Genomic DNA, 72,089 nt, shown 5'->3' on the forward strand with positions numbered 1-72,089 from the left:
AACAATGTTAATAGATAACTCAGTAGTGGTAAACAATGTTAATATATAACTCAGTATTGGTAAACAATGTTAATATATAACTTCGTATTGGTAAACAATGTTAAAAGATAACTCAGTATTGGTAAACAATGTTAATAGATAAATCAGTATTTCTAAACAATGTTAATATATAACTCAGTATTGGTAAACAATGTTAATATATAACTCAGCATTGGTAAAACAATGTTAATAGATAACTCAGTATTGGTAAACAATGTTATATATAACTCAGTATTGGTAAACAATGTTAATAAATAACTCAGTATTGGTAAACGATGTTAATATATAACTCAGTATTGGTAAACAATGTTAATAGATAACTCAGTATTGGTAAACAATGTTAATATATAACTCAGTATTGGTAAACAATGTTAATATATAACTCAGTATTGGTAAACAATGTTAATATATAACTCAGTATTGGTAAACAATGTTAATAGATAACTCAGTATTGGTAAACAATGTTAATAGATAACTCAGTAGTGGTAAACAATGTTAATATATAACTCAGCATTGGCAAAACAATGTTAATAGATAACTCAGTATTGGTAAAGAATGTTAATATATAACTCAGTATTGGTAAAGAATGTTAATATATAACTCAGTATTGGTAAACCATGTTAATAGATAACTCAGTATTGGTAAACAATGTTAATATATAACTCAGTATTGGTAAACAATGTTAATATATAACTCAGTATTGGTAAACAATGTTAATATATAACTCAGTATTGGTAAACAATGTTAATAGATAACTCAGTATTGGTAAACAATGTTAATAGATAACTCAGTATTGGTAAACAATGTTAATATATAACTCAGTATTGGTAAACAATGTTAATATATAACTCAGTATTGGTAAACAATGTTAATCGATAACTCAATATTGGTAAACAATGTTAATAGATAACTCAGTAGTGGTAAACAATGTTAATATATAACTCAGTATTGGTAAACAATGTTAATATATAACTTCGTATTGGTAAACAATGTTAAAAGATAACTCAGTATTGGTAAACAATGTTAATAGATAAATCAGTATTTCTAAACAATGTTAATATATAACTCAGTATTGGTAAACAATGTTAATATATAACTCAGCATTGGTAAAACAATGTTAATAGATAACTCAGTATTGGTAAACAATGTTATATATAACTCAGTATTGGTAAACAATGTTAATAAATAACTCAGTATTGGTAAACGATGTTAATATATAACTCAGTATTGGTAAACAATGTTAATAGATAACTCAGTATTGGTAAACAATGTTAATATATAACTCAGTATTGGTAAACAATGTTAATATATAACTCAGTATTGGTAAACAATGTTAATATATAACTCAGTATTGGTAAACAATGTTAATAGATAACTCAGTATTGGTAAACAATGTTAATAGATAACTCAGTAGTGGTAAACAATGTTAATATATAACTCAGTATTGGTATACAATGTTAATATATAACTTAGTATTGGTAAACAATGTTAATAGATAACTCAGTATTGGTAAACAATATTAATATATAACTCAGTATTGGTAAACAATGTTAATAGATAACTCAGTATTGGTAAACAATATTAATATATAACTCAGTATTGGTAAACAATGTTAATATATAACTTCGTATTGGTAAACAATGTTAAAAGATAACTCAGTATTGGCAAACAATGTTAATAGATAAATCAGTATTTGTAAACAATGTTAATATATAACTCAGTATTGGTAAACAATGTTAATATATAACTCAGCATTGGTAAAACAATGTTAATAGATAACTCAGTATTGGTAAACAATGTTATATATAACTCAGTATTGGTAATCAATGTTATACATAACTCAGTATTGGTAAACAATGTTAATAAATAACTCAGTATTGGTAAACGATGTTAATATATAACTCAGTATTGGTAAACAATGTTAATATATAACTCAGTATTGGTAAACAATGTTATATAACTCAGTATTGGTAAACAATGTTAATATATAACTCAGTATTGGTAAACAATGTTAATAGATAACTCAGTATTGGTAAACAATGTTAATATATAACTCAGTATTGGTAAACAATGTTAATATATAACTCAGTATTGGTAAACAATGTTAATATATAACTCAGTATTGGTAAACAATGTTAATAGATAACTCAGTATTGGTAAACAATGTTAATAGATAACTCAGTAGTGGTAAACAATGTTAATATATAACTCAGTATTGGTATACAATGTTAATATATAACTTAGTATTGGTAAACAATGTTAATATATAACTCAGTATTGGTAAACAATGTTATATATAACTCAGTATTGGTAAACAATGTTAATATATAACTCAGTATTGGTAAACAATGTTAATAGATAACTCAGAATTGGTAAACAATGTTAATATATAACTCAGTATTGGTAAACAATGTTATATATGACTCAGTATTGGTAAACAATGTTAATATATAACTCAGTATTGGTAAACAATGTTAATAGATAACTCAGTATTGGTAAACAATGTTAATAGATAACTCAGTATTGGTAAACAATGTTAATATATAACTCAGTATTGGTAAACAATGTTAATATATAACTCAGCATTGGTAAACAATGTTAATATATAGCTCAGCATTGGTAAACAATGTTAATATATAACTAAGCATTGGTAAACAATGTTAATATATAACTCAGTATTGGTAAACAATGTTAATAGATAACTCAGTATTGGTAAACAATGTTAATATATAACTCAGTATTGGTAAACAATGTTAATAGATAACTCAGTATTGGTAAACAATGTTAATATATAACTCAGTATTGGTAAACAATGTTAATATATAACTCAGTATTGGTAAACAATGTTAATATATAACTCAGTATTGGTAAACAATGTTAATAGATAACTCAGTATTGGTAAACAATGTTAATAGATAACTCAGTATTGGTAAACAATGCTAATAGATAACTCAGTATTGGTAAACAATGTTAATATATAACTCAGTATTGGTAAAGAATGTTAATATATAACTCAGCATTGGTAAACAATGTTAATACATAACTCAGTATTGGTAAACAATGTTAATATATAACTCAGTATTGGTAAACAATGTTAATAGATAATTCAGTATTGGTAAACAATGTTAATATATAACTCAGTATTGGTAAACAATGTTAATATATAACTCAGTATTGGTAAACAATGTTAATAGATAACTCAGTATTGGTAAAGAATGTTAATATATAACTCAGTATTGGTAAACAATGATAATATATAACTCAGTATTGGTAAACAATGTTAATAGATAACTCAGTATTGGTAAACAATGTTAATAGATAACTCAGTATTGGTAAACAATGTTAATATATAACTCAGTATTGGTAAACAATGTTAATACATAACTCAGCATTGGTAAACAATGTTAATATATAACTCAGCATTGGTAAACAATGTTAATATATAACTCAGCATTGGTAAACAATGTAAATATACAACTCAGTATTGGTAAACAATGTTAATGGATAATTCAGCATTGGTAAACAATGTTAATATATAACTCAGTATTGGTAAACAATGTTAATATATAACTCAGCATTGGTAAACAATGTTAATATATAACTCAGTATTGGAAAAGAATGTTAATATATAACTCAGTATTGGTAAACAATGTTAATATATAACTCAGTATTAGTAAACAATGTTAATATATAACTCAGTATTGGTAAACAATGTTAATAGATAACTCAGTATTGGTAAACAATGTTAATAGATAACTCAGTATTGGTAAACAATGTTAATATATAACTCAGTATTGGTAAACAATGTTAATATATAACTCAGTATTGGTAAACAATGTTAATATATAACTCAGTATTGGTAACCAATGTTAATAGATAACTCAGTATTGGTAAACAATGTTAATATATAACTCAGTATTGGTAAACCATGTTAATAGATAACTCAGTATTGGTAAACAATGTTAATATATAACTCAGTATTGGTAAACAATGTTAATATATAACTCAGTATTGGTAAACAATGTTAATATATAACTTAGTATTGGTAAACAATGTTAATAGATAACTCAGTATTGGTAAACAATGTTAATATATAACTCAGTATTGGTAAACAATGTTAATACATAACTCAGCATTGGTAAACAATGTTAATATATAACTCAGCATTGGTAAACAATGTTAATATATAACTCAGCATTGGTAAACAATGTAAATATACAACTCAGTATTGGTAAACAATGTTAATGGATAATTCAGCATTGGTAAACAATGTTAATATATAACTCAGTATTGGTAAACAATGTTAATATATAACTCAGCATTGGTAAACAATGTTAATATATAACTCAGTATTGGTAAAGAATGTTAATATATAACTCAGTATTGGTAAACAATGTTAATATATAACTCAGTATTAGTAAACAATGTTAATATATAACTCAGTATTGGTAAACAATGTTAATAGATAACTCAGTATTGGTAAACAATGTTAATAGATAACTCAGTATTGGTAAACAATGTTAATATATAACTCAGTATTGGTAAACAATGTTAATATATAACTCAGTATTGGTAAACAATGTTAATATATAACTCAGTATTGGTAACCAATGTTAACAGATAACTCAGTATTGGTAAACAATGTTAATATATAACTCAGTATTGGTAAACCATGTTAATAGATAACTCAGTATTGGTAAACAATGTTAATATATAACTCAGTATTGGTAAACAATGTTAATATATAACTCAGTATTGGTAAACAATGTTAATATATAACTTAGTATTGGTAAACAATGTTAATAGATAACTCAGTATTGGTAAACAATCTTAATAGATAACTCAGTATTGGTAAACAATGTTAATATATAACTCAGCATTGGTAAACAATGTTAATATATAACTCAGCATTGGCAAAACAATGTTAATAGATAACTCAGTATTGGTAAAGAATGTTAATATATAACTCAGTATTGGTAAAGAATGTTAATATATAACTCAGTATTGGTAAACCATGTTAATAGATAACTCAGTATTGGTAAACAATGTTAATATATAACTCAGTATTGGTAAACAATGTTAATATATAACTCAGTATTGGTAAACAATGTTAATATATAACTCAGTATTGGTAAACAATGTTAATAGATAACTCAGTATTGGTAAACAATGTTAATAGATAACTCAGTATTGGTAAACAATGTTAATATATAACTCAGTATTGGTAAACAATGTTAATCGATAACTCAGTATTGGTAAACAATGTTAATAGATAACTCAGTAGTGGTAAACAATGTTAATATATAACTCAGTATTGGTAAACAATGTTAATATATAACTTCGTATTGGTAAACAATGTTAAAAGATAACTCAGTATTGGTAAACAATGTTAATAGATAAATCAGTATTTCTAAACAATGTTAATATATAACTCAGTATTGGTAAACAATGTTAATATATAACTCAGCATTGGTAAAACAATGTTAATAGATAACTCAGTATTGGTAAACAATGTTATATATAACTCAGTATTGGTAATCAATGTTATATATAACTCAGTATTGGTAAACAATGTTAATAAATAACTCAGTATTGGTAAACGATGTTAATATATAACTCAGTATTGGTAAACAATGTTAATAGATAACTCAGTATTGGTAAACAATGTTAATATATAACTCAGTATTGGTAAACAATGTTAATATATAACTCAGTATTGGTAAACAATGTTAATATATAACTCAGTGTTGGTAAACAATGTTAATAGATAACTCAGTATTGGTAAACAATGTTAATAGATAACTCAGTAGTGGTAAACAATGTTAATATATAACTCAGTATTGGTAAACAATGTTAATATATAACTCAGTATTGGTAAACAATGTTAATAGATAACTCAGTATTGGTAAACAATGTTAATCTATAACTCAGTATTGGTAAACAATGTTAATATATAACTCAGTATTGGTAAACAATGTTATATAACTCAGTATTGGTAAACAATGTTAATATATAACTCAGTATTGGTAAACAATGTTAATAGATAACTCAGTATTGGTAAACAATGTTAATATATAACTCAGTATTGGTAAACAATGTTAATATATAACTCAGTATTGGTAAACAATGTTAATATATAACTCAGTATTGGTAAACAATGTTAATAGATAACTCAGTATTGGTAAACAATGTTAATAGATAACTCAGTAGTGGTAAACAATGTTAATATATAACTCAGTATTGGTATACAATGTTAATATATAACTTAGTATTGGTAAACAATGTTAATATATAACTCAGTATTGGTAAACAATGTTATATATAACTCAGTATTGGTAAACAATGTTAATATATAACTCAGTATTGGTAAACAATGTTAATAGATAACTCAGAATTGGTAAACAATGTTAATATATAACTCAGTATTGGTAAACAATGTTATATATGACTCAGTATTGGTAAACAATGTTAATATATAACTCAGTATTGGTAAACAATGTTAATAGATAACTCAGTATTGGTAAACAATGTTAATAGATGACTCAGTATTGGTAAACAATGTTAATATATAACTCAGTATTGGTAAACAATGTTAATATATAACTCAGCATTGGTAAACAATGTTAATATATAGCTCAGCATTGGTAAACAATGTTAATATATAACTAAGCATTGGTAAACAATGTTAATATATAACTCAGTATTGGTAAACAATGTTAATAGATAACTCAGTATTGGTAAACAATGTTAATATATAACTCAGTATTGGTAAACAATGTTAATAGATAACTCAGTATTGGTAAACAATGTTAATATATAACTCAGTATTGGTAAACAATGTTAATATATAACTCAGTATTGGTAAACAATGTTAATATATAACTCAGTATTGGTAAACAATGTTAATAGATAACTCAGTATTGGTAAACAATGTTAATAGATAACTCAGTATTGGTAAACAATGCTAATAGATAACTCAGTATTGGTAAACAATGTTAATATATAACTCAGTATTGGTAAAGAATGTTAATATATAACTCAGCATTGGTAAACAATGTTAATACATAACTCAGTATTGGTAAACAATGTTAATATATAACTCAGTATTGGTAAACAATGTTAATAGATAATTCAGTATTGGTAAACAATGTTAATATATAACTCAGTATTGGTAAACAATGTTAATATATAACTCAGTATTGGTAAACAATGTTAATAGATAACTCAGTATTGGTAAAGAATGTTAATATATAACTCAGTATTGGTAAACAATGATAATATATAACTCAGTATTGGTAAACAATGTTAATAGATAACTCAGTATTGGTAAACAATGTTAATAGATAACTCAGTATTGGTAAACAATGTTAATATATAACTCAGTATTGGTAAACAATGTTAATACATAACTCAGCATTGGTAAACAATGTTAATATATAACTCAGCATTGGTAAACAATGTTAATATATAACTCAGCATTGGTAAACAATGTAAATATACAACTCAGTATTGGTAAACAATGTTAATGGATAATTCAGCATTGGTAAACAATGTTAATATATAACTCAGTATTGGTAAACAATGTTAATATATAACTCAGCATTGGTAAACAATGTTAATATATAACTCAGTATTGGTAAAGAATGTTAATATATAACTCAGTATTGGTAAACAATGTTAATATATAACTCAGTATTGGTAAACAATGTTAATAGATAACTCAGTATTGGTAAACAATGTTAATAGATAACTCAGTATTGGTAAAAAATGTTAATATATAACTCAGTATTGGTAAACAATGTTAATATATAACTCAGTATTGGTAAACAATGTTAATATATAACTCAGTATTGGTAACCAATGTTAATAGATAACTCAGTATTGGTAAACAATGTTAATATATAACTCAGTATTGGTAAACCATGTTAATAGATAACTCAGTATTGGTAAACAATGTTAATATATAACTCAGTATTGGTAAACAATGTTAATATATAACTCAGTATTGGTAAACAATGTTAATATATAACTTAGTATTGGTAAACAATGTTAATAGATAACTCAGTATTGGTAAACAATCTTAATAGATAACTCAGTATTGGTAAACAATGTTAATATATAACTCAGCATTGGTAAACAATGTTAATATATAACTCAGCATTGGCAAAACAATGTAATTAGAAAACTCAGTATTGGTAAAGAATGTTAATATATAACTCAGTATTGGTAAAGAATGTTAATATATAACTCAGTATTGGTAAACCATGTTAATAGATAACTCAGTATTGGTAAACAATGTTAATATATAACTCAGTATTGGTAAACAATGATAATATATAACTCAGTATTGGTAAACAATGTTAATATATAACTCAGTATTGGTAAACCATGTTAATAGATAACTCAGTATTGGTAAACAATGTTAATATATAACTCAGTATTGGTAAACAATGTTAATATATACCTCAGTATTGGTAAACAATGTTAATATATAACTCAGTATTGGTAAACAATGTTAATAGATAACTCAGTATTGGTAAACAATGTTAATCGATAACTCAGTATTGGTAAACAATGTTAAAAGATAACTCAGTAGTGGTAAACAATGTTAATATATAACTCAGTATTGGTAAACAATGTTAATATATAACTCAGTATTGGTAAACAATGTTAATCGATAACTCAGTATTGGTAAACAATGTTAAAAGATAACTCAGTAGTGGTAAACAATGTTAATATATAACTCAGTATTGGTAAACAATGTTAATATATAACTTCGTATTGGTAAACAATGTTAAAAGATAACTCAGTATTGGTAAACAATGTTAATAGATAAATCAGTATTTGTAAACAATGTTAATATATAACTCAGTATTGGTAAACAATGTTAATATATAACTCAGCATTGGTAAAACAATGTTAATAGATAACTCAGTATTGGTAAACAATGTTATATATAACTCAGTATTGGTAATCAATGTTATATATAACTCAGTATTGGTAAACAATGTTAATAAATAACTCAGTATTGGTAAACGATGTTAATATATAACTCAGTATTTGTAAACAATGTTAATAGATAACTCAGTATTGGTAAACAATGTTAATATATAACTCAGTATTGGTAAACAATGTTATATAACTCAATATTGGTAAACAATGTTAATATATAACTCAGTATTGGTAAACAATGTTAATAGATAACTCAGTATTGGTAAACAATGTTAATATATAACTCAGTATTGGTAAACAATGTTAATATATAACTCAGTATTGGTAAACAATGTTAATATATAACTCAGTATTGGTAAACAATGTTAATAGATAACTCAGTATTGGTAAACAATGTTAATAGATAACTCAGTAGTGGTAAACAATGTTAATATATAACTCAGTATTGGTATACAATGTTAATATATAACTTAGTATTGGTAAACAATGTTAATATATAACTCAGTATTGGTAAACAATGTTATATATAACTCAGTATTGGTAAACAATGTTAATATATAACTCAGTATTGGTAAACAATGTTAATAGATAACTCAGTATTGGTAAACAATGTTAATATATAACTCAGTATTGGTAAACAATGTTATATATGACTCAGTATTGGTAAACAATGTTAATATATAACTCAGTATTGGTAAACAATGTTAATAGATAACTCAGTATTGGTAAACAATGTTAATAGATAACTCAGTATTGGTAAACAATGTTAATATATAACTCAGTATTGGTAAACAATGTTAATATATAACTCAGCATTGGTAAACAATGTTAATATATAGCTCAGCATTGGTAAACAATGTTAATATATAACTAAGCATTGGTAAACAATGTTAATATATAACTCAGTATTGGTAAACAATGTTAATAGATAACTCAGTATTGGTAAACAATGTTAATATATAACTCAGTATTGGTAAACAATGTTAATAGATAACTCAGTATTGGTAAACAATGTTAATATATAACTCAGTATTGGTAAACAATGTTAATATATAACTCAGTATTGGTAAACAATGTTAATATATAACTCAGTATTGGTAAACAATGTTAATAGATAACTCAGTATTGGTAAACAATGTTAATAGATAACTCAGTATTGGTAAACAATGCTAATAGATAACTCAGTATTGGTAAACAATGTTAATAGATAACTCAGTATTGGTAAACAATGTTAATAGATAACTCAGTATTGGTAAACAATGTTAATATATAACTCAGCATTGGTAAACAATGTAAATATACAACTCAGTATTGGTAAACAATGTTAATGGATAATTCAGCATTGGTAAACAATGTTAATATATAACTCAGTATTGGTAAACAATGTTAATATATAACTCAGTATTGGTAAACAATGTTAATAGATAACTCAGTATTGGTAAACAATGTTAATAGATAACTCAGTATTGGTAAACAATGTTAATATATAACTCAGTATTGGTAAACAATGTTAATAGATAACTCAGTATTGGTAAACAATGTTAATAGATAACTCAGTATTGGTAAACAATGTTAATATATAACTCAGCATTGGTAAACAATGTTAATATATAACTCAGCATTGGTAAACAATGTTAATATATAACTCAGCATTGGTAAACAATGTTAATATATAACTCAGCATTGGTAAACAATGTAAATATACAACTCAGTATTGGTAAACAATGTTAATGGATAATTCAGCATTGGTAAACAATGTTAATATATAACTCAGTATTGGTAAACAATGTTAATATATAACTCAGTATTGTTAAACAATGTTAATAGATAATTCAGTATTGGTAAACAATGTTAATATATAACTCAGTATTGGTAAAGAATGTTATATATGACTCAGTATTGGTAAACAATGTTAATATATAACTCAGTATTGGTAAAGAATGTTATATATGACTCAGTATTGGTAAACAATGTTAATATATAACTCAGTATTGGTAAACAATGTTAATAGATAACTCAGTATTGGTAAACAATGTTAATATATAACTCAGCATTGGTAAAACAATGTTAATAGATAACTCAGTATTGGTAAACAATGTTATATATAACTCAGTATTGGTAATCAATGTTATATATAACTCAGTATTGGTAAACAATGTTAATAAATAACTCAGTATTGGTAAACGATGTTAATATATAACTCAGTATTTGTAAACAATGTTAATAGATAACTCAGTATTGGTAAACAATGTTAATATATAACTCAGTATTGGTAAACAATGTTAATAGATAACTCAGTATTGGTAAACAATGTTAATATATAACTCAGTATTGGTAAACAATGTTAATATATAACTCAGTATTGGTAAACAATGTTAATAGATAACTCAGTATTGGTAAAGAATGTTATATATGACTCAGTATTGGTAAACAATGTTAATATATAACTCAGTATTGGTAAACAATGTTAATAGATAACTCAGTATTGGTAAACAATGTTAATAGATAACTCAGTATTGGTAAACAATGTTAATATATAACTCAGTATTGGTAAACAATGTTAATATATAACTCAGCATTGGTAAACAATGTTAATATATAACTCAGTATTGGTAAACAATGTTAATATATAACTCAGCATTGGTAAACAATGTTAATATATAGCTCAGCATTGGTAAACAATGTTAATATATAACTAAGCATTGGTAAACAATGTTAATATATAACTCAGTATTGGTAAACAATGTTAATAGATAACTCAGTATTGGTAAACAATGCTAATATATAACTCAGTATTGGTAAACAATGTTAATAGATAACTCAGTATTGGTAAACAATGTTAATATATAACTCAGTATTGGTAAACAATGTTAATATATAACTCAGTATTGGTAAACAATGTTAATATATAACTCAGTATTGGTAAACAATGTTAATAGATAACTCAGTATTGGTAAACAATGTTAATAGATAACTCAGTATTGGTAAACAATGCTAATAGATAACTCAGTATTGGTAAACAATGTTAATATATAACTCAGTATTGGTAAAGAATGTTAATATATAACTCAGCATTGGTAAACAATGTTAATACATAACTCAGCATTGGTAAACAATGTTAATATATAACTCAGTATTGGTAAACAATGTTAATAGATAACTCAGTATTGGTAAACAATGTTAATAGATAACTCAGTATTGGTAAACAATGTTAATATATAACTCAGTATTGGTAAACAATGTTAATAGATAACTCAGTATTGGTAAAGAATGTTATATATGACTCAGTATTGGTAAACAATGTTAATATATAACTCAGTATTGGTAAACAATGTTAATAGATAACTCAGTATTGGTAAACAATGTTAATAGATAACTCAGTATTGGTAAACAATGTTAATATATAACTCAGTATTGGTAAACAATGTTAATATATAACTCAGCATTGGTAAACAATGTTAATATATAGCTCAGCATTGGTAAACAATGTTAATATATAACTAAGCATTGGTAAACAATGTTAATATATAACTCAGTATTGGTAAACAATGTTAATAGATAACTCAGTATTGGTAAACAATGTTAATATATAACTCAGTATTGGTAAACAATGTTAATAGATAACTCAGTATTGGTAAACAATGTTAATATATAACTCAGTATTGGTAAACAATGTTAATATATAACTCAGTATTGGTAAACAATGTTAATATATAACTCAGTATTGGTAAACAATGTTAATAGATAACTCAGTATTGGTAAACAATGTTAATAGATAACTCAGTATTGGTAAACAATGCTAATAGATAACTCAGTATTGGTAAACAATGTTAATATATAACTCAGTATTGGTAAAGAATGTTAATATATAACTCAGCATTGGTAAACAATGTTAATATATAACTCAGTATTGGTAAACAATGTTAATAGATAACTCAGTATTGGTAAACAATGTTAATAGATAACTCAGTATTGGTAAACAATGTTAATATATAACTCAGTATTGGTAAACAATGTTAATATATAACTCAGCATTGGTAAACAATGTTAATATATAGCTCAGCATTGGTAAACAATGTTAATATATAACTAAGCATTGGTAAACAATGTTAATATATAACTCAGTATTGGTAAACAATGTTAATAGATAACTCAGTATTGGTAAACAATGTTAATATATAACTCAGTATTGGTAAACAATGTTAATAGATAACTCAGTATTGGTAAACAATGTTAATATATAACTCAGTATTGGTAAACAATGTTAATATATAACTCAGTATTGGTAAACAATGTTAATATATAACTCAGTATTGGTAAACAATGTTAATAGATAACTCAGTATTGGTAAACAATGTTAATAGATAACTCAGTATTGGTAAACAATGCTAATAGATAACTCAGTATTGGTAAACAATGTTAATATATAACTCAGTATTGGTAAAGAATGTTAATATATAACTCAGCATTGGTAAACAATGTTAATACATAACTCAGTATTGGTAAACAATGTTAATATATAACTCAGTATTGGTAAACAATGTTAATAGATAATTCAGTATTGGTAAACAATGTTAATAGATAACTCAGTATTGGTAAACAATGTTAATATATAACTCAGTATTGGTAAACAATGTTAATATATAACTCAGTATTGGTAAACAATGTTAATATATGACTCAGTATTGGTAACCAATGTTAATAGATAACTCAGTATTGGTAAACAATGTTAATATATAACTCAGTATTGGTAAACCATGTTAATAGATAACTCAGTATTGGTAAACAATGTTAATATATAACTCAGTATTGGTAAACAATGTTAATATATAACTCAGTATTGGTAAACAATGTTAATATATAACTTAGTATTGGTAAACAATCTTAATAGATAACTCAGTATTGGTAAACAATCTTAATAGATAACTCAGTATTGGTAAACAATGTTAATATATAACTCAGCATTGGTAAACAATGTTAATACATAACTCAGCATTGGCAAAACAATGTTAATAGATAACTCAGTATTGGTAAAGAATGTTAATATATAACTCAGTATTGGTAAAGAATGTTAATATATAACTCAGTATTGGTAAACCATGTTAATAGATAACTCAGAATTGGTAAACAATGTTAATATATAACTCAGTATTGGTAAACAATGTTAATATATAACTCAGTATTGGTAAACAATGTTAATATATAACTCAGTATTGGTAAACAATGTTAATAGATAACTCAGTATTGGTAAACAATGTTAATAGATAACTCAGTATTGGTAAACAATGTTAATATATAACTCAGTATTGGTAAACAATGTTAATATATAACTCAGTATTGGTAAACAATGTTAATCGATAACTCAGTATTGGTAAACAATGTTAATAGATAACTCAGTAGTGGTAAACAATGTTAATATATAACTCAGTATTGGTAAACAATGTTAATATATAACTTCGTATTGGTAAACAATGTTAAAAGATAACTCAGTATTGGTAAACAATGTTAATAGATAAATCAGTATTTGTAAACAATGTTAATATATAACTCAGTATTGGTAAACAATGTTAATATATAACTCAGCATTGGTAAAACAATGTTAATAGATAACTCAGTATTGGTAAACAATGTTATATATAACTCAGTATTGGTAATCAATGTTATATATAACTCAGTATTGGTAAACAATGTTAATAAATAACTCAGTATTGGTAAACGATGTTAATATATAACTCAGTATTTGTAAACAATGTTAATAGATAACTCAGTATTGGTAAACAATGTTAATATATAACTCAGTATTGGTAAACAATGTTAATATATAACTCAGTATTGGTAAACAATGTTAATAGATAACTCAGTATTGGTAAACAATGTTAATAGATAACTCAGTAGTGGTAAACAATGTTAATATATAACTCAGTATTGGTATACAATGTTAATATATAACTTAGTATTGGTAAACAATGTTAATAGATAACTCAGTATTGGTAAACAATATTAATATATAACTCAGTATTGGTAAACAATGTTAATAGATAACTCAGTATTGGTAAACAATGTTAATAGATAACTCAGTATTGGCAAACAATGTTAATATATAACTCAGTATTGGTAAACAATGTTATATATAACTCAGTATTGGTAAACAATGTTAATATATAACTCAGTATTGGTAAACAATGTTAATAGATAACTCAGTATTGGTAAACAATGTTAATATATAACTCAGTATTGGTAAACAATGTTACATATGACTCAGTATTGGTAAACAATGTTAATATATAACTCAGTATTGGTAAACAATGTTAATAGATAACTCAGTATTGGTAAACAATGTTAATAGATAACTCAGTAGTGGTAAACAATGTTAATATATAACTCAGTATTGGTATACAATGTTAATATATAACTTAGTATTGGTAAACAATGTTAATAGATAACTCAGTATTGGTAAACAATATTAATATATAACTCAGTATTGGTAAACAATGTTAATAGATAACTCAGTATTGGTAAACAATGTTAATATATAACTCAGTATTGGTAAACAATGTTAATAGATAACTCAGTATTGGTAAACAATGTTAATATATAACTCAGTATTGGTAAACAATGTTATATATGACTCAGTATTGGTAAACAATGTTAATAGATAACTCAGTATTGGTAAACAATGTTAATAGATAACTCAGTATTGGTAAACAATGTTAATATATAACTCAGTATTGGTAAACAATGTTAATATATAACTCAGCATTGGTAAACAATGTTAATATATAACTCAGCATTGGTAAACAATGTTAATATATAACTAAGCATTGGTAAACAATGTTAATATATAACTCAGTATTGGTAAACAATGTTAATAGATAACTCAGTATTGGTAAACAATGTTAATATATAACTCAGTATTGGTAAACAATGTTAATAGATAACTCAGTATTGGTAAACAATGTTAATATATAACTCAGTATTGGTAAACAATGTTAATATATAACTCAGTATTGGTAAACAATGTTAATATATAACTCAGTATTGGTAAACAATGTTAATAGATAACTCAGTATTGGTAAACAATGTTAATAGATAACTCAGTATTGGTAAACAATGCTAATAGATAACTCAGTATTGGTAAACAATGTTAATATATAACTCAGTATTGGTAAAGAATGTTAATATATAACTCAGCATTGGTAAACAATGTTAATACATAACTCAGCATTGGTAAACAATGTTAATATATAACTCAGTATTGGTAAACAATGTTAATAGATAATTCAGTATTGGTAAACAATGTTAATATATAACTCAGTATTGGTAAACAATGTTAATATATAACTCAGTATTGGTAAACAATATTAATATATAACTCAGTATTGGTAAAGAATGTTAATATATAACTCAGTATTGGTAAACAATGATAATATATAACTCAGTATTGGTAAACAATGTTAATAGATAACTCAGTATTGGTAAACAATGTTAATAGATAACTCAGTATTGGTAAACAATGTTAATATATAACTCAGTATTGGTAAACAATGTTAATATATAACTCAGCATTGGTAAACAATGTTAATATATAACTCAGCATTGGTAAACAATGTTAATATATAACTCAGCATTGGTAAACAATGTAAATATACAACTCAGTATTGGTAAACAATGTTAATAGATAATTCAGCATTGGTAAACAATGTTAATATATAACTCAGTATTGGTAAACAATGTTAATATATAACTCAGCATTGGTAAACAATGTTAATATATAACTCAGTGTTGGTAACCAATGTTAATAGATAACTCAGTATTGGTAAACAATGTTAATATATAACTCAGCATTGGTAAAAAATGTTAATATATAACTCAGTATTGGTAAACAATGTTAATATATAACTCACCATTGGTAAACAATGTTAATATATAACTCAGTATTGGTAAACAATGATAATATATAACTCAGCATTGGTAAACAATGTTAATATATAACTCAGCATTGGTTAGCAATGATAATATATTAACTCAGTATTAGTAAACAATGTTAATATATAACTCAGTACTGGTAAACAATGTTAATATATAACTCAGTATTGGTAAACAATGATAATATATAACTCAGTATTGGTAAACAATGTTAATATATAACTCAGTATTGTTAAACAATGTTAATATATAACTAAGTATTGATAAACAATGATAATATATAACTCAGCATTGGTAAACAATGTTAATATATAACTCAGCATTGGTAAACAATGATAATATATTAACTCAGTATTGGTAAACAATGTTAATATATAACTCAGTACTGGTAAACAATGTTAATATATAACTCAGTATTGGTAAACAATGTTAATATATAACTCAGTATTGGTAAACAATGTTAATAGATAACTCAGTATTGGTAAACAATGTTAATATATAACTCAGTATTGGTAAACAATGTTAATATATAACTCAGTATTGGTAAACAATGTTAATATATACCTCAGTATTGGTAAACAATGATAATATATAACTCAGTATTGGTAAACAATGTTAATATATAACTCAGCATTGGTAAACAATGTTAATATATAACTCAGTATTGGTAAACAATGATAATATATAACTCAGCATTGGTAAACAATGGTAATATATTAACTCAGTATTGGTAAACAATGTTAATATATAACTCAGTATTGGTAAACAATGTTAATATATAACTCAGCATTGGTAAAACAATGTTAATAGATAACTCAGTATTGGTAAACAATGTTATATATAACTCAGTATTGGTAATCAATGTTATATATCACTCAGTATTGGTAAACAATGTTAATAAATAACTCAGTATTGGTAAACGATGTTAATATATAACTCAGTATTTGTAAACAATGTTAATAGATAACTCAGTATTGGTAAACAATGTTAATATATAACTCAGTATTGGTAAACAATGTTAATATATAACTCAGTATTGGTAAACAATGTTAATATATAACTCAGTATTGGTAAACAATGTTAATAGATAACTCAGTAGTGGTAAACAATGTTAATATATAACTCAGTATTGGTATACAATGTTAATATATAACTTAGTATTGGTAAACAATGTTAATAGATAACTCAGTATTGGTAAACAATATTAATATATAACTCAGTATTGGTAAACAATGTTAATAGATAACTCAGTATTGGTAAACAATGTTAATAGATAACTCAGTATTGGCAAACAATGTTAATATATAACTCAGTATTGGTAAACAATGTTATATATAACTCAGTATTGGTAAACAATGTTAATATATAACTCAGTATTGGTAAACAATGTTAATAGATAACTCAGTATTGGTAAACAATGTTAATATATAACTCAGTATTGGTAAACAATGTTACATATGACTCAGTATTGGTAAACAATGTTAATATATAACTCAGTATTGGTAAACAATGTTAATAGATAACTCAGTATTGGTAAACAATGTTAATAGATAACTCAGTAGTGGTAAACAATGTTAATATATAACTCAGTATTGGTATACAATGTTAATATATAACTTAGTATTGGTAAACAATGTTAATAGATAACTCAGTATTGGTAAACAATATTAATATATAACTCAGTATTGGTAAACAATGTTAATAGATAACTCAGTATTGGTAAACAATGTTAATAGATAACTCAGTATTGGCAAACAATGTTAATATATAACTCAGTATTGGTAAACAATGTTATATATAACTCAGTATTGGTAAACAATGTTAATATATAACTCAGTATTGGTAAACAATGTTAATAGATAACTCAGTATTGGTAAACAATGTTAATATATAACTCAGTATTGGTAAACAATGTTATATATGACTCAGTATTGGTAAACAATGTTAATAGATAACTCAGTATTGGTAAACAATGTTAATAGATAACTCAGTATTGGTAAACAATGTTAATATATAACTCAGTATTGGTAAACAATGTTAATATATAACTCAGCATTGGTAAACAATGTTAATATATAACTCAGCATTGGTAAACAATGTTAATATATAACTAAGCATTGGTAAACAATGTTAATATATAACTCAGTATTGGTAAACAATGTTAATAGATAACTCAGTATTGGTAAACAATGTTAATATATAACTCAGTATTGGTAAACAATGTTAATAGATAACTCAGTATTGGTAAACAATGTTAATATATAACTCAGTATTGGTAAACAATGTTAATATATAACTCAGTATTGGTAAACAATGTTAATATATAACTCAGTATTGGTAAACAATGTTAATAGATAACTCAGTATTGGTAAACAATGTTAATAGATAACTCAGTATTGGTAAACAATGCTAATAGATAACTCAGTATTGGTAAACAATGTTAATATATAACTCAGTATTGGTAAAGAATGTTAATATATAACTCAGCATTGGTAAACAATGTTAATATATAACTCAGTATTGGTAAACAATGTTAATAGATAATTCAGTATTGGTAAACAATGTTAATATATAACTCAGTATTGGTAAACAATGTTAATATATAACTCAGCATTGGTAAACAATGTTAATATATAACTCAGCATTGGTAAACAATGTTAATATATAACTCAGCATTGGTAAACAATGTAAATATACAACTCAGTATTGGTAAACAATGTTAATAGATAATTCAGCATTGGTAAACAATGTTAATATATAACTCAGTATTGGTAAACAATGTTAATATATAACTCAGCATTGGTAAACAATGTTAATATATAACTCAGCATTGGTAAACAATGTTAATATATAACTCAGCATTGGTAAACAATGTAAATATACAACTCAGTATTGGTAAACAATGTTAATAGATAATTCAGCATTGGTAAACAATGTTAATATATAACTCAGTATTGGTAAACAATGTTAATATATAACTCAGCATTGGTAAACAATGTTAATATATAACTCAGTGTTGGTAACCAATGTTAATAGATAACTCAGTATTGGTAAACAATGTTAATATATAACTCAGCATTGGTAAAAAATGTTAATATATAACTCAGTATTGGTAAACAATGTTAATATATAACTCACCATTGGTAAACAATGTTAATATATAACTCAGTATTGGTAAACAATGATAATATATAACTCAGCATTGGTAAACAATGTTAATATATAACTCAGTATTGTTAAACAATGTTAATATATAACTAAGTATTGATAAACAATGATAATATATAACTCAGTACTGGTAAACAATGTTAATATATAACTCAGTATTGGTAAACAATGATAATATATAACTCAGTATTGGTAAACAATGTTAATATATAACTCAGTATTGTTAAACAATGTTAATATATAACTAAGTATTGATAAACAATGATAATATATAACTCAGCATTGGTAAACAATGTTAATATATAACTCAGCATTGGTAAACAATGATAATATATTAACTCAGTATTGGTAAACAATGTTAATATATAACTCAGTACTGGTAAACAATGTTAATATATAACTCAGTATTGGTAAACAATGTTAATATATAACTCAGTATTGGTAAACAATGTTAATAGATAACTCAGTATTGGTAAACAATGTTAATATATAACTCAGTATTGGTAAACAATGTTAATATATAACTCAGTATTGGTAAACAATGTTAATATATACCTCAGTATTGGTAAACAATGATAATATATAACTCAGTATTGGTAAACAATGTTAATATATAACTCAGCATTGGTAAACAATGTTAATATATAACTCAGTATTGGTAAACAATGATAATATATAACTCAGCATTGGTAAACAATGGTAATATATTAACTCAGTATTGGTAAACAATGTTAATATATAACTCAGTATTGGTAAACAAGTAGCCCAGTTCTGTATTATTCTCGTGGCCACAGTATGACATTGAGACGCCTGGTCTACACACACACATATATAATCTGCTATTTTTATTCCCCGTTAACTCCACACGTGAACTATTTCTCCACCTTAATGAATGATTTGCAACTCTGCTGTATAAACGGATCTCCACTTGTTGTAGGTGGAGGAGGGTCAGTGGGCTAGGAGCCAGGATTTTGACTTTGGGGGGGGGGGTTGCTGACTTCAATATTCTGAGACATCTCAGTGTGTTGACGTTTTACAATGGGCCGCCACAAATGTATAAAACTAATTTTAATTGGATTTGAACGCGGAGTTTATTAATAGGTGACAGCACACGAGGTGACAACACACGTGGTGACATCACACGTGGTGGTGACATCACACGTGGTGGTGACAGCACACGAGGTGGTGACACCACACGTGGTGGTGACACCACACGTGGTGGTGACACCACACGTGGTGGTGACATCACACGTGGTGGTGACAACACACGTGGTGGTGACAACACACGTGGTGGTGACATCACACGTGGTGGTGACAACACACGTGGTGGTGACATCACACGTGGTGGTGACAACACACGTGGTGGTGACAACACACGTGGTGACATCACACGTGGTGACATCACACATGGTGGTGACAACACACGTGGTGGTGACAACACACGTGGTGGTGACATCACACGTGGTGGTGACAACACACGTGGTGGTGACAACACACGTGGTGGTGACAACACACGTGGTGGTGACAACACACGTGGTGGTGACATCACACGAGGTGGTGACAGCACACGAGATGATGACAACACACGTGGTGGTGGTGACATCACACGAGGTGGTGACAACACACGTGGTGGTGACATCACACGTGGTGGTGACATCACACGAGGTGGTGACAACACACGTGGTGGTGACAACACACGTGGTGGTGACAACACACGTGGTGGCGACATCACACGTGGTGGTGACATCACACGAGGTGACAACACACGTGGTGGTGACAACACACGTGGTGGTGACATCACACGTGGTGGTGACAACACACGTGGTGGTGACATCACACGTGGTGGTGACATCACACGTGGTGGTGACATCACACGTGGTGGTGACATCACACGAGGTGGTGACAACACACGTGGTGGTGACAACACACGTGGTGGTGACATCACACGTGGTGGTGACATCACACGTGGTGGTGACATCACACGAGGTGACATCACACGAGGTGGTGACATCACACGTGGTGACAACACACGTGGTGGTGACAGCCTGCAGGGAAGCACACGAGGTCCCCGACTTACGACGATCCCCGACTTACGACGATCCCCGACTTACGCTATTTCGATCTTACAATCTTACGATAAGACAAAATTGTTAAAATCTTTTAAATTTCGCGCGGCAGGCAAACGCAGCGGCGCGCGAGGTACGAATCTTGGCGAGTACAGTACAACATACGATACGTTACGTTCAATGCATGTTTAAAGTTGTTATAGCAATACAGTATTGTAATAAATACATACGGTATATAGTTTATACAGTACTACTGTAAATTATCTGTTTTTGCTAAATAATCACCATTCTGTAAGACTCCCGGTTAGGCTAAGGACGATATTTCCGAGTTACGGTGTTGGTCGCTGTAACGCAACTCCGTCGTAAGTCGAGGACTACCCTGGAAACGCCTTACACACAATAACAACAACAACGTTTTATTATTAAACAACGCTTTCTTATTTTAAAGTGCGCTAAAAGGTAAAGAAGAAGAAGAAGTCGAGTGGACAACGGGAAGTGGACGACGTTTTGATCACAAGCTTTAAAGATTAACAATAATAATAACAATAATAATAACAACAATAAATAGTTTATAACTCACCGCCGTGAGAGAAGGACGTGGCGCCTGCTTCCCCAGCGAGGCGATTCCACACTTTAGGGACCGCGGCGTTTCATTGACCTAGCCAAAAAAAAACATCAAATTAAATAATACGTCCATACAAAAAAATTTGTAATTGCTTTAAAAGAGCCGCTTAATTGATTGATTACTTTATAAATTAATCTTCAACGTGCTACTTTTTTGTGTGTGTGTGTTATGCTGTCCGTAACTCGTTAACACGTGCACGAAGCAGGCGCGCCTCAGACACGCGGCGCCTGCTCGTCGCGCGAGACGATTCCGCAGTTTAGGGACCGCGGCGTTTTTCCCACCTGCGCAAATTTTTTAAAGATGCCGTCCATAAATCTTATTTTTAATTGCTGGAAAGGAGGCAATGAATTGATGAATTGATGCCGATTTTAATACAGGCTATGCATCGTCACCGCGTGCAACATGTGTGATTGATTGGATGACAGGAAGTAGACTACATTTTTATTACAAGAATTTGACCACGACAAACAGGGGAATCAAGTTCGGTAAAAGCGTTGAAAAATTTAGAAGGGGAAGAAATTACTCCATCGAGAACACAACATTTTAATTCAAACCCAGTAACCATGCAACGTTGAGCCAACGTTGGCATTTGGTTAACATAGATGTACACACACAGTGTGATTAACATGGTGTACACACACAGTGTGATTAACATGGTGTACACACACACTGTGATTAACATAGGTGTACACACAGTGTGGTTAACATGGTGTACACACACAGTGTGATTAACATGGTGTACATACACAGTGTTACTATTATGATGGGCTCATCTTGCCTTAGCAGTAGTGTGACATCAGACGCTGAGTTTGTATTGTATTTTTCTCAAGCAGCTTTGAATTAGCCCAGCTAATTGACCCCGCGGTGTGAAAGTGGTAACTCTACATGTGTGGCTTGTGTTGTATACGGCCCTTTTTCCACAATTAATATCCATAAGAATATTTACGGATGCATACACCTAGATTTCTTTTTCCTTTCTTTCGTGACAAACAATATATATATTTTTTAATGAATCAAACCAGTAAGCCAGAAACACGAAAAACCAGATGTCGGTCATAAACAGACCATTAAAGAATAAAGAAATAATAAAACTCTCAAGGCGAGGATGTAACAGCTATCGGCGAAAATCTCCAGATGAACAAGAGTTTGATGGGCCCCTTAGGAAAGGTCCCTCCGAGGTCAGAACACCAAGAGAGCAGACGCCAGACGCCAACAGGGTAAATCGTATACATATTCTTTTCCTTATTTTCCAGTAAAGCAACAAAAAAATTAAAAGGCAACAACAAGAATAAGATAAAAGTAGCGAGCCTAACGCTCACTCCAATTAAGAACAGGCCACCAGACACATCAGTGAATTATTATCCAATGATTAATTCGCTATCAAATGATTTTCACCTTTAATACTTTTACTGTTAAAACAAAGCTTGGAGCAAGAATACCGAGTCACATCAAAGGTTATCGAGAAGGAATGAGACAACGAGCAAACTTGCGAAAGAGTTTAAACAATATTCCAAGCAACCCCGACCACCTTTGTCTCTCTCACAGCGCGGAGAAGCAGGAATTACACCTTATCACAAGGGGCCATCTGGAAAAGCCAGCCGGGTTTGATGAGGAGACACACCCACCCCACACACGGCAACCAGGCAAAGAAAGTTTTAAAGAAAATTGCAAAATAATATTAATAATAACAACGTGTTAACCTTACACGACATTCCATTATAGAACCTTACAGAACCAAGGGATATGGATTCCAACAATCAAGAAATGGACCTCTTAAACTCAGGATGATAATTATTTTTCTTTTTAATAATTCCATCATAACAATTCGAACCTCGGTAAAACCGAGAGGTGTCGGGAAGACGTAGTTACAAACACGAGTCTTGGCGAACATGGGACCAAATGGTATTTGAGAAAAATAAGTCGAAAGTATAAAGAGGTGCTCCCGACCACCTTTGTCTCTCCCGACCACCTTTGTCTTTCCCTGCAGCACGTGATAAAATGCATACGCTCGGAAGAGCATCTTCACTTGGAAATAAATCAAATACTATGAATCACAAGCAGGATCATAACTGTGTATGATAAGATACCAACTGTGATGTGAAATGTTAAACTTAAAAAAAAAATCTTAACCATTTCTTTGTGCGTCGGAACGCGAACGGAAAAGGGGGGGGGGAACCCGCCCCTCTCTCTGGGTGGAGGGATCAGACAACCAGACGCCACCGAGATGAATCGAGGTGTCTGTTGTCTTGATGTTTATGGCTTGAGGAAAGACCCGAACAGGGCCATGTCATAAATGACACACACACAAACATACACACTGACACACGAACCCCCCCCACCGACATACGATCAGATCAAAGATAGCTCCACCTCGTGAGGGGGAGCCGAGAAGGGGAGAGATTTTTGGCATAAAAAGGAGCCGTTTCAGCATTGAAACCAACTCATCAGCCCTCGGGGGCAGCTCAACAGAAGAAGACTCATCTCAACTCAGCTCAACAGAAGAAGACTCATCTCAACTCAGCTCAACAGAAGAAGACTCATCTCTACTCATCTCAGCAGAAGACCCGCTCAACTCATCTCAGCAGGAGAGCAGCCATCACCGACGCCGGAAACGTCTCTACAACTCGCCGAATTGGCGAGTGTCGCCAATTGGCGACCCGCTGCCGCTGTTAGCGGCCAGCGCCACCACGAGCGAATCGTGAGCCTGCAATCTACAACCGCCGACGACGGAGCACCAGCGCGCCGCTGCGGGCGTGCTTCTAACGCCGTCTACCAGACGGTCATCTCAGCTACAACAACGCATCTACTCGTTCACCAACGTCCGTCGAGTCCGAACCAACTACTGAAAGAAGAATCAACTGATACGTATGATACACTGCCCCCCACTACACACAAACCAGACGTCTGCTTGACGCAAAGAATCGATTCTGAACATTGGCCTACTCTTTCACCACTCACACCATTCAACACACACACACACGGGTCATTAACAAAGCCTAAAAACCTCAAGCCATTGAACCATCCGTGATTGTGGAAACATCGCAACGACCGAGTGAATAATCCATCGTTTTTAAGAGTGTTCATAATTTTTCTCTGTAATATTGTGCTGGGGCTGTACTTCTAACCGCATAAATTACCAACTGACCCATTAACAAGGATTAATTCTTGGCTCCTCACCACGGAGCGCCGCTCGCGGGGATAGAGAGCTTGTTCAACCGGTTCCCTGTCAGGGGTCTGGCCACAATCAATTAAAAGATTGGCCCGAGATAAGGATCTCAAAAGGAAACATCGCCACCCATTGAGTCGCGTTGAGAAGTTGATTAGGAATACTTGAGTCGTTCGTTAATATTTGTCTTTCTGCATAACCTTGCCGGTATCCACGAATGAAATAACGAATTCAAACGCATATTTGTGCCTCCAAGAATAATACTGGTTGGAGTGCCCTGTCAACGAGTAGCGTTGCATAATAATCAGTCATCCTATTGTTAACAACGTGACAATAATTGCATTAAGGGCCGCGCATGATCAGTGACCTAATGCTGTTTTGTGTGACAATTCAAGTAACGAAGCATTGTGGCCATCGAGTGGTGTTGATAAGGCAATTAGAAGTATTACAGTCGAACGCTTTAAATTCATAATCGTTATGAATCAATGAACGAACATCAACGTGGTACTGTGCTGACGATTTCAAGCATAATAACTTCGCATATCAGAATGTATTAAGGATTGGATACGAATCAAAGACCAAGTGCCGTGTTGTGTAACAATTCAAGCATACGAGTTTGCATATTATAAAGTTAAGGTTTGATAGAATAGTTCGCATGTTTTTAATCTCTCTCTCAACAACCGATCGATTGCGTTACGCGTCGGGAATTAACCACAGGTGCCGCTATCGAGGTGAAACAACGCAATCGTGATGGTATCGTGTTAACGCTGTGTTGAAATTCCAAAATCCCGAGATTGAGTTTTTCATATTATCCAAAAATTAAAGTTAGCTAGAAATAAAATTGATTAAAGCAGAAGGTTTGTGTGTGATTCTTCCCGAAATTCTGCATAATATTGTTCTGCGTATGAGATCTGAATCCTGGGGACCTATCATAAGCACACTATCACCACATAATCCATAACACACATAATTCGTAATGTTCAATCGAGAGTAATCGTATCCTTATCGATAATACGGAATTAAAGAGCAGAGTCGAATCGACTCTCTCTCATTCACGCTCACAACGCCTGCGTCACTGCATACGATTAATTGCGTCATTCAAATTCATAACACAATCCTAGTCACCGAGGCTCGACCTGATAATCCATAACGACCTGCATTATCATAACCACGCCCACTCGCATAAATTAATACGATTATCTCTCGAATCAGCATAATTTATGCACATAATTACACTAATTAACATGATTTCGGATAAATTATGCAAATCTCAAATTTCATTTAATTTTCATTATTTTCATCAATTTTCATAACACCTATATATACAACACTTGCCAGAGGCAGTCTTTACTGCAGTGAGCATTGGTGATGATACCACACTGATGAATCTGATCAATGACTACATGGGCCTAGAGTTACCCATCTTTGTATTGGTGATGATACCACACTGATGAGTCTGATCAATGACTACATGGGCCTAGATTTACCCATCTCTGTATTGGTGATACCACACTGATGAGTCTGATAAATGACTACATGGGCCTAGAGTTACCCATCTCTGTATTGGTGATGATACCACACTGATGAGTCTGATCAATGACTACATGGGCCTAGAGTTACCCATCTCTGTATTGGTGATGATACCACACTGATGAGTCTGATCAATGACTAAATGGGCCTAGAGTTACCCATCTCTGTATTGGTGATGATACCACACTGATGAGTCTGATCAATGACTACATGGGCCTAGAGCTACCCATCTCTGTATTGGTGATGATACCACACTGATGAGTCTGATCAATGACTAAATGGGCCTAGAGTTACCCATCTCTGTATTGGTGCTACCTGACAGTCGGTCAGATTTGCTCAGATTTATTTTGACAGTGACCAAAGGTAAGAGAACCACAATGCACTGCTTAAGAAGAAACCGTTCGTGTTTATTTGCAAGTAAAACATGATTTTACAACCTGCGCTGTTATGATCGGATTTTTTCGTCAATTACAGGTTTAAATACTCTTTGTTGGTGATATTAGAGGAATTACCAACACTGGATCAGGACCACAAATACGAATATCTTGCCATGATCGTTTGAGTAGGAAGACAGTTTTATCAGAAACATATTTTTTTCTAAATTAATAATAGTCTAATACAATGAATGATTCCCTTGTCTCACATGCAAGAGATAATTCTGAACCTAAATGCTGTCACCCAGTCACACACAGGATTAAATGTGCCCATTTAAAGTGTACATAATTATCCACAATGAAATTACAGCATTACACCTGTCCGTAGCAGCATCTTTCACATGTCGATGCAGAAAACTTCGAACCTGACTCTGCCATCCCTACAATTACACGTAATTTCATTAATACACATTCTTTCTAAGAGGTGCATAAGTTATAAGGTCGCAATATATAAAAACAAGTAGCAGACACAGTTCGCACTGTTTAATGGAAGTGTCTGGGTGGCTTTGGGCTAACACTATGCCCCGAAACAGAGACATGAGATTGGTACAAATTCCATGCATGGTTATTTTTTATTTTAATGGCTAAACAGATGGCACATTATGTTCAGTGTATTTGGTAATGTTGTTCAGTGTAGCGCAGTGATAAAAGTGTCCAACCTATAACCAGATAGTTGCCAGTTCAATTCCCACACAAGAGGTAGATTCTACAATTATTCCAGTTTAACACGCAGGCTTTCGCGACCAATTATTCCTCCGGGATTGACGCAGTAAGTACCGCTTTGTGGAACGGCAACGATCGCTTCACAGACGTGTCCTTAAAAAATACCTTCATTGGCTGAGAAACTCCCGTGAAAATAAGCATCAACCAATGCTCACTTAGGCTTGAAGATATTTTCTTACTATGTCTCTTTGGCCATTTGAATTCATGGCCAAACATAAAATGGCCAGAGCGGAGCCGGGCCCCAACAGCGTGGCTTTTAACTGCAGGCCGACCCACTATTTGTCGGCGTTCGGCTGGCCTCTTGACCAGCGGAAGTCGGTTTGCGATATTCACAGGATTGCGTGCGGCACGACGCCTCATTAATAGAAATTTGCAACCGTCGCAAAGATTCTGCGACGCTTTCGTTGCCGGTAATCTACAGCCTCCTTGAACACCCCCCACCCCCACAGCTTGCCGACCAAAGCTCTGACGAGCTCAGCTTTGACCGACAACTCGCTCCGTGTTCTGCATTCCTGAAATCGGTGCCCTGCCGAAAACGCAACAGCAATCGCCGCACAGCCTGCCGATCTATCTGTTGTGCGGCTCGATGGCCAGGTTCCTGCTGACACACGGCTTGCGCGGCCAAAACGTGGTCATCCCAAATGTTGCCAAGGGTCTCTTTGCTGAACGGCGGCGGCAGCGGCGGCGACGACGACTCCATCTCCTGACCCACCTCCACAGGTGGCGTCTGCACCGACTTGGGCACCAGATGCTGCTCCTCCTGCTGCTGTTGTTGCTGCTGCTGCTGTGGCTGCTGCTGCTGTGGCTGCTGCTGTTGCTGCTGCTGTTGTTGTTGTTGCTGTGGCTGCTGCTGCAGCTACTGTGGCTGTTGCTGTGGCTGCTGCTGTGGCTGCTGCTGCTCCTCCTGCTGCTGTTGCTCCTGCTGCTGTTGTTGTTGTCGCTGCTGCTGCTGTTGCTGTGGTTTCTGCTGCTGCTGCTGTTGCTGCTGCTGTTGCTGCTGCTGCATCATTTGTTGCTGTTGTTGCTGCTGCTGTGGCTGCTGCTGTGGCTGTTGCTGCTGTTGCTGCTGCTGCTGTTGTTGCTGCTGTTGCTGCTGCTGTTGCTGTTGCTGCTGTTGCTGCTGCTGCTGTGGCTGCTGCTGTTGTTGTGGCTGCTGCTGTTGCTGCTGCTGTGGCTGCTGCTGTTGCTGCTGCTGCTGTAGTGGCTGTGGCTGCTGCTGCTGCTGCTGTAGAGTTGACTGGTGAAGAGGCACACGTGGTATGGCTGAGGCTGAGTGGGAGGGCTGCTCAGAGTGGACAGCAGGATTTTCCTGAAGCTCCATGACCTGCTTCCTGTTGAAGTTGTATTTACTGAAGAGTTCGAACACAGGGGGAGGACGTAGAGTTAGAACAGACACACAGGTCCATGCCTGTGTGTGTCTAATCATGTTAGGTTCAAGCCCATCTTGACACACACAGGTCCATGCCTATGTGTCTCATCATGTTAGGTTCAAGCCCATCTTGACACACACAGGTCCATGCCTGTGGGTCTAATCATGTTAGGTTCAAGCCCATCTTGACACACACAGGTCCATGCCTGTGTGTCTAATCATGTTAGGTTCAAGCCCATCTTGACACACACAGGTCCATGCATGTGGGTCTAATCATGTTAGGTTCAAGCCCATCTTGACACACACAGGTCCATACCTGTGGGTCTAATCATGTTAGGTTCAAGCCCATCTTGACACACACAGGTCCATGCCTGTGGGTCTAATCATGTTAGGTTCACGCCCATCTTGTGATCCTTGAACCCAATATCACACCGTGCCCTTGACAGCAATATAATAATTTAACATCAATAAAAACATCTAGGATGTACTGCAGTAATTAACACCACTGCATAGTACTGTCGTTTGTAGTAGTTTGTCCTCAATATAACATAAGTGGAAACAACCCTGGGGCAAAATCTGAAAACCATACTCTCCAATCTCTAAAAATTAAGAGTGTGCAACTTAATGTTGTTATGTTTAAATAACGGTTGCTAAGCACAGGCCCAAAATACTAAGAAGCCAGCAACAGCACCAGAGGAATGTCTAATCGTTTAGCGTTCATCTGCTTATTTAATTCAGCAAGGTGATGAGAAACCTCAACCATAAGGGCCCATCTACCAATGAGTCACAAGGCACCATGGGTAATGCTGGAGCGCCTCACCGAGTCTCAGGGCATCCGTGATGGACTAGGACGTGAAATTCGCACGCACAGGAATCCACATATCAGCTTCATTTAGTCGTAATGGATATTGCTTAAAATATTTGCCATCTGTTGCACAATGGCATACTCTTTTCGATTTGAAGCTTTCGTGACTGCAAGGATTAATCGTCTTTGGTTCTTTCGGTAAAGTCACCACGTAGAATGAGAATAAAATAATAAAATAACACAATAAAATTCTCACGACGTTTCGGCCACAACGCAAACAGGTCTGTACCATTCACCTGAAGACGGCCGCTTGCGTTGTGGCCGAAACGTCGTGAGAATTTTATTATTTTATTTTATTACTTTCTCACTCTACGTGGCGGTGACTTTACCGAAAGAACCAAATAAAATGGCATACTCGTTGTTTTTAGTAGTCTCTCGTCATGCCAACTTGACAACAGTATTTGTCCTCTGGAGATACTGGCCTCCACTGTGTGAATGTTGAATCGACACGACTACCTCGGTCCCACCGACATCGCTCATTTGACCTGGGAGACAACTTTCACTTTGACTAACAGTTAATCTTAAAGCAGTGATGGTTTGGGCAGCAGTGATGGTTCGGGCAGCGACGCATAACCTGTATTCAATTTTCCTTGGGTAAATTCGGCTTTAACGGGTAACCGGTATTGGTTTGTAAACAAAAATTGTGGAGAGAAAAGAGCACGTTGCTGCCTCGTGAGCCACAACTCAGCCTTAATAGGTCTCTTAAACGGTCACTTAGGAGAGCTTTGTGTTGTTTTGTCGTGCAAATCACCAAATCAGCTGCTCCACGCATGGCAGGATCATCTCCCAGGCAAGGCCAGTGAAGTGTTGCATGTACAGAGTCCACGCAGAGGGCAGCTTCACTTCTATACGGGCCAATGCTATGCTTGCAGCCGCCACCACGGATGGACGGAAACTCAGGAATACGTGGTCTGCATACACACAAACAAAGACAAAAACCCTCCGTTTAGCCTTAACAGACTGTTGGGGCAAGTGCTGCTAGCGAGTAGCAGCACCTATGAAGGTCGGCACTGTGGCACACGAGGGGGTGGGTGGCCAGCACCACGCCCGGCCGCCTTTGTCTCCCCAGTGCTGGCGATGTTTACACACCGCAATGAGTTACTCATTTGAGGCCGAGTCGACCTAGGGGAGGCCCAGGACCGGTTCAGATAATCGTCACCGGTGATAGCCATGAGCGGGCGAGGGACCAGGGTGTCCAGGGTCGTAGCTGCAGCGTAGCGCTAACCGCTACGCCACCTCTACCCTGCACACAGGAATGACAGGCAGGCACACACACAGACGCTTAAACGCACAAGCACCCAGTGAATGAGGAACGTTGGGCCAACGGCACCCTGAACATTTGAACAAACATTCCGACTAAAATTTTGATTTAAAGCTTTTGTGACTGCAGTAATTCATATTCTTACCTCTTTCGGTAAAGTCACGTTGAAGTGAAACAATAAAATAATAAAATATATATAAAACAATAAAAATTCTCACGACGTTTCGACCATAACACAAACGGTCATCATCAGGTGTGAAAAGCAACGGCAAGAAACATTTGAAAGAAATGTCGGTTCGCATTAAATTGTTTATTTTATTAACGGTATTTGTGTGTGTTTATTTATTTATTTATACAAACGTTAGCACTACGGGCAGCGATTTGGCAGTTTGTTTAGAAGGACGAGTCCATCTATGTTCTGAAAAGAGGAGGGGGGAGACGAAACATTAATGTATGTTGTCTGAAAGCCACCGTAAGCGTGAACAATCAATTAAGACCTGTTCACGCTTACGGTGGCTTTCAGACAGCATACATTAATTTTTCGTCTCCCCCCTCCTCTTTTCAGAACATAGATGGACTCGTCCTTCTAAATAAACTGCCAAATCGCTGCGCGTGGCGCTGACGTTTTTTTAAATAAACACCCCGTTTTAAAATAAATAAATTAATGCAAACCGACACACCTGATGACGACCGTTTGTGTTATGGTCGAAACGGCGTGAGAATTTTTATTGTTTATATATATTTAATTATTTTATTGTTTCCCTTCAACGTGACTTTACCGAAAGAGCTAAGAATATCAACATTCCGACGTTGGAAAAAAATATATTCGGTGACGTTTCAGGCACTGCCCCTTCTGTCGCCGGTCACCTTAGCGCTGCAAGGCCGGTGCCTACGAAGCGCTCCTCTACAGCTCTGCGAGCACCTTGCAGGGCGAGCTGAAGGAAGTGGGCCGTGTACTTGATGGTGTACGCGTGCCGGTAGGACGAGCCTCCAGCCGGGGCGTCCTCATGCCGCGACAGCCACAGGAAGTAGTCCACGAAGTGCGCCGCTGTGGGCGTGCACAGGTTCCAGTCGAGTGTACACAGCAGCAGGAACTGTGCAGGGGGGAGGCAGACGGGAGAGTGGGCTGGCACGGCACAGCTGCCACCACTCCGTGAAGCATTCAGTCCGCCACGCTGTTGCGTGTTGCCTGGAGGGTTTATTTGGTGCGTGGCTCGCAAAACAGTTCAAATGTCTGGTCAAGGAGTCAACTCGGCCCTTCGTCTGCACGGGTAAATGCAATGACCATCATATTAAATTTCGATTTAAAGCTTTCGTGACTGCAAGGATTCATCTTCTTTGGTTCTTTCGGTAAAGTCACCACGTAGAATGAGAATAAAATAATACATTGATAAAATAACAATAATATTCTCATTATTGTGTTATTTATTTTATCAAGTTATTATTTTATTCTCATTCTACGTGACTTTACCGAAAGAACCAAAGAAGACCATCATATTCTTTTGGGTCTTTCGGTAAAGCCACGTAGATTGAAAAATTAACAAAAAATATCACGACGTTTCGATCGCAACGCAAGCAAATCGTCACGGGGTGATTGTTTTACGGAGAGACTGAGCCCCACCATAGGAAGGGAGAATTTCCTGCACCACTCCACGTTCATTCGTCAGGTCTGCTGTGGTAATGTTATTCTGCAGCTTTTGCCTTCCTGTTATCTAGTAAGAAGACACGCTTCTATATTCAAATTCGGGCTGTACATTCAAATTGTTTACAGAATAATTAGTTGGCATGAAACAGAGATGATGTGTTCATACTCTTTGGGTCTTTGACGTTTCGATCGCAACACAAGCAATCACCTGAGGACAACTGCTTGTGGTGCCATCGAAACGTCGTGATTTTTTAAAATTATTTTTCCATCTACGTGACTTTACCGACAGACCCACAGAGTAATATTGTAAAGTAACAAGACGAAACAATTGGTTTCTTGAATCAAATCGTGACCTTCAATCATGACAATGCACCGAACGGTTCTGGGGTGAAACATTGCATGCCGAATTAATAGGGGCATGCAGCTACCTCCGTCTGCTGCAATTCCTCCTTGGACAGACTTAGCCCTTGCTTGGTCATCACCTCCAGCCGGTTCACCCAGTCCAGTCGCGGCACCTGCTCATCCATCTCCTCGAACTTGGCTGCGCAGGGTGTCAGGGACACGCATGCCGACGGTGAGCAAGCGACCAAGCGTACGAGCGAGAGATGAGCGAGTGATCGGGTGATCGGGTGGGTGGGTGGGCACGTGAGCGATTGACCGACCTGCTATAATGAGGTAGCAGATTGAGCAGGTGTAGAGGCAGAGGACGGTGATGTCGTGGCGGTCCATGAACACGTCTAACATCGCGATGGCCAGGTGGTGCGTGGCCACACCCAGCTGCAGCTGCTCGCTCAGAGTTGCCAGGAGGTCGACGAAGTGGCGACGGAGGTGCAGCTTGGGCGAGCGTGCGCAAAACCGAGGCAGCGACAGCTCCTGCGAGGGGGAAAAAACAGAGGACACGGGGTTGGGAGAGCAGTTGGGACGCTGTAGAGTTGGGTCAAGAGGTCAAGAGGTGTTTTGAAACGATAATAGATTATTCTGGGGGTCTAAGGAGGCGACGTGCCCGGTTACGGTCGGCCACAGCAGTTAATTTTCGCTGTCACGCAAACCAAGAGTGACAAAAGCCACGGGCCAAATTGTCTCCCTGTTCAAGCGAGTGAAAGATGGCGAAGAACTCATTCGGTAGTCCTCAGCCTATGATGAAAAAAAACCATAAGGTGTGGAGATCCGTACCTCCAAAGCACAGCCATTTTTATTCTTCCACAAGGTACCGTATCGCTCGTGTTATAGTCCCCGGAGAGATAGGGGGCCGGGTCGACCCGCTGGCCAGGATTGAACTTGCAACTTTCCCACTGCGAGTCGAGCACTCAAACGTACAAGCCGTGTAAATCAGTCCGTGGGATTTGCGTCTGCGTGTAGGAGGCCTATTAATGAGAGAGGCGGATACCTTCTCTCGAAGGACGCGGTAGACGTCGTCTGCCAACTCGCCTTGCCACCACTCGCTTCTGTCCATGTCTTGGTTAGTCGCTCGCGCCCTGTGCTCAGGAGTTTATTACTTGGTCAGGCACGTGCTGGGTACACACAAGTGTTCACGTGTGGAGTTTATTACTTGGACAGGCACGTGCTGGGTTCACACAAGTGGAGTTTATTACTCGGACAGGCACGTGCTGGGTACACACAAGTGTTAACGAGTGGAGTTTATTACTCGCACAGGCACGTGCTGGGTTCACACAAGTGTTCACGAGTGGAGTTTATTACTTGGACAGGCACGTGATGGGTGCACACAAGTGTTCACGAGTGGAGTTTATTACTCGGACAGGCATGTGCTGGGTACACACACAAGTGTTCACGTGTGGAGTTTATTACTCGGGCAGGCACGTGCTGGGTACACACAAGTGTTCACGTGTGGAGTTTATTACTCGGGCAGGCACGTGCTGGGTACACACAAGTGGAGTTTATTACTTGGGCAGGCACGTGCTGGGTACACACAAGTGTTCACAAGTGGAGTTTATTACTCGGGCAGGCACGTGCTGGGTACACACAAGTGGAGTTTATTACTCGGACAGGCACGTGCTGGGTGCACACAAGTGGTCACGTGACAGATTTGACGTCACAGCTCACTTGCCGTGCAAAAAATAAATACATTATTGAGCCCCCCCCCCCTAAAAAAATTATACAAAAGTGTATTTTCATAATTTGTGCATGGTGTACAGTCTGGAAAGTACCCACATGGCAAATTTCCAGTTTGTTGCATGTGGAGAAGTACAGACAACACACACAATCACAACTTTGCCTTTCATATATATGGAGATTACCACAGGTTACGCCACGGGCACTTCGTGCTCAACAGAGCATTAAGAATAAAGGCAGAATTTTCACAACACTTGGAAAAGAAACTACATTTGCAATTTTTTGCAAAAAAAAAATGAACACATTTTCCCATGTGTAAAAAATAAATGCAATTTGTTATTGACACGTGTGCAAACTTCATAATGCATTTGCTTGAGCAACACCGATTGCATTATTGACGAAATCTTAAAAGTGCTCATGCTAAACCGGCTTCCAAACGTCTCAAGCTCACACCCTACCCCCCGCTATGCATGTGGAATAATGTAAAAAATGTGTCCCGTTATGATGAAAAACAAAACAAAGTCTTACCAAACACTGTCCATTATTACACGGCGGGAAGGGAAATCGTTCAAGTAACAAACCGTGATTGTTTAAACGCCTCAATATGTCACGATATAGTCTAAATACAGCAAGTCTCAAGTCTTTCACGGTAACTACGGACGGAGCGGGCAGCACGCAGCCACGTGGGAGTCGTCACGTGACGCAGCCGCCGACTCCCAGGACTCTCCACGCTCCCGGAAGTGCTGCTGAGCGCCGGAAGCCGGAGGTGACGCGTCATCCGTGAGCCAGAGACTCCTGATTGGATGAGGTGTGGGCGTGGCCGCACCCGTGGGGGAGGCGACGGCCAGGGGATAAAGGGGGGGGGGGGAAAGACCCACACAGACCCATAGAGACCCACAGAGACCCATACTCACAGAGACCCATACTCATAGAGACCCACACAGACCCATAGAGACTCATAGAGACCCACAGAGACCCACAGAGACCCACACAGACTCACAGACTCATAGAGACCCATACTCACAGAGACCCACAGAGACTCATAGAGACCCATACTCATAGAGACCCACACAGACTCACAGAGATCCACACAGACCCACAGAGACACCCACAGAGACTCATAGAAACCCACAGAGACACCCACAGAGACTCATAGAGACCCACAGAGACACCCACAGAGACTCATAGAGACCCACAGACACCCAAAGAGACTCATAGAGACCCACATAGACTCACAGAGACCCACAGACACCCACACTCACATAGACCCACAGACCCATACTCATAGAGACCCACACAGACCCACAGAGACACCCACAGAGACCCATACTCATAGAGACCCACACAGACACCCACAGAGACCCATACTCATAGAGACCCACATAGACCCACAGAGACCCATAGAGACCCACACACACTCACAGAGACCCATACTCATAGAGACCCACACATACTCACAGAGACCCACATAGACTCACAGAGACCCACACTCATAGAGACCCACACAGGCCCACAGAGACCCATACTCATAGAGACCCACACAGACCCACAGAGACCCATACCCACAGAGACCCACAGAGACCCATACTCATAGAGACCCACAGAGACCCACAGAGACCCATAGAGACCCACACAGATACCCAGAGAGACCCACACTAACAGAGACCTAAGTAAAACTAAACTAAGTGTATTGCCACCAGGGTGTAAGGGAGCCCCCCACTGAGCTGCTGTGCCAATCTTGATCCACGCGAGCGGCCTGCCCTGCACCAAGTGAAAGCAGCTCCGTCAGGTCGCTCGTCGAGTGGGAACGGCGTTAGAGCGGCCAGGAGAATAATCCTCGCACTCTTAAGACGCACCACTCGGATCGCTAGGGATGGGTTAGCGCGTCTCCCACGTGCGTGTGAATATTCACAGAGGGTGGACGTGGATGTAAGATAATTTTGTCGTGACGGTGGTCGCAGCTGCTGCGAGCTGCTAAGAGACACTTGCCCCTACAGTCTGTTAGATGCCACACAGGGGGCCTTCACTGGAGGGGTTTGCTTTGCCGCACCAACGCTCCCCACACACACAGTGCACACACGGTGAACTCGTAAAGTGATGCCAGGAAACGATGAGGTAAAATGTGCAAAAGTTTAATATATTAAACGGCAATAAACGCATTCAAGAGTGCGAGTGAGGTAAAAAAATAGAATTTCTACATTGAGGTAAACATTTTTTTATATTCTGAGGTAAAAGCAAATCTTTTTTACATTGAGGTAAAAAAATAACATTCTGAGGTTAATTTTTTTATAAACATTCTGAGGTAGACAAAAAAATATTTTGAACATTACGAGGAACATTTTTTTTACATTCTGAGGTAAAAACATGAACATTAAATTGTCCTTAAGGAGACATAAATTAACAAACGCTCTCTGTGTATCTATCTGTCTCTCTCTCTCTCTGTGTGTATCTGTGTCTATGTGTGTCTGTGTGTCTGTGTGTATCTGTGTCTGTGTATCTGTCTCTCTGTGTGTCTCTGTGTGTGTATCTTATCTCAGTCAGTCGACCCGTGGCACCTGGGTCTGCCCCGTGACCTCCTGCCAGCGGTCGTTCGACACTTCACGTGGCCTCAAGGGGCACATGTCCTGGCACAAGCGTCGTGGTGACGCGAATGGCAGTTGTTGTTATTGTTGTGCATGTCTGTGTGTGTGTGTGTCTGTGTGTGTATGTCTGTGTATTTTGTACCATCGGACACTCCACCCCCACAACTCCCAATCGGTGATGGGGCAGTTGTGGAGAGAGTGGAGAGTTTCCCATACCTGGAAAGTGTGCTTATGATTGGCTCCAGTTTAACAGCAGAGGTCTCACTCCGAATCAGTCGAGCGGCAATATCTTTTCATCGGTTGCGTCACGCTGTGTGGAAGCTACCTGGTCTGTCGCTCCGCACTAAGCTTCAGGTCCTCTCGGCCACGGTCATTCCCTCCCTTCTCTACGCTTGCGAAACGTGGACCCCCCTAATGGAACATCTTCGCCGGTTAGAAACATTTAGGCTGGCCTGCCTACGATCCATCCTGGGTTTAACCAGACTGGATTGTGTGAGGAGCTCACAAATCCTTGAAAGATCTGGGCAAGGTCCCATCGGTGAGCTCCTCCAGCGGGCAAGGCTGCGATGGCTGGGTCATGTAGCCCGCATGCCCTGCCACCGCATGCCGAAACAGCTTTTGTTCGGCCGGATTGAGGGGGCTAAGCGGGTGCGGCACGGGTTAGAGAAGAGATGGAGTGATGTGGTACAGGAGGACGTGGAGCTGAGTGGACTTGCCGATGACTGGTACCAGCGGTGTCAAGATCGGCCTCTGTGGAGGAGGCTCGTGAAGGATGCTACTGGGCAGTTGGAGGTAGTCGCACTCCAACAACAATGGAGGGCGGAGGAGCGATGCTCAGAACGAGCGGAGCGCCGGGTGGCTAAAGCACAGCAGGTTGGCACAGTAGGGGGCACAGGTGGTGCATCAGCCAGTCATCTCAGTCAGTTGACCCGTGGCACCTGGGTCTGCCCTGTGACCTGCCAGCGGACGTTCTGCACTTCACGTTGCCTCAGGGTACACATAGCCTGGCACAAGCGTCGTGGTGACGTCACCGCCACTTAGTGGCGAATGGCGGTTGTTGTTGTGTCTGTGTGTGTGTCTGTGTGTGTCTGTGTGTGTGTCGTGTCAGGACAGGAACGTGTGCACCACAGAGTGGATCTCCGTGCGGCAGAGTGGGCAGGCCATGCCACGCCGCTGCAGCTCCAAGGCGCAGCAGCGGCACGTGGCAAGGTGACCGCTGTCGCCGTGAACTAACGTGCAGCTACGCGGCTCACTCCGGCACACCACGCACTCACCCACGACAACACCACCAGCACCACCCACACCACCAGCACCACCCACACCACCAGCACCACCCACACCACCAACCACACCAACAACACCAACACTACCACCCACACCAACACCACCACCCACACCACCACCATCACCCACACCAACACCACCACCCACACCACCGCCACCACCACTGCCACCACCACCCACACCAACACCACCACCCACACCAACACCACCAACCACACCAACACCACCACCACCCACACCACCACCATCACAACCACCACCCACACCACCGCCACCACCACCCACACCACTACCACCACCACAACCACCCACACCACCACCCACACCACCACCACACCAACAGCACCACCACCGGTTGGAGCGCAAGATGGAGAGGAAGTGGTGGAGGTGGTGGTGACGTTGACACCGGCTGAAGGGAAAGAAAAAGAAGAGAGTGAGTGAGTGAATGTGTGAGTGTGTGAGTGAGTGTGTGACTGTATATGGGTAGCGGTAGTGTAGTAGTAGTTAGTGCTACGTCGCGCTATGAACCCGGGGAGGGAGTGAGAAGGAGGGAGGGAGTGAGGAGGAGGGAGGGGAACTTCACCTCGCCTGCTGTCGGCCGTCACTATGGAGAATGACTTCACAAACAGCGCTGCCACCGAGTGTCTGGAAGAGAGAGACAGGGAGATCCAGGCTGGGTTTGGATGCAGGCTCTATCTCCCGCCCCTCTCTCTCTCTCTCCACCCCTCTCTCTCTTGTGCTTGTTTATTTTTATTTCACTTTTTTTATTATAATTTTTCTATCTACGTGACTTTAGTGAAAGAACCAAAGAATATTCACCCACTCAATCACTCGCCCACTCACTAAACAGCTCACCCATCCACTCAATAATTCACTCCCCCACTAGCCTTCCCACTCACTCACTAAATAACTCATCCGCTCACCCACACTCACTCACCCACCCACTCTCTCTCCACCCTCTTTGTATCTCCCTCACCTGGGATCTCTGAGTGAGAATCCCTCCACACCAAACACCTCCCCCAGGGGGTCCCCGCCACACCTCACCAGGTACGGCCTCTCTACATCGTAAAGTTGTCTCCGCTTGATGTATTGTCCCACGTAGTGGTGCGCCTACATGGGACGCACACACACACACACATGCACACACACACGCATGCATGCACACACACGAGTGGGTGACTGAGTGGGTGAGTAGGTGGGTGGGTGAGTGAGTGGGTGGGTGAGTGAGTGGATGAGTTAGTGAGTGGGTGGTTGAGTGATTGAGTGGGTGAGTGGGTGGGTAGGTGAGTGAGTGGGTGGTTGAGTGATTGAGTGGGTGAGTGGGTGGGTAGGTGAGTGAGTAGGTCAGTGAGTGGGTGTGTGGATCAGTGAGAGAATCAGTGAGTGGGTGGGTGGATCAGTGATTTAGTGGCATGGGCGGAAGAGATGGACTAGTCAGTGAGTGGATGGGTTAGAGGGTGAGTGGATGGGTTAGAGGGTGAGTAGAGTGAGTGGTTGGGTGAGTGAGTGGATGAGTGAGTGGTTGGATGAGTGAGTGTTAGTGTGTGGGTAAATGGAGTGGGTGAGTGGTTGGGTGAGTGGGTGGCTGAGTGAGTAGGTCAGTGAATGAGTGGGTGGACGAGTGGTTGGGTGAGTGGGTGGGTGAGTGTAACGTCTGTACTATGTTGAACTTCTTTCGCACCGCACGTAGCCATGTGTGATAATCCTGCAAATCCAAATTATACAGCAGGTGTCAGGGTCGCGATGGAATCCACGACCTCCTGTACACCAGGCGAGGTAGTCAACATCTCCTAGCCACCCTGATAATGATGATGGTGGGACCCACGACCTCCTGTTCACCAGGCGAGGTAGTCAACATCTCCTAGCCACGCAGATGATGATGGTGTTGGTGGTCGTGATGGGACCCACCTGCTCCCACGTGAATGTGTCGCCCTCGACACCGACCGACTGCAGCAGACGAAGCATCGCAGGCACCGGCTTCAGCTGCATCCCAGCGGACAGAGGCATCACGGAGCCACATGTCATCACTCACACAGACACAAAGGTCCCCCGTGTAGCCACGGCAGGCTATAGGGGCAAGTGCTGTTAGCGAAGAGAAGCACCTATCAAGGCTGCCGGCACTGTGGCACATGAGGGGGTGGGTGGCCAGCACCACGCCGAACCGCCTTTGTCTCCCCAGTGGCTTTGTTTACTACGACACACCGCTACACCAGCTACTCTTTTGAGTCAACCTAGGGGAGGCCCAGGACCGATTGTAGTGTATAGTAGTGTATATTACATTGTAGTGTATAGTAGTGCATAGTGTATAGTAGCGTATAGTACTGTAGTTTATAGTAGTGTAGGGTATAGTGAGTGTATAGTAGTGTAGTGTATAGTAATGTAGTGCATAGTAGTGTAGTGTATAGTAATTGTAGTGTATATTTGTGTATAGTGTACAGTGTATAGTTGTGTAGTGTATAGTAATGTAGTGTATAGTTGTGTATAGTGTATAGTTGTGTAGTGTATAGTAATGTAGTGTATAGTTGTGTATAGTATAGTGTACAGTGTATAGCGTACAGTGTATAGTATAGTGTACAGTGTATAGTATAGTGTACAGTGTAGTGTGCAGTGTATAGTGTACAGTGTATAGTATAGCGTAGTGTATAGTATAGCGTACAGTGTATAGTAGTGTACAGTGTATAGTAGTACACAGAGCACCGGTGAGCCCCCCCTAAAAGCGACTCACCAGAATGTTCCTGTGAGCTCCAGCAGCGGCCAGAGACAACCTGGAGTCACCGGCACTCATCACGGCAGTGGCCAGAGACAACCTGGAGTCACCGGCACTCATCACGGCAGCTGTGGAGACAGCAGGAAGACAGCGACACTCATCACGGCAGCTGTGAGACAGCAGGAAGACAGCGACACTCGTCACGGCAGCTGTGGAGACAGCAGGAAGACAGCGACACTCGTCACGGCAGCTGTAGAGACAGCAAGAAGACAGCGACAATCATCACGGCAGCTGTGGAGATAGCAGGAAGACAGCGACACTCGTCACGGCAGCTGTGGAGACAGCAGGAAGACAGCGACACTCGTCACAACAGCTGTGGAGACAGCAGGAAGACAGCGACACTCGTCACCGCAGCTGTAGAGACAGCAGGAAGACAGCGACAATCATCACGGCAGCTGTGGAGACAGCAGGAAGACAGCGACACACGTCACGGCAGCTTTGAGACAGCAGGAAGACAGCGACACTCGTCACGGGCAGCTGTGGAGACAGCAGGAAGACAGCGACACTCGTCACGGCAGCTGTGAGACAGCAGGAAGACAGCGACACTCGTCACCGCAGCTGTAGAGACAGCAGGAAGACAGCGACAATCATCACGGCAGCTGTGGAGACAGCAGGAAGACAGCGACACTCGTCACGGCAGCTTTGAGACAGCAGGAAGACAGCGACACTCGTCACGGCAGCTGTGGAGACAGCAGGAAGACAGCGACACTCGTCACGGCAGCTGTGAGACAGCAGGAAGACAGCGACACTCGTCACGGCAGCTGTGAGACAGCAGGAAGACAGCGACACTCGTCACTGTGTGTGTACACTATGTGTGTACATTGTGTGTGTAAACTGTGTGTACACTGTGTGTGTGTCTACACTGTGTATGTGTATGTGTACACCAAAAAATATATAAACTTAAATTATTGTGTACACACTGTGTGTGTGTACACACTGTGTACGTACACGCTGTGTGTGTGTGCACTGTGTGTGTACACGTACACACTGTGTGTGTACAGTGTGTGTGTACACTGTGTGTGTGTACATGTACACACTGTGTGTGTATACTGTGTGTGTACAGTGAATGTACACTGTGTGTGTACACTGTGTGTGTGTACACTCTGTGTGTGTACACTGTGTGTGTACATTGTGTGTGTGTACACTGTGTATACACTGTGTGTGTACAGTGTGTGAACACTGTGTATGTACAGTGTGTGTACACTGTGTGTGTGTACACTGTGTGTACACTGTATGTGTACATTGTGTGTGTACACTGTGTGTGTACACTGTGTGTACATTGTGTGTACATTGTGTGTGTAAACTGTGTGTGTGTACACTGTGTGTGTACACACACACAGTGTACACACACTGTGTGTGTGTACATTGTGTGTGTGTACACTGTGTATACACTGTGTGTGTGTAGTGTATGTACACTGTGTGTGTGTATACTGTGTGTGTACACTGTTTGTGTCCGCATTGAACCGAACCCCCGGCAAGGCCATCTACTTATTGACGAGAGAAAATTCACACGAAATGTCCTTTTCAATGAAGTCTTCCAGATGTAAATTGATACAAGCTTTTAATGAAGAAATAAAATAATTTAATTCAAAACACAACATGATTCAAAGATGTTTCATTTTAAAACTTCAAAACGGAGCACCGGTACTTGCGTGAATGCGTCCTTCGTGTGCCGGAAATGTTGTGACTTTCCTGGCCTGAAGGCCGTCAATGTGTTGGACCCTTATTGGTGCACAGCGTCTCAACAACAGCAGTGGGGTTTGCTTCAACCGATAGGTACGAACATCCAGATAATTCGTGTTGTAGAGAATGTACCTCCTCCTATACGTGTAACTTTCAAGTGGTATGCCTTGTAACTGATGAATGATCCGAGCGTGCTCCCTATTTCAAAGACAATGAGTTGCTCCAGAGGCAGACGCTTCGTGAAACACAAAAGTACCCTTTGACCTGTATCACAAGAACAACGGGTCTCACCTGAGTTCTCTGTACAGGTTACTTCCAAAACACACACACACACTTTGTCCTAACATCACTTATTCAATGTTTGACCCTCAAATAAAATGATACATGTACAAGCACAATCAGACAAGTATTCATTCTAAATCATTGACGGGCATATTAACAACATCGAATTACTGCAGCGAAATTGACTGCATCACGTTACATCGTATTAACAAGAAGCTATTTTACAAATACGCACCGTCTGCTTAACAGTGTATGTACAACGTACTATTGTTGCGTCATTCAAAACGAGTAGGCCGTTGCATGCTGGCGTCTGGGTCAAAATGTAGCAAATTTAAAACATTACGCTACAAATAATAGATCACGGCGTTTCGATGGCAACACAAGCAATCGTCATCAGGTGGGACAAGCACAGCAGCAATAAGTAGAAACTGCTGGAGTAGGCGCCTACTACTTCAGCAGTTTCTCTTGCTGTGGTTGTCCCACCTGATGACGATTGTTCGTGTTGCGATCTAAACGCCGTGATCTGTTATGTTTCTACCCACGTGGTCACTTTACCAAAATAACTCAAGAGTGTGGATTCCTGCAGTCACGAAAGCTTCGAATCAAGATTGCCTACCAACTACACAACTGAGATGACGCATCAATCATCGCCCCCTACTGACAGGCTCTTGTCCACATGCAGGCTGGTGCAGGGCCACCACCTTGTGCCACACAGGGGCAGCTGCTACTTGGGGATGCTCTTCGAGTGTTTCAGACGAGGTACGACATAAAACTCCGAGTTGTCGAGGCGATAAGGCAAGCACCGTGTAAATGCAATTATGATAACATAGTGAATGCTTGGGGGCTTATTGTCTCTCGCTCCTGGTTAAAGATCTACCCAACCCACAAGTCTACAAAGACTGGCCGCTCTTACTCTGCAGGTTGAACCAAGCAACTGAGTGTCCAACTTCACGTTACTGTCATTAAAGGCCTGTGACAGAGGTGCATCTATTGGAGCGACATCATCTCAAGCTTACACATCTATCGGGTCTCCACTTGACTTTGTATTGTCTCGGAGGAAGTCCACCCACACCTCCACTTCCACAAACTGCTGAGAGTTGCCTCGCTCTGCCTCAGTCAGAATTCTCCTCCTGCTTTACGTTGCCTCCATCGATGTGAAGGTCCCATTTTGGAGTTGAATCTTCATCTTCACATTTTACCTTCACTTCTTCCCTCTTCACCATCACTTCTTCACATTTCACCTCGATACCTTTAAAAGTGTCCAAGCTGGGATTTTCTTCCGGTTCGTGTTTCATGAGGGATGGGCTCATTGCGGCACTTTGACTTTCACAAGCTGATTTCAGACTGCACTCCTTGTGGATCTTCTGATGCTTCTGTGTTCTCTGGTGTGTTTAAAGAGCAGATGACTGTGAAAATGCCTTCCCACACACACTGCACTTGAAGGGGTTCTCTCCCGTGTGTGTACTCTGGTGTGTTTTAAGAGCAGATGACTGTGAAAATGTCTTCCCACACACACTGCACCTGAAGGGTTTCTCTCCCGTGTGTGTTCTCTGGTGTGTTTTAAGAGCAAATGACTGTACAAATGCCTTCCCACATACAGTGCACTTGAAGGGTTTCTCTCCCGTGTGGGTTCTCTGGTGTGTTTTAAGAGCAGATGAATCTGAAAATGTCTTCCGACACACAGTGCACTTGAAGGGTTTCTCTCCCGTGTGTGTTCTCTGGTGTTTTTTAAGAGCAGATGCCTGTGCAAATGCCTTCCCACACACAGTGCACTTGAAGGGTTTCTCTCTCGTGTGTGTTCTCTGGTGTTTTTTAAGAGCAGATGACTGTGCAAATGCCTTCCCACACACAGTGCACTTGAAGGGTTTCTCTCCTGTGTGTTCTCTGGTGTGTTTTAAGAGCAGATGAATCTGAAAATGCCTTTCCACACACACTGCACTTGAAGGGTTTCTCTCCTGTGTGTGTTCTCTGGTGTGTTTTAAGAGCAAATGAATCTGAAAATGTCTTCCCACACACACTGCACTTGAAGGGTTTCTCTCCTGTGTGTGTTCTCTGGTGTTTTTTAAGAGTAGATAAATGTGAAAATGCCTTCCCACACACACTGCACTTGAAGGGTTTCTCTCCCGTGTGTTCTCTGGTGTGTTTTAAGAGCAAATGAATCTGCAAATGTCTTCCCACACACACTGCACTTGAAGGGTTTCTCTCCTGTGTGTGTTCTCTGGTGTTTTTTAAGAGTAGATAAATCTGAAAATGTCTTCCCACACACACTGCACTTGAAGGGTTTCTCTCCTGTGTGTGTTCTCTGGTGTTTTTTAAGAGTAGATAAATGTGAAAATGCCTTCCCACACACACTGCACTTGAAGGGTTTCTCTCCCGTGTGTGTTCTCTGGTGTGTTACAAGATTACATGACTGTGCAAATGCCATCCCGCACATCATGCACCTGAAGGGTTTCTCTCCCGTGTGTGTTCTCTGGTGGTTCTGAAGAACTGATGGCCATGCAAATGCCTTGTTACACACAGTACATTTGAAGGGTTTCTCTCCTGTGTGACTTCTCTGGTGCCGTGTCAGATTTCCAGTCCGGTCCGTGCTGTATGCACGCTGGTCGCATTGTTGACTTGTCGTACCGAGCTGCGCTGAATGCCTTTGCTCCATCAGACCAATTCTGCAGAGGAAGCGTCAGCTGCAGACAGAAAAAAAGAATATCCACACCATCTACACGTCAGACACAGAGGAATGCACACGTGACTTACACGTCTATACTTATTAATATATTCATGATGTAGTGAAAAAGTTTCCCAAATTCATCAGATTTGATGAACGTGCAAACGCCTTCACGCACACACTGCACCTGAAGGGTTTCTCTCCACGGGCTGTTATGGCACACAGTGAGAGGGAAAATATCATTAATATGCCTGGAAGCCTTCATATCTTCAAGATGAATGTTAACTCAAAACTCTAAGCACACAAATTTGGCTGTCTGACTACAAAATGAATATTTATGAAAGCTAAATTCAGCTGACATAGCAAAGGGTGTTGAAAACAATACTATTTGTGTTGTGCAGAAATGCATAAATTAACGTTCAATCGCAACTCAGCTGTGAGTCCAGGCTCATATGTCCTTGAATGCTGGGATGAACAGTTCCGACTTCAGCTGAATGTGTGTGCTGTGTTCACCTCCTGTTTCCATTCGTATAAAGTTCCAGAGGAAAACTAAAATAAACTATTGTTTTGATATAACCTCGTGTTCAACAGAGTTAATAGACTTTACTGCAAACACAAACTTGACACTGTCACACACTGCCATGAGTAAACAAGTGGCGGTGTGACCAGAACCATGCCTGGCTACCTTCATCTGCTCAGCATTAATTCTTCCTCACTCCACCAAGTAATGAATCGAGGATCAATCCGCATAGCCGAGGCTATCCGTGTCTCTTGTCTCTCTCTCCCCGTGGTGAAGGTGTTCCCCTCCACACATTCAGAGTCAACAGCGACACGCGCTTAGCGTCTTTGACCGATAGATACATAGACGCACGTATTGTTGGTTCTTTCAGTAAAGTCACGTAGATAGAAAATAAAAATAACAGATTAAATTCAACAAGATAAAGACCACTTGTGTTGCGATCGAAACCTCGTGGGTTTTTTGCTTTATTTTCAATTTTTTATTTTTCATTTAATTTATAATCTGTTATTTTTATTTTATTTTCTATCTACGTGACTTTACCGAAAGAACCAAGAATATTAATTCCTGCAGTCACCAAAGTTTTAAGTCAAAACATTCACACACGTTGACAAAGCCTCACCTGGTGTTGTTGTGGGCAGGTCGCTTCTGATAACAAGAGCGATATAGCAGCTCAAGCGGGCTTGGCCTGCTAACAAAAGAAAATAAAAACTGCGTGAATATTTACAATAAAACAAAGTTACAAAGTGGCGAGCCGGGTGAAGACAAATTAAACTTAAGCGAGATAATTAAAGTAAACGCAATCAGGCGAGGGCAGGAGGCAAGGCCCCGCGTGGCTAGGCCCCGCGTTGTAAAGTTCCAACCTGGACGTCGATTCCCATGCTCGCTGCTACTCAACTGACATCCCTACGAGAGAGAGCGAGGCTCTACCTTGGTAAACAACAACAACAACCACCACCACCACAACCACCACCACAACGATGAGAATTTCTCACCTCGGATTTCAGTGCAAGCGCGGATGGCAGCCTCCTGTTACCTAGCGACGTCACGCGGCAGCATGTAACATGACGTCACTTCCGGGGTAAGAGACACGCCCCTCCCACAATGAGCGGCTCTGTAATTGAATAAATTATGTTAATGAGCCCAGCCCATATGTCGAGGGAAGGGGCGTGGCTGCTGAACCCGTCGCAATACACTCTCGACGGCTTTTAACGGATACATTATGTTAATGAACCGCAAGTCACTGGGCGTAGCTTCGCCCAAATAAGGATTGCCACTGGATTGATATCGGCAGTGACCCAAGCAGAGGCGACGTCACGCTGGACTACCGCCGAACACGTTACACACACACGGTACACACACACACGGTACACACACACGCACAGTACACACACACACACAGCACACACACACAGTACACACACACGGGACACACACACACGGTACACACACACGCACGGCACGCACACACTCCTTCAGTCACGTGACTAAGGTTGACGCGCCGAACCGTCTCCCGAGGTGACCTCTTGGCTCTCTCGTCTCTCCTCGACACGTAGATTCATTTCTTGCTCTTGCCTAGAAACGTCATTGTCTGTCTGTCTCTGTGGACGCAACTTGCGAGGAATTGTACTCACAAACTGTGGGGTTTACGTTTCAAATAAAGTGCCCAGATACCACGCGATAAGCCCCGTGGTGAGCCAGTGCTATTCCTATTTCGAATCAGTCAACTTGAAAGTAGTTAAATTAACAATTTATTACTAATCTCCATATATATCAAAGGCAAAGTTGTGAATGTGTGCGTCTGTTCAAAATGTTTAGCGTACTTCCCGACACGCACCAAGCTTGAAATTTGCCATGTGGGTAATTTCCAGACTGTACACTGTGCAAACATTATAAAAATAGACTTTTGTATATTTTTTGGGGGGGGCACGCAATAATGTATAAGCATGAAAACACCACAATACATAGGACTTACTTTGATTAGAATCTTGGAATTGATTGTGTACATGTTGAAATTGTTAAATGACCATTTTGAGCACACTGCTGTTTTAATAAATGTTCATGATTCTGAGAATATAAGTGTAATTCTGAGCATCATGATGACCATATTGGAATTGTCATCATGAATGGGGGTGCAATGATTTTTATAACAATAGGAATGCCGTTTTGAGCATGACTTGATATTTCGGACTCATTTATGACAATAGATTGATGATTTTGTTTTGCTCATCAATCAGGATACTGTTAATGATGCGCATGCCCATAAATTGTTGAAATTACTAGAAATGCAAGTTGTGTACACTCTCCAACCCCATTCCTCTACCTACCCATTCCCTTGACGGGCTCCGTGCCCACTTAAACCCCATGACGATGGCGGTGATGATTCCACCTCTCGCTGTAACAATCAAAGCACCTCCAACTTCTGAATGCAAAGGTGCTGGTTGGTGCAACGCCAAAACACATCGTCAACGCCGCTCCCAAGCCCGCCCTACGTTAGTTACATCGCTAGAATCAACAAAATAAAAAAGTTCCACAGAGGAAACTAAAATGACATTACGCAGCAATCCCCAAAGTTGCACGCGGTAGGCTACACGACTCGGAGAACAACGTCAGACTTCAAGACTTGCATCGCCATCATCATCATTCTTCCTCTCCACAAGTCATCGCACGTCAATATTCAACAAGCTGCACACACGTGCAAGTCACCTCTCGACCCGCCACCTGCACAGTTAACGCGATCAGACCCGGGGGGCAAATTAAAATTGTCTTTGGTGACGTGTTGCAATCGGTGTAATTTTAATGATGTACGTACAGCAACTGCTGTACGTACATCATTAAAACTGCAACTGCTGTACGTACATCGAATTATATAATTGACAACGGGGTCCGCTTTTGCGATATCTGCGTGCGGTCTTTTAATAATATAGATACGTAGTCAGTTCATTAGTATGGGGTTCCTCTATAAGGAATTGTAAAATGTATTACTTAATAATACGCTTCCAGGGCGCACTTAGCTTGTAGCAGTCAGAACAGTTAAAATGACTGTACATGTGTAGGTATGAAATAAAATAAATTTAATTTAAATAAAATACATTTTAGTTATTAAAACATTTAATTTAACGTAGGTATAAAATAAATGTAATTATTAAAAAATTAAATTAAACGTATGTATAAAATACATTTAAATAAATTTAATTTATAAAAAAATTCAATTTAATTTAACGTATGTATGAAATAAAATTTAATTTATTACAATTTAAATTAAATTTAACGTGAGTATAAAATACATTTTAATTAAATTATAAAAACTCATTCATTTACAAAAAAATACGTAGGTATAAAATAAGTTTCAATTAACTTAATAAAAATTATAAAATTGAAATTTAACGTAGGTATGAAGTAAATTAAATAATAAATAAATTCTATTTTCTACCTCCGTGACTTCACCGAAAGAAGCAAAGAGTGTGGACCCACGTGACATCAAGGCTGTCCTAGTCTAGGCAAGGCCTCAGGGTGTACCGGGCCTTTCACAACAGCAGCAGAAACAACGGTTCTCTTGAGAAAATGCTTTAAAAAAAAGTCAACGTAGCTTACCTTGACACTCGCGAACTTTAATGATTAAAATAATTAAAACAAAACTAAACACTCACACGCACATGGGCGCGCGGCGTTCAGCGTGCAGGGCATTAAAAATGGTAGCGTCCTCCCGCGATCTGATTGGTCGCCCCGTGCCAAAGTGGGGAGGGGGGAGGGCCAGCGATCCGATTGGTCGAGAGGCAAACCTGGGCGAGTCTCCGGCGATGGTGCGCAGCGATTGGTCAACGGTTGTCCTATGCTAATTTTGGTATGCTAATTAGTTTTAATCTGTATGCTAATGCAGTATATTTATCCATACTCATTAAGATTAATGTTCATCCTAAATTAGTTAAAAATTTGTGCTCGTTTAGTTAACATTATATGATAGTATCGTTATATTTTTTATACTATAACAGCAGTGCATACTGGCTGTGGTGGTACCTGCTATGAAAACAGCAGTGCATACTGTGACGATGGGGGCGGGGGGGGTCAAAAATCCTCTAAAATCACGTGACGTCATTTAAGGTCGGCCCCTTACCTGAAGCAGTCCCGAGCGTCACTTAGGTGGACTCAGCCATAATTAAGGAGGTGGTGAGGTGGGTGGGGCTGCTAACATCAGAATTTGAGAGACGAGCGGCCAGCCGTGGTTCTGTCCACACCAGCCCCTGGTGTTGTTCCATCGCGACCCTCACCGGTGCTCGCTAACAGCGCACGCCCAGTGGGAGTCGATGAGTCCGTGGGTTTCTGTGCGAGTCCGTGGGTCCACGTGTGGGTCTGTGGATGCGTCAGTCTACATTGGGGAGCCTTTGTCTTTGCAGTTTGGGGACTAGTACAGCACTAGTGTGTAGTAGTGTATAGTGTAGTGTGTAGTGTGGTGTATAATAGTGTAGTGTATAGTAGTGTATAGTGTAGTGTATATTGTAGTGTATAGTGTAGTGTATAGTAGTGTGTAGTGCATATTGTAGTGTATATTGTAGTGTATAAGTGTAGTGTATAGTAGTGTATTGTATAGAAGTGTATAGTGTAGTGTATATTAGTGTATAGTGTAGTGTATAGTGTAGTGTATAAGTGTATAGTGTAGTGTATAGTACTGTATAGTACTGTATAGTAGTGTATAGTGTAGTGTATAGTAGTGTAGTGTATAGTGTAGTGTATAATAGTGTATTGTATAGTAGTGTATAATAGTGTAGTGTATAGTAGTGTATAAGTGTATAGTGTAGTGTATAGTACTGTAGTGTAAAGTGTAGTGTATAATAGTGTTTATTGTAGTGTATAGTGTAGTTTATAGTGTAGTGTATAATAGTGTATAGTGTAGTGTATAGTAGTGTGTAGTGCATATTGTAGTGTATATTGTAGTGTATAAGTGTAGTGTATAGTAGTGTATTGTATAGAAGTGTATAGTGTAGTGTATATTAGTGTATAGTGTAGTGTATAGTGTAGTGTATAAGTGTATAGTGTAGTGTATAGTACTGTATAGTACTGTATAGTAGTGTATAGTGTAGTGTATAGTAGTGTAGTGTATAGTGTAGTGTATAATAGTGTATTGTATAGTAGTGTATAATAGTGTAGTGTATAGTAGTGTATAAGTGTATAGTGTAGTGTATAGTACTGTAGTGTAAAGTGTAGTGTATAATAGTGTTTATTGTAGTGTATAGTGTAGTTTATAGTGTAGTGTATAATAGTGTATAGTGTAGTGTATAGTGTAGTGTATAGTGTAGTGTATAGTTTAGTATACTAGTTATCACGTGACTAGTGTAGCTAGCCAGGTGGTGACCACATTCGTGCATGCATCTCCACTCGTCCGTGTTTCCAAGTAAGCGCTCGTGTGTGTATGTGCACCCGCGTGTTTGTTCGTGTCTGTATGTACGCACACTGTTGCACATGGTTCGCTCGTGTGGGTGTGTAGTGGAACGCACTGCTCGTGAAAACATTGCCTCGTTACACGGTAAATGATGCGGCACAACACGAGGGAACTGCAGGGATGAGGCTCTCCGCTCTTGGTGCCGTGAATTAAAACAGCGCCAGGGTGGAGCGTCCCGTCCCTACAGCTCGTAGCTGTGACGGAGCGAGAGTGATCAGCGGACAGCCACCATGGTCGCCAGGTAAGGGGCGACTTCACCCGGAACTCGCCTCCACACGTGTTCCCCATGAACATTGTCGCAATAAACGTACGATCAGGAATCTTTAAAATATCTGACCTTTGTTGTTCCGCAAGAATATTAACGCTCAAACTCGTATCGAACTCTTCATGAATTCACTTGGTCAAACAGTTAAGGTACTCGGCAAAGCATTTCACCACCCGGTATGCAACAGTTAAACAATCTACTCCAAATCAACACCGAAATGTCAAATCATCATCCACCATTGACTTCCACATTGATGGAAGCCATTTGCCATGACGTCCAAGCCATTAAACACCGGAACAACGAACGTGGCATTCAAGTACATCTTGAAACCCATTATCTGAAGTAGTTTGTATTAAACAATAACTAAATAATAGAAACACGTTTACAATATTGAGCGAAGTTATAGTCACGGACTTTTTCCAACTTTAGCTCAACAGGACCAGAAAAAGTTCAGATATGTGGTTCATAATAAATGAATCAATGATTGAAATCATCAACTGGCTAAACACTTTTCGATTTCAACATCACCTAATGAAAGAAGAACATTTTAAATATAAGCGCACAACTTTATCTATCTGTGATGAGCGCTGCACTTTCCGTTGTTTTCATGCAGGGGGCGCTGCAAACCGACGCACCCCCTGCATGGACGACGGAGGCGCAGGGACAGACGTTCGATTACGTTGGAATCGATCTGCAGACGGCGGTCTTCTCGCACGGCCAGCAGCTCCGTGTCGCCTTATCTCGATCCCGCAAAGCCAAACAGGTGAAAGTCCGCATCGGACCGAACCCCCGGCAAGGCCATCTACTTAACGACGAGAGAAAATTCACACGAAATGTCCTTTTCAATGAAGTCTTCCAGATGTAAATTGATACAAGCTTTTAATGAAGAAATACAAATTCTCTAATTCAAAACATAACACAATTCAAAGATGTTTCATTTTAAAACTTCAAAACGGAGCATGGGGTACTTGCGTGAATGCGTCCTTCGTGTGCAAATGTTGTGACTTTCCTGGCCTGAAGGCCGTCAATGTGTTGGACCCTTATTGGTGCACAGTGTCTCAACAACAGCAGTGAGGTTTGCTTCAACCGATGGTTACGAACATCCAGACATCAATCAGCAAGGAGCATTTCTAGTCCCAGTTAGACAAAATCTACGTCAACACGTAGACGAAATTACAATTCGTGTTGTAGAGAATGTACCTCCTCCTATACGTGTAACTTTTAAGTGGTATGCCTTGTAACTGATTAATGATCCGAGCGTGCTCCCTATTTCAAAGACGATGAGTTGCTCCAGAGGCAGATGCTTCATGGAACACAAAAACACCGTTTGACCTGTATCACAAGAACAACGGGTCTCACCTGAGTTCTCTGTACAGGTTTCTTTCAAACACACACACACTTTGTCCTAACATCACTTATTCAATGTTTGCCCCTTACAGATCAAATGTTACAAGTATGCACAAAACCAGACAAGTATTCATTCTAAATTATTGACAGGCATGTTAACAAAATTGGATTAATGCAGTGAAATATACTGCATCACGTTACATCGTATTAACAAGAAGCTTTTACAAAAAAGTTGCAGTCTGCTTCACAGTGTATGTAAAACATACAATTGTGTCATTCAAAACGAGTAGGCCATTGCATGCTGGCGTCTGAGTGAAAATGTAGCAAATTCTAAACATTACCTACAAACTACACAACTGAGATGACGCATCAATCATCGCCCCCTACTGACAGGCTCTTGTCCACATGCAGGCCGGTGCAGGGCCACCACCTTGTGCCACACAGGGGCAGCTGCTACTTGGGGATGCTCTTCGAGCGTTTGAGATGAGATACAAAACTCCGAGTTGCTGAGGCGATTAACCAAGCTCCATGTAAAATAAATTATAATAACATAGTGTATGCTTGGGAGCTTATTGGCTCTTGCTCCTGGTTAGAGATCTACCCAACCCACGGGCCCACACAGTGTTCAACTTCACATTCTAGTCATTAAAGGCCTGTGACAAAGGTGCATCTATTGTAGCGACATCGTCTCTGGCTTACACATCTACCGGGTCTCCACTTGACTTTGTGTTGTCTAGGAGCAAGTCCACCCACACCTCCACTTCCACAAACTGCTGGGAGTTGCCTCACTCTGACTCACAGTCAGAATTCTCCTCCTGCTTCACGTTGCCTTCATCAATGTGAAGGTCCCATTCTGGAAATGAATCTTCATCTTCACATTTCACCATCACCTCTTCATATTTCACCTTCATATCTTTAAAAGTGTCCAAGCTGGGATTTTCTTCCGGTTCGTGTTTCATGAGGGATGGGCTCATTGCGGCACTTTGACTTTCACAAGCTGATTTCCGACTCCGACTCCGCCCCTTGTGATGCTTTTGTGTTCTCTGGTGTCTTCGAAGATTTGATGAATCTGCAAACGGCTTCCCGCACAGAGTACACTTGAAGGGTTTCTCTTCCGTGTGTGTTCTCTGGTGTTTTACAAGAGCATATGACTGTGCAAACGCCTTCACGCACACACTGCACTTGAAGGGTTTCTCTCCCGTGTGTGTTCTTTCGTGTATTTTAAGATTTGGTGAAACTGTAAACGCCTTCCCGCACAGAGTGCACCTGAAGGGTTTCTCTCCCGTGTGTGTTCTCTGGTGTTTTTTAAGAGCAGATGACCGTGAAAATGCCTTCCCACAAACACTGCACTTGAAGAGTTTCTCTCCCGTGTGTGTTCTCTGGTGTGTTACAAGAGCAGATGACTGTGCAAATGCCTTCATGCACACACTGCACTTGAAGGGTTTCTCTCCCGTGTGTGTTCTCTGGTGTACTTGAAGATGTGGTGACTGTGCAAACACGATCCCGCACACAGTGCACCTGAAAGGGTTTCTCTCCCGTGTGTGTTTTCTGGTGTGTTTTAAGAGCAGATGACCGTGAAAATGTCTTCCCACAAACACTGCACTTGAAGGGTTTCTCTCCCGTGTGTGTTCTCTGGTGTGTTTTAAGAGCAGATGACCATGAAAATGCCTTCACACACACACTGCACTTGAAGGGTTTCTCTCCCGTGTGTGTTTTCTGGTGTTTTTTAAGAGCAGATGACCGTGAAAATGTCTTCCCACAAACACTGCACTTGAAGGCTTTCTCTCCCGTGTGTGTTCTCCGGTGTGTTTTAAGACCAGATGACTGTGAAAATGTCTTCCCACACACACTGCATTTGAAGGGTTTCTCTCCCGTGTGTGTTCTCTGGTGTTTTTTAAGAGCAGATGACCGTGAAAATGCCTTCACACACACACTGCACTTGAAGGGTTTCTCTCCCGTGTGTGTTCTCTGGTGTGTTTTAAGAGTAGATGAATCTGAAAACGTCTTCCCACACACACTGCATTTGAAGGGTTTCTCTCCCGTGTGTGTTCTCTGGTGTGTTTTAAGAGCAAATGAACCTGAAAATGTCTTCCGACACACACTGCACCTGAAGGGTTTCTCTCCCGTGTGTGTTCTCTGGTGTTTTTTAAGAGTAGATGAATGTGAAAATATCCTCCCACACACACTGCACTTGAAGGGTTTCTCTCCCGTGTGTGTTCTCTGGTGTGTTTTAAGAGCAAATGAATCTGAAAAAGTCTTCCCACACACACTGCACTTGAAGGGTTTCTCTCCCGTGTGTGTTCTCTGGTGTCTTTGAAGATGAGATGAATCTGAAAATGCCTTCCCACACACACTGCACTTGAAGGGTTTCTCTCCCGTGTGTGTTCTCTGGTGTGTTTTAAGAGCAAATGAATCTGAAAATGCCTTCCCCCACACACTGTACTCGAAGGGTTTCTCTCCCGTGTGTGTTCTCTGGTGTATTACAAGATTACATGACCGTGTAAACGCCATCCTGCACATCGTGCACCTGAAGGGTTTCTCTCCTGTGTGTGTTCTCTGGTGTTTTTTAAGAGCAGATGACCATAAAAATGCCTTCCCACAAACAGTACATTTGAAGGGTTTCTCTCCTGTGCGAGTTCTCTGGTGCCGTGTCAAATTTCCAGTCCGGTCCGTGCTGTATGCACGCTGGTCGCATTGTTGACTTGTCGTACCGAGCTGTGCTGAGTGCATTTGCTCCATCAGACCAAATCTGCAGAGGAAGCGTCAGCTGCAAACAGAAACAAAGAATATCCACACCATCTACACGTCAGGCACAGAGGAATGCACACGTGACTTACACGTCTATACTTATTAATATATTCATGATGTAGTGAAAAATTTTCTCAAATTCATCAGATTTGATGAACGTGCAAATGCCTTCTCGCACAGAGTGCACCTGAAGGGTTTCTCTCCACGGGCTGTTATGGCACACAATGAAAGGGCAAATGTCATAAATATGCCTGGAAGCATTCATATCTTCCAAGATGAATGTTAACTCAAAACTCCGAGCACACAATTTCGGCTGTCTGACTACAAAATGAATATTTATGAGAGCTAAATTCAGCTGACATAGCAAAGGGTGTTGAAAACAATACTATTTGTGTTATGCAGAAATGCAGAAATGAATGTTCAATCGCAAGTTAGAGGTGTGAATCCAGGCTCAGATGTCCTTGAATGCTGGGATGAACAGTTCCGACTTCAGCTGCATGTGTGTGCTGTGTTCACCTCCTGTTTCCATTCTTATAAAGAGTCCCAGAGGAAAACAAAAATAAATTGTTTTGATATAACCTCCGTGTGCAATAGTTAATAGACTTTACTGCAAACACAAACTTGACACTGTCACACACCGCCATGAGTAAACAGGTGGCGGTGTGACCAGAACCATGCCTGGCTACCTTCATCTGCTCAGCATTAATTCTTCCTCACTCCACCAAGTAATGAATCGAGGATCAATCAACATAGCCGAGGCTATCCGTGTCTCTGTCTCTCTCTCCCCGTGGTGAAGGTGTTCCCCTCCACACATTCAGAGTCAACAGCGGCACGCGCTTAGCGTCTTTGACCGATAGATACATTGACGCACGTATTGTTGGTTCTTTCAGTAAAGTCACGTAGATAGAAAATAAAAATAACAGATTAAATTTAATAAGATAAAGACCACTTGTGTTGCGATCGAAACGTCGTGGGTTTTTTGCTTTATTTTAAATTTTTTATTTTTCATTTATTTTTATTATTTTATTTTCTATCTACGTGACTTTACCGAAAGAACCAAGAATATTAATGCCTGCAGTCACCAAAGTTTTAAGTCAAAACATTCACACACGTTGACAAAGCCTCACCTTGTGTTGTTGTGGGCAGGTCGCTTCTGATAACAAGAGCGGTATAGCAGCTCAAGCGGGCTTGGCCTGGTAACAAAAGAACGAAAATAAAAACTGCGTGAATATTTACAATAAAACAAAGTTACAAAGTGGCGAGCCGGGTGAAGACAAATTAAACTTAAGCGAGATAATTAAAGTGAATGCAATCATCTTCTTTGGTTCTTTCGGTAAAGTCACGTAGAATGATAATAAAATAATAAATTAATAAAATAACACAATATTCTCACGACGTTTCGGCCACAACACAAGCGGCCTTCATCAGGTGAAGGGGGCGAGACTGTCTGGTAGGACAGCGCTGGAGTGAAAGAGCCACGTTCAGATACGGCCTTTAAGCCTCAAATTTCAGCACCAGGCTTAAAGGCCGTATCTGAACGTGGCTCTTTCGTGGCTCTTTCACTCCAGCGCTGTCCTACCAGACAGTCTCGCCCCCTTCACCTGATGAAGGCCGCTTGTGTTGTGGCCGAAACGTCGTGAGAATATTATTGTGTTATTTTATTTTATCAATTTATTATTTTATTATCATTCTACGTGACTTTACCGAAAGAACCAAAGAAGATGAATCATTGCAGTCACGAAAGCTTTAAATCGAAAATTGAATGCAATCAGGCGAGGGCAGGAGGCAAGGCCCCGCGTGGCTAGGCCCCGCGTTGTAAAGTTCCAACCTGGACATCGATTCCCATGCTCGCTGCTACTCAACTGACATCCCTACGAGAGAGAGAGGCTCTACCTTGGTAAACAACAACAACCACCACCATGAGAATTTCTCACCTCGGATTTCAGTGCAAGCGTGGATCGGCAGCCTCCTGTTACCTCGTGACGTCACGCGTGTAAGCAGGTAACCAACGTCACTTCCGGGGTAAGAGACACGCCCCTCCCGTAAAGAGCGGCTCTGTAACTGAATAAATTATGTTAATGTTAACTGGCCATATGTCGAGGGATGGGGCGTGGCTGCTGAACCCGACGGCTACAACGAATACATTATGTTTATGAACCGCAGTCACTGGGCGTAGCTTTGCCCAAATAAGGATTGCCACTGGATTGATATCGGCAGTGACCCAAGCGGAAGTGACATCACGCTCAAGAGCGCTGTTGACGGGGTTGGGGGAGCGTGAATACCTTGGTGACATGACGTCACTAGCGAGGTACACCTCCCGCTGGCACTTCTTGCCGATGAGGTCATGTTGAGTGGTGACGTCACAGAGCGGGGATGGAGTTTAAGTTGATTTAGCATCATTTTCCATTGCCCCCTTCCTTGGGTGCGTGAACTCAGCAACAACAACGTGGACATTGTTCTGTATACTGTGTGTGTGTGTACACACTGTGTGTGTACACACACACACAGTGTGTACACACTGTGTGTGTGTGTAGTGGGGGGCAATGGCGGTGCATTGGCCAGTCATCTCAGTCAGTCGACCCTCATAGGCCAAATCGCGTCTGTAAAATAAGTGAATAGCAGTTCAGTGGGCTTTGCCTGGTAGGACGGGGATGGTTTAGTTGCGTGTGTGTGGGCGATTTATTGACCATTGTTGTACTTTGCACTACCATCACGTGTTCTACTTTGTGTTGTTTTAACGTTCTCACCCCGTGCGCCTACTGGACATCTGTGAAAAAGAGCTTCATAGCTCATCGGATTTCTCCAGTGTAAATAAACATTCTGCTTCCGAGGTGCTCGCTAACGGGCACTTGCCCCAACAGTCTGTTAAAGATTACCACGGGGGGGATCTGTGTCTTTTGTTGGCCGGGCTAACGCTACGTTAATTCCCGATGCTTCAGAGACATTGCACACGAGGTTTCTTTGCTAGTGGGAGTCATCAAGTGAGTACCTTTCAGTCAAGCGTCTCAGCCGTGCCACTGCAAACTGCAAGGGAGGTCCCCCCCCCCCACAAGACTTGTAGGGTTCGTGTCGCTGTGTTGAAGGCCAGGAGCGTAGACGTGGGTTCAGTTTAGTTTATTTTGGTATAGCCCTGTGAGCCATCCGGCTCTTGAATCGGGTGCAACCACAACAAACACAAAAACAAAAATAAGAACCCAAAAAAACATCTTATTACAATGGGGGAATTGTAATAAAAAATAATTGACATTTATAATGCGCAATTCGTCCAGGGATCACGCTACAACAATGGATTCTACGGCAAGTAATTGCTCGTTATTTGGTGCTACTGCATTGGCAGTGTGGTAGTGACACAATCGTGTGACGTGTTGCTTTCTTGTTAATGGCTCGACACGGGGCTGCAACGTGACTGTGCTGGACGTGTCACGTGACGGCAACACAATCGCGTATCCGTGACGGCCCGTGTGTTCCAATGACACGCGTGCCTTGTTAGACTGATGGCCTTAATCTTAGTTTTCTTGTTGTTGTTGTTGTTGTTTGACTTGCATCCCACTGGGATTAAAGCACACAGCGTTGGTGGTGTACGGTGCTATCTCAGGAATATTTTGATGTTTTTTTTTTCCTGGATTTTCTGTTTGCACAGTCACACAAAGTCACTTTAAGATGTTTTCTTGTTCATGTTTTGTTTTTTTGTTTGTTGCGGTTGCACCCGATTCAAGAGCCAAATGGCTCACAGGGCTACACCAAAATAAATGAAACTTAAACAAACCAGGAGAGAATGTCACGTGATTATGTCTTTGACGACCCAACGGGGGCGGTGACGCGACCACTTGCACCCTGCCATCCCCCACAGCCACCCCACCCTCCCGTCGTGCTACACAATCTTCCCGTCCTGACAGGGCCTCCAGCCAATTCCTTCTTGACCTTTAAGCTCGGCGGGTGGCGATCGTGGCAGGGGCGGAGCCAGGATTTTCAGCCCGGGGTGACATTCAACAAATGTTAATTTCAAGAATGATTTAGAGAGAGTCGGGCTGTTGAACCGGACGCCATCGGTTGGCGACACGCTCTGACATTGCAGTTGCACGGAGTTCGCCAGACCGAGTGTCGTGCACTTACACGCAGAATGTCACCCCCCCTGTCAGCCCCTGGCTCCACCTCTGGATCGTGGTATATGCAAATCCTGGCCATGCGCACAAGACACCGGGGTCAGCCCTTACCACAGCCACCGCGTCTCCCCCGCCTGCAGGCCCAGACTTGATTGGCCGGTGGGACGTGCTGCTGGGTGGGCGGCGAATCTCAAGGCCTGCGCGGCACACGGAAGGGTGGCGTGGCCAACTCCATTCCCGGTTGCCGCCTTTGTCTCCCCAAGCCGAGTAGACCCAGGGGAGACCCAGGACCGGGACGAACAGAATCCCTCACTCGTGTTAGCCGTAGCCGGGAATGGAACTGGGGTCGCTGGGGTATATCGTGCTGTTGTCTCGCTACTGCACCCACCACTCCCCCCATAATAGATACACACAAGTATCCCTTGTACAGCATTAACAGACTCTAGGGGGAAGTGCCGTTATCGAGTGGCGCCGATGAAGGCCGGCACATCACACGAGGGGGTGGGTGGCCAGCACCACGCCCGGCCGCCTTTGTCTCCCGAGTGGTAATATACCCCTGCATACACACACCCAACAACCTCGTTGGACATGTTTGTTTTGTTGTAGTACTGATGGCCTTAATCTAAGTTTTTGTGGTCGTTGTTGTTGTGGTTGTTGTTTGACTTGCATCCCACTGGGATTTTTTGCACACAGCCTTGGTGGTGTACGGTGCTATCTCAGGAATATTTTTGCTGTTTTTTTTTTTCCATGGATTTTCTGTTTTGCACAGTCAACACAAAGTCACTGTAAGATGTTTTTATTGTTCGTGTTTTAGTTTTTTTGTTTGTTGTGGTTGCACTCCGATTCAAGAGCCGGATGGCTCACAGGACTACACTCTTTGGTTCTATTCGGTAAAGTCACCACGTAGGTAAAAAATAAAACAACAAAAATCACGACGTTTCGGCCACAACACAAGTGGCCTTCATCAGGTGTGGCCGAAACGTCGTGATTTTTGTTGTTTTATTTTTTTACCTACGTGACTTTCCCGAATAGAACCAAAGAGTATGGATCCTTGCAGTCACGAAAGCTTCAAATCTAGAATTCACAGGGCTATACCAAAATAAACTGAAATTGAATAAAACTGAACTGATGACGACCGTTTGTGTTACGGTCGAAACGTCGTGAGAATTTTTATAGTTTTATATGTATTTTATTATTTTATTGTTTCCCTTCAACGTGACTTTACCGAAAGAGCTAAGAATATGAACTGAACCTACTATTGAAGGCACCGCTTTGTCTGATGCCCAATTCGTGTTCGCCCCCTGGCGGACTGAATGTGAAACCACTGGCAGGCAGTCGGTGCGCCCTCTCACACCTAAGTGGAAATTCCACACTCGCGCGGCAGGGACGAGTGTTTCAAAAAGGACAAACGCCGTTGACCTCTCACCAAGTCGTTTTTTTTGTATCGACGCCGCGGAGACGACGCGCCGAGGCGATGGTTGCCCGCGACGATTGAACCGTCCACGTGACGATCGCGACGCAGTCCCCGTGTCAATCCCTGATGGATCAATTCTGGTGCGCATCGGCCTGGTGGTGTTCTGATGCGGTTGTCGATGAAACAGGTGTCTTCCGAGGAACGCCAAAGCCAGGGAGGTTGCCGTGTTTTGGGGTTTTTGAACGAGTTTTTTTTTATTCTGGACGTCCGCGCTAATAATGGTTGTGATGGGGTTTTTTTTCCTGCATGCCGCTCGTCCGGCCCGCGTGAAGCCTGGAAGAGTTTCTATTTAAAGCTTTCGTGACTGCAAGGATTCATCTTCTTTGGTTCTTTCGGTAAAGTCACCACGTAGAATGAGAATAAAATAATAAAATAACACAATGTTCACTGAAGCTCTGTCGTCCCGACAGGTTTGTTCCTTTCACCTGAAGAAGGCCACTTGTGTTGTGGCCGAAACGTCGTGAGAATTAAATTGTCATTTTATTTTATTAATTTATTATTTTATTCTCATTCTACGTGGTGACTTTACCGAAAGAACCACAGAAGATGAAGCCTGGAAGTTTGTTGTTTGTCTGGGCGACCGTCCGCGTGGCGAGCACAGGGCTCTTTGTTTCGCCCGCTCTCCTGCAGCCTCTTGACAGGGCAATGTGGACGCCCTGAATGCGCGTGGAGTTATTCACGTCCCCGGGATCTAGTGTGCCTGCGCCGGTTGCCTTTATCTGCCAAAAGAAATCGAGCTCATCTCCTTTGGTTCTTTCGGTAAAGTCACCAACACGTAGAATGAGAATAAAATAATAAAATAACACGATAAAATTCTCACGACGTTTCGGCCGCAACGCAAGCGGCCGTCTTCAGGTGAAAGGTACAGAACTGTCGGGACGAGAGAGCTTCAATGGAGCTTTCACCTGAAGACGGCCGCTTGCGTTGTGGCCAAAACGTCGTGAGAATTTTATTGTTATTTTATTATTTTATTCTCATTCTACGTGGTGGTGACTTTACCGAAAGAACCAAAGAAGATGAATCCTTGCAGTCACGAAAGCTTTAAATTGAAAAATCGAGCTCAGTTAATTGCATCGTCGCACCGCAAATCGACGGCGTGCTGTAGTGTCTCCATCGTTACTATTCGCCGTGCGCCTGTAATGATTTGCTATTATGGATCCGTATCCCATGGGTGGGTGAATTAATCGCATCCTTTCAAATACTCTCCCTTGGTTTAATTCTGTTATGGAATGTTGGCCGATGGTTGGTTGAGGATAGTGATGGAATGACAGCCAAGGAATGGAATGCGGCCAATAGGATGCCCATCGAGATGACGGGATGATATCAGCTGATGAGTATCACCTGCAGGTACTGGGTGGATTAATACTTTTCGGGATCTCGGGAGATGGTGAGAGCTTTGTGAGAACCTCATCCAGCAGTAGATTGACCATGGATTCTGGTGATGTCACTGGACCACTCAGCAACTGTCGGTACAAGGCACAATCAATGTTGAAGGCCTCTTTTTATCTGTTTCACAAAGCCAAGATAATATAACACATCTGTTCCATTTTTTTATTTAAAGCTTTCATGACTGCAGGGATTCATATTCTTGGTTCTTTCAGTAAAGTCACCACGTAGAAGGGAGACAATAAAATAATGAAACAATAAAATTCTCACGACGTTTCGACTGCAACACAAGAAGCAATCATCATCAGGTGTGAAAACCACAGCAATAATCTTTTTCAAATTTTCTTGCTGTGGTGCTAGGAGCAACCCCCGGGCAGCTTTAGGAAATACTTAAATAATGCGAAATAGCACTAAATTGTTAATTTAACAACTTTTAAAGTTTACTGATGGGAAAACGGAATGGCGCTGGCTCACCACGGGGCTTACGGCGTGGTACCCGGCTACTTTTTTTTAAATTAAACTCCACGATTCGCGAGCAAGTGTGCGTCCACACAGAGACAGACAGACATACACACAGAAAAAAAATGCCTTTTATAGGTAAGAAAAGAAAAAACGATGACGAGACTCAATGTGTGAAGAACACGGGATTTATTCGGTTCACAAGTCAACGGATATAACTTCAAAACACTTTTATTGTCTGTCTCGAGACAGCGTTCCCGTGGGATTATTTCCAAGTCGACAGACGACACCTTATTTTTACTCATCCTGGCAGACACACACACAGACACGCCTGTGTCTATGTGTGTGTGACTGTGTCTGTGAGTATGTCTGTGTGTGTCTGTGTTTCTGCGTGTGTCTGTGTGTGTCTATGTGTCTGTGTGTCTATGTGTCTCTGTGTGTGTCTGTGTGTGTCTATGTGTCTCTGCGTGTGCCTATGTGTCTCTGTGTGTGTCTGTGTCTCTGCGTGTGTCTGTGTCTCTGCGTGTGTCTATGTGTCTTGTGTGTGTCTGTGTCTATGTATCTCTGCGTGTGTCTGTCTTTGTGTGTTTGTGTATGTGTCTGTGTCTATGTGTGTCTGTGTCTCTGCGTGTGCCTATGTGTCTCTATGTGTGTCTATGTGTCTGCGTGTGTCTATGTGTCTGTGTGTGTGTCTATGTGTATGTGTGTCTACAGTGACACGCGGTGGCGGTAGTGATGGCGGTAGTGGTGGCGGCCATGTGGTGCGTGTCGAACATCTTTCACGCCGTACGTATTGTAAACATCGCCACTGGGGAGATTAAGGTGGCTGCGGGTGCTGGCGATGATTACTGGGCGCCCCCCTGCCCGCCTACGCCGCTAAACGTCGCTCGCCAGTCTGTTCCAAGCTATGGGGTAGGGGGAGCGAGATAGAGAGGGGGGGTGGTGGACCTTTGTCTTGCTGCGTGTAAATATTGTTGTGTGCGTGCGGGGTTTGTCCATGTGGTGGCGGTAATGGTGGCGGTAATGGTGAGTCGAACAAAAGCGGTGAAAGTTTGTGGGGTCGCTCCGAGCTCACCCTGTCACCCATCGCTCTCGAGCTCCCTCCTAGGGGAGGATGACGAGGTTGACGAGGTTGATGATCCTCATCGTTTGTGAATGCAGAAATAAACATCAGTTTCATTCTGACCTCCGATCCTGGTCAGCAATTGAACGTCGGGAAACCCTCGCGCCGAGGGGCCCCACCAGTGGGCGTGGCCGTGGCCCACCAGTGGGCGTGGCCGTGCCCCACCAGTGGGCGTGGCCGTGCCCCACTAGTGGGCGTGGCCGTGCCCCACCAGTGGGCGTGGCCGTGCCCCCATCACGTTGCGTGTGTAGTGACGGCAGCTACGCTCGGAGTGGCTGGATAATAAAGCTTGAAACGCACAGCAAACCACGTGGCCTCTGATTTATTGGGTGACACGCGATGCGAGGAGGACAAGCAGCCTATACAAAGACAAAGGCACCCCCAGTAGCCTCAGCACACTTTTGTGGCAAGTTCTGTTGGGAGTAGCAATTAAGGGCAGCACTGTAGGGCACTCCGGGGTGGGGAGATATGGGGGTGGACAGCATCACAGTCCATCAGCCAGCTGCAGAAACATTCCCCTCCTCCACTCACCCCACTCACCCAGTCACCCCTCCACTCACCCCACCACTCATCTCACTCACCCCTCCATTCATCTCACTCACCCAGTCACCCCATTCACCCCCCCACTCACCCCTCCACTCACCCCACTCACCCCTCCACTCATCTCACTCACCCCTCCACTCACCCCTCCACTCATCTCACTCACCCCTCCACTCACCCCTCCACTCACTCCTCCACTCATCTCACTCACCCATCCACTCACCCCTCCACTCACCCCTCCGCTCACCCCTCCACTCATCTCACTCACCCCTCCACTCACCCCTCCACTCATCTCACTCACCCCTCCACTCACCCCTCCACTCACCCCTCCGCTCACCCCTCCGCTCACCCCTCCACTCATCTCACTCACCCCTCCACTCACCCCACTCACCCCTCCGCTCATCTCACTCACCCCTCCACTCACCCCACTCACCCCTCCACTCATCTCACTCACCCAGTCACCCACTCACCCCTCCACTTATCCCACTCACCCCTCCACTCACCCCACTCACCCCTCCACTCATCTCACTCACCCACTCACTCCTCCACTCACCCCACCACTCACCCCTCCACTCATCTCACTCACTCACCCCTCCACTCACCCCTCCATTCATCTCACTCACCCAGTCACCCACTCACCCCTCCACTCACCCCACTCACCTCTCCACTCATCTCACTCACCCACTCACCCCTCCGCTCACCCCTCCACTCATCTCACTCACCCCTCCGCTCACCCCTCCGCTCACCCCTCCACTCACCCCTCCGCTCACCCCACCACTCATCTCACTCCGCTCACCGCCCAGCCCCCCAGTAGCCCGAGCTGCTGCTGCTGCTGGGGGGCGTTGTCCCCCAGCGCCACGTTGGCCCTCAGCAGGAACCTCGTGCGGTGACGCCGCCTCTCCCCCCCCCATCCCTCCCCTGCCAGCAGCGCCCTCCTGCACCACCACCTCGTCCGCCTCCTCCTCCTCCGCGTAGGCCGCTGCCAGCAGCAGCTCCGCAATGCCTCCAACCGTGTCGCCGTCCCTCAGGGCCCTCCCCGGGGTGGTCGCTCCCCTCCCCACCGCCCCCCCCGCCGCGTGGATCCGCGCCGAGCGGCGCACCGGCGTCACGAGCCGCGGCCGCGAGGGGGGGGCCGCCGGGGCTGCGGTGGAAGGGGGGGCCGTGATGTTAAGGGGGGCAGCCAGGGTGGTGGTGGTGGTGCAGGAGATGTGGGCGGCTGGGGTGGTGGTGCAGGAGATGTGGGCGACTGGGATGGTGGTGGTGCAGGTGTGGGCGGCTGGGGTGGTGGTGGTGGTGCAGGAGGTGTGGGCGGCTGGGGTGGTGGTGGTGGTGGTGGTGCAGGAGGTGTGGGCGGCTGGGGTGGTGGTGGTGGTGCAGGAGGTGTGGGCGGCTGGGGTGGTGGTGGTGGTGCAGAAGATGTGGGCGGCTGGGGTGGTGGTGGTGCAGGAGGTGTGGGCGGCTGGGGTGGTGGTGGTGGTGCAGGAGGTGTGGGCGGCTGGGGTGGTGGTGGTGCAGGAGATGTGGGCGGCTGGGGTGGTGGTGCAGGAGGTGTGGGTGGCTGGGGTGGTGGTGGTGCAGGAGGTGTGGGCGGCTGGGGTGGTGGTGGTGGTGCAGGAGGTGTGGGCGGCTGGGGTGGTGCAGGAGGTGTGGGCGGCTGGGGTGGTGGTGGTGGTGCAGGAGGTGTGGGCGGCTGGGGTGGTGGTGGTGCAGGAGATGTGGGCGGCTGGGGTGGTGGTGCAGGAGGTGTGGGCGGCTGGGGTGGTGGTGGTGGTGCAGGAGGTGTGGGCGGCTGGGGTGGTGGTGGTGGTGCAGGAGGTGTGGGCGGCTGGGGTGGTGGTGGTGCAGGAGGTGTGGGCGGCTGGGGTGGTGGTGGTGGTGCAGGAGGTGTGGGCGGCTGGGGTGGTGGTGGTGCAGGAGGTGTGGGCGGCTGGGGTGGTGGTGGTGCAGGAGGTGTGGGCGGCTGGGGTGGTGGTGGTGCAGGAGGTGTGGGCGGCTGGGGTGGTGGTGGTGGTGCAGGAGGTGTGGGCGGCTGCAGTCACGAAAGCTTTAAATAAAAAATGTTCGACTTTAAATTAAAAAAAAATTTCGACTAAATTAAATTAAAAACTTAAAACATTTTTCGACTCAATTAAATTAAAACAAATTAAAAAAAAATTCGACTAAATGAAATTAAAAACTTAAAACATTTTTCGACTTAAATAAATTAAAACAAATTTAAAAAAAAATTCGCCCTCAAAATCACTCGAACCTTGGGCAGCTGAGGCGCGCGAGTTCACTTCGTCCATCGTAGACATCGCCGGAGAAGTTGTTGTTGTTGTGCTGTTGTTTAGTCGTCGTTGTATAGCTGTTGTATAGTCGTTGTTTATTTGTACTTTAATGTTTAAAGTGGTAAAGTTAAATGGTTAAAGTCGTAGCCTAAGTGGAGGCCTTCGAGGCGGCCATCGACAAATTCTGAAATTTCGCGACCTTTGCCCCCTGAACTCGCCTCCGATTGGCTGCGGGAGGGGTGATACTCGCCTCTGATTGGCTGTAGGCCGAGGGAGGTGAGGGGAGGAGTGATTATGCTCGCCTTTGATTGGCTGTGGGCCGAGGAGGGAGGGGGAGTAAGGGGAAGGTGTAATGCTCGCCTCTGATTGGTTGTGGGCCGAGAGGGGTGGTCAGGGGGAGGGGTGATGCGCGCATCTGATTGGCTGTGGGCCGAAGAGGGAGGGGAGTATTCTTATCTCTGATTGGCTGCGACACAAAACTCGCCGCTGATTGGGTCTCAGGGCAGTTCGTGTTCCCGCGCTTTATTGAAACTTTCATGGATGATTCGATTCGTAGTCACGAATAAACGTTTTTCGATTCCAACACCCACCATGCCTGCACATTGCCTCTGAATCGATTCGATTCCAACATTCACCCTCCTGCACATTGCCTCTGAATCGATTCGATTCAAACACCCACCCGCCGACACGTTGCCTCTGAATCGATACGATTCCAACACCCACTCGGCACATTGCCTTTGAATCGATTCGATTCCAACAACAGACCCAGCAGGTGCCATGGGTTGACTGCTGTGCCAGGCTAGGTACAGGTCACGGGACAGACCCAGCAGGTGCCATGGGTTGACTGCTGTGCCAGGCTAGGTACAGGTCACGGGACAGACCCAGCAAGTGCCATGGGTTGACTGCTGTGCCAGGCTAGGTACAGGTCACGGGACAGACCCAGCAGGTGCCATGGGTTGACTGCTGTGCCAGGCTAGGTACAGGTCACGGGACAGACCCAGCAGCTGCCATGGGTTGACTGCTGTGCCAAGCTAGGTACAGGTTACGGGACAGACCCAGCAGCTGCCATGGGTTGCCTGCTGTGCCAGGCTAGGTACAGGTCACGGGACAGACCCAGCAGCTGCCATGGGTTGACTGCTGTGCCAGGCTAGGTACAGAGGCAGCGCGCCAAGAAATATGGCGGTCTGCTTCTTGCTGTGCGGCCGAGTTGAATGCATTGGTACATATTTGTTGTCTAAAGCACAAATATTGGAATACGTACCTGTAAGATGGTGCAAATCTTTGATCGATGTATCTGTCTCCTCTTGTTAACAACACGCTTGCGTAATGGTTAATATTCTGTTGGGTTTTTTTTTTGTCCTCCCTCCTTTACCAGCCCAGCCAACTCACTCTTTCTCTCTTCCCTGATGTGGCAACTTCTCATTATACAATTATACTTCCAAATGTGCATATATTGTCTCCCGCTTTTTATTTTCATGTGTTCCAAATAAAGACCAATTACAGTTGAAAAAAAAGGAGCGAATGAAGGTGGTGAGGGAATGATGAGCAGAATGAAGAGTCTTGTGATGAGTAGTGGTGGTGGTGGTAGTGTGAGTAGTGGTGGTGGTAGTGTGAGTAGCAGTGGTGGTGTGATTAGTAGTAGTGTGAGTAGTGGTGGTGGTGTGATTAGTAGTTGTGGTAGTGTGAGTAGTAGTGGTGGTGGTAGTGTGAGTAGTGGTGGTAGTGTGAGTAGTGGTGGTGGTGTTAGTAGTGGTGGTGGTGTGAGTAGCAGTGGTAGTGTGAGTAGTAGTAGTGTGAGTAGTAGTAGTAGTATCTGTAGTGTGAGTAGTGGTAGTGTGATTAATAGTGGTGGTGGTGTGAGTAGCAGTGGTGGTGTGAGTAGTGGTAGTGTGAGTAGTGGTGGTGGTGGTAGTGTGATTAGTAGTGGTGGTGGTGTGAGTAGTAGTGGTGGTGTGATTAGTAGTAGTGGAAGTGTGAGTAGTGGTGGTGTGATTAGTAGTAGTGGTGGTGGTGTGAGTAGTAGTAGTGGTGGTAGTGTGATTAGTAGTGGTGGTGGTGTGAGTAGTAGTGGTGGTAGTGTGAGTAGTAGTGGTGGTGGTGTGATTAGTAGTAGTGATGGTGGTGGTAGTGTGAGTAGTAGTAGTAGTGTGAGTAGTAGTGGTGGTAGTAGTGTGAGTAGTGGTGGTAGTGTGAGTAGCAGTGGTGGTGGTAGTGTGAGTAGTAGTAGTGGTGGTAGTAGTGTGAGTAGTAGTAGTGGTGGTAGTAGTGGTGGTACAAGTGGTAGTAGTAGTGGTGGTAGTAGTAGTGGTACTAGTGGTAGTAGTGGTGGTGGTAGTAGTGGTGGTACTAGTGGTAGTAGTGGTGGTAGTGGTGGTGGTACTAGTAGTAGTAGTGGTACTAGTGGTAGTAGTGGTGGTGGTAGTGGTGTGAGTAGTGGTGTGAGGTGGTCTGCGGTGATAGTCCACGGACTGAGAGATGGACCTGGCAACTACCAGACCCTGGCACGGAGGGTGAGGGAGGTGAGTGGTGGTGGTGAGTGTGGTGAGTGTGGGGTGAGGGTGGTGAGTGTGTGGTGAGTGGTGTGTGTGCTGTGTTTGGTGAGTGTGTGGTGTGTGCTGAGTTTATGGGTCTATGTGTGATGAGTCTATGGGTCTCTGTGTGATGAGTCTATGGGTCTCTGTGTGATGATTCTATGGGTCTTCGTGTGACGATTCTATGGGTCTCTGTGTGGTTATTCTATGGATCTTTGTGTGATGAATCTATGGCCTCTCAAGCTAATTAACATTGGGACTCACCCCTTACCAAGATGGCCTCTCCAAGCTAATTAACATTGGGACTCACCACTTACCAAGATGGCCTCTACAAACTCATTACATTGGGACTCACCCCTTACTAAGATGTCCTCTCCAAGCTAATTAACACTGGGACTCACTCAAATACCAAGATGGCCTCTACAAGCTAATTATCATTGGGAATCACCCCTTACCAAGATGGTCTCTACAAGCTAATTAACATTGGGACTCACCCCTTACTAAGATGGCCTCTCCAAGATAATTAACATTGTGATTCACCAGGATGGCCTCTGCAAGGTAATTAACATTGGGACTCACCACTTACCAAGATGGCCTCTACAAACTCATTAACATTGGGACTCACCCCTTACCAAGATGGCCTCTCCAAGCTAATTAACTTTGTGATTCACCAGGATGGCCTCTGCAAGGTAATTAACATTGAGACTCACCACTTACCAAGATGGCCTCTACAAACTCATTAACATTGGGACTCACCCCTTACCAAGATGGCCTCTCCAAACTAATTAACATT

At 40.8% G+C, this 72,089-nt stretch overlaps 2 protein-coding genes across 2 annotated transcripts; both read right to left on the minus strand.

Annotated features, from left to right (window-relative positions):
* Positions 1-32,987: 32,987 nt before the first annotated feature.
* LOC142921837 (cyclin-J-like) lies at positions 32,988-35,239 on the minus strand. Its single transcript, XM_076063173.1, has 4 exons — positions 35,157-35,239; positions 34,432-34,642; positions 34,198-34,310; positions 32,988-33,218 (listed from the first exon to the last, which is right to left on the minus strand). Exons 1-4 carry the CDS (start codon positions 35,220-35,222, stop codon positions 32,988-32,990), a joined length of 621 nt encoding a protein of 206 aa, XP_075919288.1. The 5' UTR covers positions 35,223-35,239.
* A 30-nt stretch (positions 35,240-35,269) lies between these two features.
* LOC142921838 (uncharacterized) lies at positions 35,270-42,532 on the minus strand. Its single transcript, XM_076063174.1, has 5 exons — positions 42,431-42,532; positions 41,614-41,688; positions 40,682-40,815; positions 40,043-40,350; positions 35,270-35,280 (listed from the first exon to the last, which is right to left on the minus strand). Exons 1-5 carry the CDS (start codon positions 42,530-42,532, stop codon positions 35,270-35,272), a joined length of 630 nt encoding a protein of 209 aa, XP_075919289.1.
* Between the last annotated feature and the right edge of the window lie 29,557 nt (positions 42,533-72,089).

This window comes from Petromyzon marinus, unplaced genomic scaffold, assembly GCF_048934315.1.
Source record: "Petromyzon marinus isolate PM22_M1 ecotype Great Lakes invasive population unplaced genomic scaffold, UKy_Petmar_22M1.pri1.0 PM_G_Scaffold_9, whole genome shotgun sequence".
Taxonomy (NCBI): Eukaryota; Metazoa; Chordata; class Hyperoartia; order Petromyzontiformes; family Petromyzontidae; genus Petromyzon; species Petromyzon marinus.

Excerpts from the sequence above, each read along its gene's own strand:
- LOC142921837 (XM_076063173.1), bottom strand. The coding sequence starts at position 35,222 with ATGGACAGAAGCGAGTGGTGGCAAGGCGAGTTGGCAGACGACGTCTAC. Across the intron at positions 34,643-35,156 it reads ACCGCGTCCTTCGAGAGAAG|GAGCTGTCGCTGCCTCGGTT; the intron begins GTATCCGCCTCT and ends TCCCCCTCGCAG. Across the intron at positions 33,219-34,197 it reads AGGAATTGCAGCAGACGGAG|TTCCTGCTGCTGTGTACACT; the intron begins GTAGCTGCATGC and ends CCCCCTGCACAG.
- LOC142921838 (XM_076063174.1), bottom strand. The coding sequence starts at position 42,532 with ATGAGTGCCGGTGACTCCAGGTTGTCTCTGGCCACTGCCGTGATGAGT. Across the intron at positions 41,689-42,430 it reads GAGCTCACAGGAACATTCTG|CTGAAGCCGGTGCCTGCGAT; the intron begins GTGAGTCGCTTT and ends GCTGGGATGCAG. Across the intron at positions 40,816-41,613 it reads ACACATTCACGTGGGAGCAG|GCGCACCACTACGTGGGACA; the intron begins GTGGGTCCCATC and ends CGTCCCATGTAG.